The sequence below is a fragment of the Mobula hypostoma genome, chromosome 26 (assembly GCF_963921235.1).
Source record: "Mobula hypostoma chromosome 26, sMobHyp1.1, whole genome shotgun sequence".
NCBI lineage: Eukaryota > Metazoa > Chordata > Chondrichthyes > Myliobatiformes > Myliobatidae > Mobula > Mobula hypostoma.
This window is the reverse complement of record NC_086122.1, coordinates 26,885,443-26,957,531: the sequence shown is the minus strand read 5'-3', so window position 1 is coordinate 26,957,531 and position 72,089 is coordinate 26,885,443. Positions and strand designations below refer to the sequence as shown.

General features: G+C 39.8%; 1 protein-coding gene across 1 annotated transcript; it reads left to right on the top strand.

The window, feature by feature from the left end:
* Positions 1-30,723: 30,723 nt before the first annotated feature.
* Positions 30,724-58,247, top strand: psmb2 (proteasome 20S subunit beta 2). Its single transcript, XM_063033654.1, has 6 exons — positions 30,724-30,925; positions 32,831-32,953; positions 40,193-40,263; positions 54,788-54,950; positions 56,453-56,502; positions 58,067-58,247. The coding sequence occupies exons 1-6, from the start codon at positions 30,835-30,837 to the stop codon at positions 58,166-58,168; spliced, it is 600 nt and encodes a 199-aa protein (XP_062889724.1). The 5' UTR covers positions 30,724-30,834; the 3' UTR covers positions 58,169-58,247.
* The last annotated feature ends 13,842 nt before the right edge of the window (positions 58,248-72,089 follow it).

The following is a 72,089-nucleotide window of genomic DNA, read 5'->3' as shown; positions in this document are numbered from 1 at the left end:
ACCACTCAGGACGTGCCCTCTTCTCATTGTTACCATCAAGAAGAAAGTATAGAATCTTGAAGGCACACACTTAATAATCTCAACAATTCAGGAATAGCTTCTTCCCCTCTGCCACCCAATTTTTAAATTGATATTGAACCCACAAACACTATCTCACCACTTTGTTTAAATTTCTGGCTTTGATCTACTTATTTTAATTTAACTATTTAATGCACACACAGACTCATATATATACACTGTAATTGGTTTTTCCTATATTTTCATCATATTGCATTTTACTGCTGCCGCAAAGTTAACAAATTTCACGACATATGCCGGTGATATTAAACCTGACTTTGATTGTGACATGTATCTACTATCATCTAGTGTGTAAATTCTCCACTGATTTACAGAAATACATTGTTAAAACTCATTAGATGACAAGGAACAAAGCACACAGCTGATTAACAAAATGCAACTTAAAGGGTCCCCTATTTATATCAGTGTATTAACTTCTGCATCTGCCAACCCTGTCAATGGGTTTGACAGCTTTCCCATGTTGCATTGCAGCAGTAATGCAGCAGCTGCAATATCTCTGCAGCCAACTGTTATTTGGAATCATGCAGATAAAGTCCTTAGACATCAATCAGAGTAAACTCTTCCTTTGTCAATTTCCTTTATTTTCTTTTTGTAGGTCACCAGATTGACCATTAGTGTCATTAGTAAAAGAAGAACTCCAGTTTCTAAGCCTAAAGGGACGAGGACATCCCCTTGGAACAAAGATGTGGAGGAATTTCTTTAGCTAAAGCAGGGGTACACAATCTGGGTTCCATGGATTCCTCGTTTAATGGCATTGGTCCATGGCATAAAAATGGTTGGGAACTCTTGAGTTAGAGGGTGGTGAATCTGTGGAATTCATTGCCAGAGATGGCTGTGGAGGCCAAGTCATCAGGTATATTTAAAATGCAGGTTGATAGATCCTTGATTAGCAAAGGTGTCAAAGGTTACATGGAGAAGGCAGGAGAATGAGGCTGAAAGGGATAATAAACTCAAGTGGCACAGCAGACTCCATAACACCATAAAACCACAAGACATAGGAGCAGGATTAGGCCAATCCATCCATAGAATCTGCTCCGCCATTCCTACTTTGTTTAATATTGTCACAGATTGCCAGAATCCCCAGACATATTACAAGCTGCATTAGACAAAGCCAGAGACAGAGAAAACCAATATAACACCACCTTTACTCTCAACTAAAAGGAAAATTCCAATGTTTCATTTTCTTCTGTTTGTCCTCCTTCACTGTCACAATACACATAGAAATATAACATCTCATATTCCTTTCCACTCTTTGGAACGATGAAATTTAACATGGCCAGTGACCCAAGTGGAATGGCATTTGCCAAAACTGAACATTGGGCAGGACATTTAACAGAAAGCAATTCAATAGCACCTGTTTCCCTTCCCCTCCTTTGTGTATCCTCAGCCCTGACACATTATAATCCTTCCAATATAATTCCAGCTTTTACAACTGCAAGGCATCAAACCCCTTTCTCTTGACTAACTGGACAGCACATCGAAATAATAAGAGTGGATTGGATTCATTTAGGTGTTCCAATATACTGTTCCATGGAAGTGAATGTAAAGTTCTTTGAAAGTAAGCAATCTATGAAGCAATAAGTCTAAAACTGGATGATTCCCAATGGATGTTCCATGAAAATCTCACAATTGCCACATCATTGCTGCACTGATCATAGGGAAGAACGTCAGACCTTCAAAGACCACTTCCTTTGGCAGCCACATGCCGACTACTTTGAGAAACTGTCATGGTGACACGGAAATGGGGAGGGAAGGGGGAAAATAAAATTCTGTGTATCTGGCCACTGCCAAATGAACCACATTTATTGGTTCAGTTGAAAGGCATGGTTCTAGTCTTATGGTGAATTCAAACTTCGTAAAGGTCACATGAGCTACCATGGATCTTGACATAAAGTACTTATATGGCCCAACCATATAAAGGTCAGAATTTTACCCAGAAATTATTACTAATTACCTGTGTTACAATTGCTCTTACATCACATAGCACTAACAAAAACAAACTCCAAGCAATCCTATTTCAAACCAATTGTTTCCCACCCAAGTCTATATAAATAAGCCGAATTCGAGTACTCGCATCTAGTTTCTCTCTCAATCATATCTTAAGGTCAATAGTGATTTGATCCATTGTTAAGATTTGGGTATTTGACTAATAATCCAGATGTGTAAGCAGGAAAATCAGCATAAATCAACAAAAGGCAAGAAATAAGTAAGTATTAAACAAGCTACAGAACAATTGAACTGTAACAGATAACATTAAGCAACACACATCAAAGTTGCTGGTGAACGCAGCAGGCCAGGCAGCATCTCTAGGGGGAGGTACAGTCGACGTTTCAGGCCGAGACCCTTCGTCAGAGTTAGTCCTGACGAAGGGTCTCAGCCTGAAATGTCGACTGTACCTCTTCCTAGAGATGCTGCCTGGCCTGCTGCGTTCACCAGCAACTTTGATGTGTGTTGCTTGAATTTCCAGCATCTGCAGAATTCCTCTTGTTTGCGTCAGAAAACATTGAAGTATTTTAATTCAAGTCCGGTTTTCTCTGCCCCCTGCAACTCAAGACCAAGATGGTAAAGATAAAAATTCTAATGTGAAATACTCCGATTTACAAATAAACTTCCACAGCTACACTGGTGGTACTTGACTGTAACTTACCACCCCCTCTGGGTTCTTCCAATGTCTATGATTTGTCACATTGTACAGTACGATTGTAGTTCCAAAAGTTCTTCAGATCCTTCTATTTGTTGCTTATATAATTAGGGCTTCCCTTTGAAATGAATAAAACTACATTTTCCAAATATATTTCCTAAATAACAAATAGGATATCATGAAGAATTAAGAAAAATATTCACAATTTATCCTTTTTAGACACACATGATTATTTGTGTTATGTCTAATTTGAAAGCAGATGTCTTTTCCTATTGCTCACCTTTACTACTCAGGTGCCTGATGCAAATTAGTCACTGAAAATTTGTCATTGGCCCTGCATTCTGGGTCATTCTGTAAACTTTTGAAATGATGCCAATACAAAATCACAGCGAAGTGGTAAAATAGCAGTACTTCAGGGTAAACATAAATCAACAAGAAATGTTCGAAAATACTATATGTAAATACGCCTTAAAGGGATCTGTCAAATGCAGTTATTGTGTCTGGATTACAGTCACCATAGGCAAGAGAAGTGGGTGAAAGCAATCCCTGATAACCTCAATCCCAGTTACTGACCCTCCACCATCTTGACAACCTATTAAATTTAGTAAAGAGCAGTGTGAAGAATTGTGAGCAATTACAGTCAAACTCCAGGACAGAAGCATGGTTAAATTGTCAAATGTAAGCAAAAATTGTGAGACTTCTACAATTTTTATGCATGGAGCCTCTGATTCTTGAACTGACATGGCAAGTGTAGGTGATCCAATAGGTGAAGATTCATCATAGCTTTTAACATTACTAATAAGTGACAAAAACTGACAACTAAATACTGTCCTTTGGAATTAACGCAAACATTTCCACTATTTAAGAGATTATAATATCATTGTGCATGAACAATTCACAGATTTCTATAGTGCTTTAAGACATATGTTACTGAATAGTAACTGAGTATCCATGAACAATAGACTGTGAGATTATCACCTTCTAACTGCGCATTCAGTGCTGAGAAACGGTCAGTTCTGTAGTGAAGTATCAATTATACCATACAAGCGAAGAAATTTTCATTCAGATCAAAAACATCTTCAGAGCTGAGCTCATATGAATAAACAGTACCTGCAAGTTCTGGGAACTGCAAGACACAGATAGAAGCACTGTTGAATCAAGTGAGATGTGGTGGTTTGTGAAGAGAGAGATTTAGCTGCTATTTGTATTTTAAGTTTGCTTGAAATATTTTTGTAGCATATATATGTTGCCCTTAGGTCCCGTGCAAAATATAATCATAGTCACAGAATCATTTTGGAGTACCTATACTTCAAGGGTGCAATGAAGTATCATGTGTTAATGAAATTACTAGGTAGCAAAATGACTTGATTCTGCAAACTCTGGTGTCCATGATGTTTCCAATCTCAAATGAACTTTGGGTTATCCTCCTTAGAGCAAGGATGGCTTCATTTCATAAGTATTTAAAATGATGAAGCGTTATCATTTTCAAAGACCTGTCCTGGACCCAGAACATAAGGGCAATTACTAAGAAGGCACGGCAGTAGCTCACTTCCTTCGGAATTTGCAAAGATTCAACACGTCTATAATTTCAATGAACTTCTATAAGTGTGCAGTGGAGAGTTCATTAACTGTGTCACAACCTGGTTTGGAAACACCAATGCCCTAGAAAGGAAGAATCCTACAGAAAGTAGTGGATATGGCCCAGTCCATCCCAGGTAAAGCCCTCCCCACCACTGAGCATATCTACATGAAGTGTTGCCACAGGAAAGCAGCATCCATCATCAGGTCATGCTCGCTTCTTGCAGCTGCCATTGGGAAGAAGGTACAGGAGACTCAGGACTCACACCACCATTAATTAGGAACAGTTATTACCCCTCAATCATCAGACTCTTGAAACAAAGGGATAACTTCACTCAACTTCACTTGCCCCATCATTGAAAAGTTCCCACAAATGATGGACTCACTTTCAAGGACTCTTCATCTCATGTTCTCATTGCTTACTTATTTACTATATTTTATACTTCTTGTATTTGCAATTTGTTGTCCTTTGCACACTGATTGAACACCCAAGTTGGTCCAGTCTTTCATTGATTCTATTATGGTTATTATTCAATTATAGATTTATTGAGTATGCCTACAAGAAAATGAATCTCAGGGTTGTATATGGTGACATATATGTACTTTGATAATAAATTTACTTTGAACTTTGGGTAGGAACAAACTTTTGCTAAGGGCAGCAGAAAAGTTAATAAACTTGGCTTCTATTTTTAAAGACAAAATAAGAAAGATGGAGATTTTTTTCAGTAGTTATTATAGTTCAAAATGTGCTACTGGAAGTGGAGTAACAACAGATTAAATAGTAACTGCCATGAAGACTTTAAAATACTCTTCAAAAGAAATACTTCACTGGACTATGTGAGAAGAAGCATTAGTTGGATCGTGTTTGGTTCGATGAATTGAATAGCCTCCTTTAATGGTGTAAGATTTTATCTCATGGGAGAGAGGATGTTATACTAGACCTGCTGTGATCCAGTCAAATAGTTCTGTGGCACAAGAATCTAAACATAACAGCTGGAATTTGTGATGAGAATGACATAGCCCCCTCAGCAATCATTGTTTTAAAGAAGGCTATCCAACAGCAGGTTTACGGAATACATATGCAGTTACAAGCAGAAATTCAGATGGTGTTAACATTGATTTTTTTGCTCCCCAACAAGGAGCACTCATCCACTCTATTTAAAAGCAGCTGTGGCCGCAGTTCTACTTTATTCTTCGCCACATTTGGTGCAGCAACAGGTTGTGTTTTGTTCTTTTACTCGTATGTCAAAGAGCTCTTGAATTCTAAGCAACACACACAAAATGCTGGAGGAGCTCAGCAGGCCAGACAGCATCTATAGAAAAGAGTAAACAGTCGACATTTCCGGCCAAGACCCTTCATCAGGACCGGAAAAAAAGGATGAGAAGTTAGAACAAGGTGGTGGGGGCGGGGAGAGGAGGAAGAAGGACAAGGTGGCAGGTGAAACCGGAAGAGGGGGAGGGGGTGAAGTAAGGAGCTGAAAAGTTGATTGGTGAAAGAGATAAAGGGCTGGAGAAGGGGGAATCTGATAGGAGAGGGTAGAAGACCAAGGAAGAAAGAGAAGGGGGAGGAGCACCAGAGGGAGCCGATGGGCAGGTAAGGAGATAAGGTGAGACAGAGAATGGTGAAGGGGGGGGGCAATTATTGGAAGTTCGAGAAATGGATGTTTATGCCATCAGATTGGAGGCTATCCACATAGAATATAAGGTGTTGCTCCTCCAACCAGAGTACGGCCTCGTCGCGGCAGTACAGAAGGCCATGGGCTGACATGTCGGAATGGGGATGGGAAATAGAATTGAAATTAGTAGCCACTGGGAGATCCTGCTTTTTCTGGCTTTTCTGGTGCTCGGTGAAGCGATCTTACAGTCTGCATTGGGTCTCACCGATATACAGGAGGCCACACCGGGAGCACTGGATACAGCAGGTGACCCCAACAGACTCAAGGGGGAAATGTCACCTCACCTGGAAGGACTGTTTGGACCTGAATGGTAGTGAGGGAGGAGGTGTGGGGCTTGTTCCACTTACAAGGATAGGTACCAGGAGGGAGATCAGTGGGGAGGGACAAATGGACGAGGGAGTCCCCTAGGGTGTGATCCCTGCAGAAAGTGGAAAGTGGGGTGGAGGGAAAGATGTGCTTGATGGTAGGATCCCATTCGAGATGACGGAAGTTACGTGCTGGACACGGAGGCTAGTGGGGTGGTAGGTGGTAGGTTGCCTCATCTTGAATCCTAATACCACTTTGTGCCTTTCTTTTCCTTCAGTTTCTTCTGATCTCAGCCCAGTTCCATTTCCTGCTGTGTTATTACCATCTCGCCTGATCTTTCTCTGTGATCCCGAGCAACCAATTTTCAGCAGAGGCCTTAGCTTCATGCCCCTCTGGTCTCATCTTGCTGATTTACATAAGACAACAAACTCTTCTTCCACTTTGTATCCAATTTATTCTCCAGGACTCTTCATCTCAGGTTGCAGACTGTTTATCCCATCTTCAAAGTTCCCAATCTAAACTAGATGATGGTTAATGCAGAAGTACAATGCCCACACATCTACTTATCCAACAACAAGGTCTCAGAGCAATCTACTCCTTCCTTGAACAGAGGCCCAACTTGTTCTCTGGCACCAACATACACATTTGCTTGGCTGAAATCTTTCTCACATCACAGAACTTTTCCTTCAACTTCACTTACTTTCTCCAGATCAAAGGTATGACCACATGGACCTTAAATGAAATATTAATAACATGCAAATGTGCCAAACTTTACTTTGCCCTCTACAAAAATGTTTAAAATATTAATTAAAAATTAAGTTTCATACTTGCATTCTGTGAGAATTCTGTGAGATTTCTGCTCATACTGCTTCATGGTATCACAGTTACAAACATTCACTTCAAACAGGAGAGATATATGCTGGAACAGCAAAGCTTAGTGGAAAGCCTACGTTCATAATGTAGCCAAAATTACTCACTAGTAGTTCACAAAAGTTATATAATCAGCATTTTCATATTAATTATCCTTCCCAAGAGGAATCCTTTTTGTGTGTGTGGGATGACGTAACATAGAACCATAGAATGCTAAAGCAGGAAAACATACAAATCAATGCCTTGCTCTTCATAACCATATAACCATATAACAATTGCAGCACAGAAACAGTACATCTCGGCCCTTCTAGTCCATGCTGAACTCTTACTCTCATCTAGTCCCACTGAGCTGCACTCAGCCCATAACCCTCCATTCCTTTCCTGTCCACATAGCTATCCAATTTAACTTTAAATGACAACATCAAACCTGCCTCAACCACTTCTGCTGGAAGCTCATTCCACACAGCTACCACTCTCTGAGTAAATAAGTTCCCCCTCATGTTACCCCATACGGTCCATGGCCTCCTCTTGTGCCAGGACGAGGCCACCCTCAGGGTAGAGGAACAACAGCTTATATTCCTTCTGGGTAGCCTCCAACCTGATGGCATGAATATCAATTTCTCCTTCTGGTAAACTACTTTCACCTCCTCCCCCTTCCTCTATTCCCCATCTCAGCAGCCTATTGCTTCCCCTGGATCTCCCCCTCCTTCCCTTTCTCCTATGGTCCACTCTTCCCTCCTGTCAGATTCCTTGACCTTTTCCACCCACCTGGCTTCACCTATCACCTTACAGCCAGCATCCTTCCCCTCCCCCCAACTTTTTATTCTTGTCATCCGCCCCCTACCTTGTCAGTCCTGAAGACAGGTCTCTGCCCAAAACGTCAACTATCTATTCATTTTCATAGATGATGCCTGACCTGCTGAGTTCCTCCAGTATCTTGTGTGAATTGTTCTTTGAACCACTTCTGCTTACTCTTTCTACCCTTTGAAAATTTGTTTATTTGGACAATTTTCTAATTCTCTTCTAAAAAAATGAGTATCATTGATCATTTCTGTCAGAGAAGGTAAAATTAGAATACCATTGCAAGTGGAAGCAAAGATCCCAGTGATAAATTAACCCATGCCTACTCCTTGCACTGCTGGCAGGGCAGCTTCTTTGCTCTGCACAGTTATTCCCATGATCCCTGCATGCCTGTCTGGTGCAACCTAACCCTGGTCTACATCTCTGAAAGAGGAAAGAATATTGTTGCTGAGGGAGTTGCTGAGATCATTATGAACATTGATGTATGGAAAAATCCCTAGTAGTTGCTTATGTGTTGAAATGAGGCACAAGGTTAAAAGGGGCAATATATACTGTACCCTCAGAAATTCTACCAACATATACTCAACAGACAGTGGCAAGAGTTAATGCTGGAATGTAGACCCATGGGACTGGAAGAGGTATAGTTTGAAGTTCAATGATGGCACATAAGTTGCTAAAATTGCTGAATGCAATTTCATATACCGTCTCCTAGCAACTATACCAAAAGCCTTCAACCACTGCTCAATTCATTAACCTTCTATCACCCACCTACCAGGGATCGCTATCAATCAGATTGCAGACTAACGTTCATGGTGAATTTCATCCTCACACCATTTCACTAGGATTACATCAACATTTGACACAAGTATTACATCTACTTTTCAATCCAGTGAAGTGTGAAGTGACACAATTTAGAAGGTCAAACTTGAAGGCAGAGGACAGGGTGAATAGCGGGATTCTTTGCAGTGTGGAGGGACTGAGGGATATTGGGATTCACATCCATAGATCCCTCGAAGTTACTGCAGAAATTGATAGGGTGGTTAAGAAGGTATATGGTGCGTTGGTCTTCATTAGTTGGGGGACTGAGTTCAAGAGCCACGATGTAATGTTACAGCTCTATAAAACTCTAAGACCTCACTTGGGGTATTGAATTCAGTTCTGGCTGCCTCATTATAGGAAGGATGCGGAAGCTTTAGAGGGGGTGAAGAGGAGAATTGCTAAGATGCTGCCTCAATTAGTGAGCTTGACTTATTAAAAAGGTTGAGCGAGCTAGGGCTTTTCTCTTTGGAGCAAAGGAGGAGGAAAATGATTCAGAGCCTTCTCCAACCAGAAGCTCTGGATGAACCATGAATACCAGAATCTGCTGCTGGCCAGATCAAATCTGCTTAACAAGAAAGTTACTCGAGGTCCAGGTTGATTTCCAAAAAGCCATTTCACGGGCAGTGGCAGTCCCAGACTAAACTTGAATCAATGAAGGATGCAATGTGTAATGTATGGATCTATTTCTTTTAGAGCAAAGTCAGAGCTTCATGTACTAAAAAGTGGAGGGCAAGAACTGTTCGGATGTGAATGGTTGACAATAATCCAACTAGACTGGCACACAATCAAAGCTCTCAATGTGGCATCAACAGGCAACTGCAGCACTAGGTAAGCACAATGGTAGCACTAACCAGAGACTGGCACAGCTGCCTAAAGCTAATGAGAAAGTGTTTGAGAAAGATATTGGTAAGCTCAAAGGCATGAGGGTCTGAATTGAACCGCATGAAGCAGCAACACCAAGGTTCCATAAGGCACATCCAAAATTGGATGCTGAACTTCAGAGCTTGGAGGTGTCTGGAATTCTCTACGAGGTTGAGTGGAGCAATTGGGCCATGCACATTGTTCCAGTGATCAAGAAAGGGAGCTGTTCACATATGTGGGGATTTCAAGGTAAGCATCAACCCGGTGCTGCATACTGTGCAGTATCCCCTGCCACGAATAGAAGACATTTTTGCATCTTTAGCAGGCAGGGAGAGGCTTTCAAAGATTGACTTGTCACAAGCCTATCTGCAAATGGAGATTGAGGATTCAAGCGGGAAGTTCCTCGCAATCAACCCTCACAAGTGACTGTTATAGTATAACAATCTTGTCTTTGGCGCTGCATCAATTCCAGCAATTTGGCAAAGAGCCATAGACCAAGTGCTCCAAGATATCCCAGGAAAACAATGTTAACTGATGACATCACTGTGACTAGCAAGAATGATGAAGAGCACTTCCAGAACCTTGATAAAGTGCTTACCAAGCTGGGTGAGTATGATCTGTGTGCTGAGAGACAAATGTGAGTTTTTCAAGAATGAAACATCATATTGTGGACATGCCATTAACAAGCATGGCTTACATAAGTCACAAGAGAAGACCAAAGCAATGCTACAGGCACCAAACTGGAAAATGTGTCACAACTCAGATCATACTTGGCCTTGTAAACTACTACCACCGGTTTCTCCCAAACATTGCTATAGAGCTGCGTCCATTGAACACACTGTTACAGGGAGGGGCAAAGTGGGGATGGTCAAAAGGATGTGAAAAAGTATTCATGGAACAAAGAGACTAATAACATCTGATGAACTGCTCACCCATTATGACCCATCCCTGCCCATCAGACTGGCATGCGATGAGTCCCCTTATGGTATTGAAGCTGTTTTGTCACAGATTATGAAAGATGGGTCTGAATGCCCAATTGCATTTGCTTAAGATCACTGATGAGCGCAAGAAGCAACAACGCACAGAGCGTCCGAGAAGTCCCTAGTCTAGTACGGGGATAAAGAAGTTCCACCACTACCTCTACAGAAAAAGAGTTTATGCGAGTGACAGACCACCAGCCCCTTGTGCCCATTTTCAATCCCAGGAAGGGAATTCCAGTGATGACTGCTACCTGGCTGCAGCATTGGGCACTATTCCTAGGAGCCCACTCTTATGACATAGAGTTCAAGGGCACCAAGCAACACAGCATGCTAATAGCTTGTAACATCTTCCACTACTAGCAACTGAAGAAGAAATGTCTTCATTCTGTGACCCAGCCAGAAGTATTCCACACCACACTGGTGGACCAGTTGCCGGTAACAAATTCTGACATACAAAGGAAATAAGGAATGACCTGACATTGCCAAAAGTCCATGAAATCACCATGCAAGGATGACCAGCTCATGGTAACTCTATGTTTCCAGAGTTCTCAGCAAGACGAGACCAACTGTTGGTATGTCAAAGAACGCTGATGTGTAGATCTCCTGGTGGTTCACTAAACTGCGCACCAGAGTGTTAGAATATCTGCATGAAAGACACCTGTGTACAGTGAAGATGAAGAGTCTCACCCGAAGCTACATGTGATCGTCAGGAATAGATAAACAGATTAAAGTTTTCGCAAAAAGCTGTTCAGGATGCCAAAAAGTTCAAAATGCACCCCCACAGGCACCGTTACACCCATGGGAATGGCTGTCTTCACCATGGCAAAGAGTACATGCTGACTTTGCTGGACCATTCATGGACTCCATGTTTCTGACTGCTGTGGATGCTCATTTGAAATGGCCTGAGGTCATACCAATGAGGTCAACCACATCAGCAAAGACTGCCTCCACTCTGAGGACCTCTTCACCACAAACGGTTTACCCGAACAAATTGTGTGTGACAGTAGACCATAATACACATCAGAAGAATTCTGACGGTTCATGAAGAAAAATGGCATCAGACATTTCAAGTCAGCTCCCTATCATCCAGCAATGAATGAGTTAGCTGAAAGATTTATCCAAGCCTTCAAGAAGTCCATTAAAGCTATAGACAAGGAAGACATTCTTCTACAGCACAAGGTAGACAACTTCCTTTTTGTGTATCAGAACTCTGTTCATGCTACAACAAATTAAATACCCACAATGCTGTTCATAAGCAGGAATCTGAGATCTCGCATAGACCTCCTGAAACCAGACCTCCAGAGGGAAGTACAGAATAAACAGTTCTGCCAGTTGCCAAGTGAAGCACCAAGGAGCTTCGAGATTGGACAGGAAATCCTAGCATGCGATTACTGAGAAGACAAGGGGACACCCAGTTGGATAACTACAAGAACTGGACCATTGGTATACACAGTGGGTGTTGGAGATCAGACATGGAGATGTAATGTGGACCAGATACTGGATGCTCAACTGCATCCAACGAGACAGACACACTATAGTCACCGGACTTGCCTCTTAGTGATGATGTCACCAGGAAACCAAGAACGTTGTCTTAGACAAGACACCTACCGAACCTGATGCCGCTCCACCGGTCCAGAGGCTCTATCCTGAAAGAAACAGAGTGCCATCTAAAAGACTAAACCTTTAGAACTGCGAAGTTAGTTAGGACTGTTATTGTGAGAGCATGTTTATTTGGACTATGGGTTTATGAAAAGGAATTTAAATGTTTTGTACGTATACATTTTATGTTGCATTCATCTAAAGGGGGAGGGAGTGTAATTTATGGATCTATTTCTTTTAGAGCCTTCCCCCTTTAGCACTACGTATTGATCTGTTGTCTTCTCATGTGCTGTTGTCTAGGCATGCGCATTGTTGTCTCTCGCTGCAATGCGAATACACCAGCTAAGCCCATCTCCTACGTGCGTGCTTTTGTTTAATCAATAAGTAGCTGCGCACAGACACAACATAATATGCAACAAGTTCTGCGACCTTTAAAATGTATATATTTTATAAAACCCTACAGTGTTGTGCAACAGTTATAGGCACATATATATAGCTAGGGTGCCTAAGACTTTTGCACAGTACTGTAGTAATTTTATGTATTGCACTGCTGCTCCAAAAAATAACAAATTTCATGACATATATGAGCGATGATGAACCTGATTCTAATGTAAGTCCCTACTGTGGACTGAGAATGGGAAGGGAGCAGGGAGAGGGGAATCATGTTTGGCAAAAGGGGAAGGGAGAGGCAAGAGAGACATTCTGTAATGATCAATAAACCAATTGTTTCAAATTAAATTAGCTTGCCTGGCGTCTCAGGGCTGGAAGTGCCACCACCGCCCCCCCCCCCCAACAACCCGGCACTCCTTCTCTGCCACCTGTGCCACACCCCTCCTATGGCGCTCCATCCTCGCCATTCCCAACATCCATTTCTCCAGCCAGGTTTACAAACTCACTCTTCATTCCACATTAGCAAATACAGTACTGTGCAAAAGTCTTAGGCACCCCAGCTATATATATGTGTGCCTAAGACTTTTGCACAGCACTGTATTTAAGTATTTTTTAGATTCAATTATTTTCTTGAAGTTGAATGTTGCTGAAAATGGATACAAGTCATGGTTATGAATTCTGAACTTCCAGTAATGGTGTTTGTAGAGATGGGGGTGACGCACACACCACATTTCTCCAGATTTCCCAGCTCCACTCTGCTCCATTCACGCCTGCTGATTGATCGATTGGACAGAAGGTTAGTGATAATCACATGGGCTGTAACTGCAGACAGCAAGTTGAAGTCCATTTTCACCTTCAAATACAAATCGATTTCTCATAGTTCCCTTTGCAATATTACACTCAAATAGCTCTCACATATATAGACTGACTGTGAGGAATGATCAATGGTACATCCACACTGCAAAGAACAGCATCATTTAGTTTAATTTTCTAAATGTGCTTTCACATGTTTTTTGTAAACTATTGACTGTTATACAAGAAGTTATTGTTCATTCCCCAGTATACTATTCTGACTGAAGTACAGTAAGCCCTGCGTTGAGAGTCGTTTTGGGATAATAAGTCATTATTCGACATCCTGATATCAGTCAACATAGAAACATAGAATATAGGTGCAGGAGTAGGCCATTCGGCCCTTCGAGCCTGCACCGCCATTCAGTATGATCATGGCTGATCGTACACCTCAGAACTCTGTACCTGCCTTCTCTCCATACCCCCTGATCCCTTTAGCCACAAGGGCCATATCTAACTCCCTCTTAAATATAGCCAATGAACTGGCCTCAACTGTTTCCTGTGGCAGAGAATTCCGCAGATTCACCACTCTCTGTGTGAAGAAGTTTTTCCTAATCTCGGTCCTAAAAGGCTTCCCCTTTATCCTCAAACTGTGACCCCTGTGATCCTGGACTTTACTTGCAACTTTTAGGCAAGCAATCGTTTTCTAACAATGTACTGGTGATTGTTGCTGCATTCCCACAATGTAATGTCACACTTAAGTAGCAACGAAAATGTCAGTTTGTGCTTCCTTTGTGACTAAGGTATCATCTTCAGTAACTTTTCTCGTAAGTATATTAATGGAGAATTGTAATTCATTTACTGATCAAGTAGAAGGCAATTTCTATATCATGCAAGCATATATCTGAATTTTTTTCCAATAATAGAAAACGCTATCTATACTGCAAGTACTTTAGCGTTCCAAAAAAATCATGGATCTGAGCAGGAAAAGATCCTGCCTCAGGTGACAGAAGTGATGTTCTTATTATATATCAGACAAGATGCAAAGTTCTACATATCACATTCAATTACTGTGGAATACCAAATCTTTTAACCTACTATTAACGAAACAAGCACTGTACATTTAGAATCAGGGAAACAAAATGGCACAGTTAATCTTTCCTTACTATACCCTGTCAAATCAATGCCACATCCACCCATTAACAGATCTAATTCAAACCGTGACCAACACTCATCATCAAGTCCAAGCTTAAAACAGACTCATAGAAGGAAATATTCAACAGGGAGATTGATTTGATTAGCTTAACATATTAATTGATTTTTTTCTTGATTAGTACAAGACAATAGAGTGATACTGTACATATCTTAATGTGTTGCTCATAATGATGATACTTTGAAAATGGAAGGATTTTATTAAGTCTTTGCTCCTAAAGGATCACAAACACAGCATTCATCTATGCCAGACTAGTCTTGAATGAGCAGCCTGTTTCATAAAACATTTATGCTGTACCTTAATATACAACACAAATTAACTTCTCATGTTATAATTTCAGCTGTTACAGTGAAGTACTGATTACTTATTATCCAACTATTCAGAAATCTTAACGGTTCCGCATCTAGCTCATTGGCTGCTGATTCCTTCCCCCTTACCAGGACCCAATTTCCTGCGCTCTCTTTAAATTCACAGGGGGCCCATTTTTCCACAGACCTTTTAAACCAGTGGTTCCCAAAGTAGGCGCCGGGAGCTTCTAAGGGGGCAATAAAGATAAAGGGGGTGGTGATGCAGGTTCCATTTCAACACTTAAACGAAGTTGGATTAAGCACATTGATGAGAGGGGTATAGAGGGCTATGGTCCGGGTGCAGGTTGATGAGAATAGGCAGATTAATAGTTCTGCACAGACCAGATGGGCTGAAGGGCCTGTTTCTGTGCTATAGTGCTCTATGACTGGCTCTATAATGAGAAGAGTGCATGTCTCGGATAATGAGGATCCTTAATGGTGTATGTGCACCACCTGCTGAAGAAATCATTGGGTAAGCTAAAACAGAGGTTGATAGGTTCTTGATTAGTCAGGGCATCAAAGGTTATGAGGAGAAGGCAGGAGAATGGGGTTGAGAGGGATCATAAATCTGCCATGATGGAATGGTGGAGTAGACTCGATGGGCCAAATGGACTAATTCTGCTCCTGTGTTTTACGGTCTTACGGTCTTGTAGCACTGCCTTGCTTTACGTACCTTCGGGCAGAGTCAGGTTTTGCCTGAGTTATGATGACATCATAACTTTCCCCCTTATTGATCGCGGCGCTTGAGGTTGGACTTCAAACAATACCCGAATGTGATCATTAATCCATAATGAAAATAGATTTAGAAGCAGACCAGATGAAAAAGTGTAGACAGCATAGTGTGGAGTAACTGAAATATGGATTCATACCAGCACCAAGCAACCAATAGCAGCCAATGAGTCCATTGTGTTTGTTTTTAAAATGAGGCAATGAAACCGTCCCGTCTCCTTCAATATTTGAAGATGACTACACTCTGATAAAGCAAACAAGAACTTGGCTAATTTTCAGTTACTTTGTGCAAACTTTCAGAAACGGAAAACACTTCAAAAACATGAGAAAGGATCTAGTGCTTTCCCAGTGTATATGACGAATAGACTTTTCTTGGGCTTCCAGCCAGGTGTCGATTTTAACTGACATTATTATGAAGTGTTGGCAAACATGGTTTGAAGTATAAACTCTTCTCAAACCAAACTCTGCCATCTTCATCAGGGATGATGCCTAGGCATGTACAGTCCAGCGGTACATAAACCCCGGTTGTCCGTCCCACCTGATTGGTTAGTCCTTATCCAATCAGGTTTCTGCTGTCGCACCTTGCTTACAGTCAAATTCCAGTTCTTGCTAAGAGTGAGATTTTTGTCTTTGTTAAAATTCTTTTTCTCTAGTTTTATTTCAATATTTTCCTTCACCAGGCAGCCCCAAAAGCCATTGATGCAGCACAGTAGTTTTGTACTGTTGAAGTCAATCCTATGGCATTGCGAATGCAATATTCTACTACCACCAATTTTTCTGGGTAACCCAAATGGATACACCTCCTGTGCCCCTTGATGCGGGTTTCCATTGTGCGTTCCATCTGGCTGATATATGCTCCTCCACAAACCTGTAAGGAAGCTCAAATCACAGCTTATGCGGGTCAAAGATTCCCTGTGAATGTGGAGCAGCGTATGTCAGCCAGATGGGACGCACAGTGGAAACCCACATCAGAGAATTGGAGATGTATCCATTTGGGTTACCCAGAGATATCAGGGGTAACAGAACATTGCAGTCACAATGGCCATAGGATTGGCTTCGACGGCATAAAACTACGGTGCCATGCCAATGGCTTTTTGCAACTGCCTGCGGAAGGAAGCCATTGAAATAAAACTAGAGAAAAAGGATTTTAATAAAGACGAAGGTCTCACTCTAAGTAAGAACTGGAATTTGATTGTAAACAAGGTGTTACAGCAGAAACCTGATTGGTTGAGGACTAACCAATCAGTAGGGAAAGATAAGGGGGGTATAGAGTATATACCACCAAACTATACATGCCTAAGCATCATCCCTGATGAAAATGGCAGAGTTTGTCTCGAGAAGAGTTTATACTTCAAAACATGTTTGCCAACACTTCACAGCAAAACAGTGATGGTTTTTGTGCTTCATACAACATTTCATTGCTCATTGCTAAATCTAGAAAGACCCGTATCATTGGAGAAGAACTGATTCTGCCAGCACTATGGGAGGTTCTGAGTACGGTTTTACGTAAGTCACTAGTCCACATAACTAAAGTGATTCTGCTCAGCGATGACTCAGTTCAAAGGCGAATAGGTGAAATTGTGCCTATTTAGGGCATACTTAGGACAATAGAATTTGCTCTGCAGTTGGAGGAATCAACTTTGCCAGGCAATAAATCTTCGCTTCTTGGTTATGTTCGATTCATAAAAGATGAAAGCATAGTTCAAGGGTTGTTATTTGCAAGAGGACTAGAAACAAAGGGGAATCAATATTTCAGGTTGTTGGGCGATTTTTCAGAGAACAGCATTCCGCTTGTGCAACAGATGGGGCACCAACAATGATAGAATGCCACCATGGGATTATTACTTTCTTGAAAATACTGTATCTAACATATTTACCATTCACAGACAACATCTTGTTGCGAGAAACCTAAGTGATCAACTGCACAAATCATTAAATGCAGTCATCACAGCAGTATATAAAATCAAGTTCCATGACCTCAATTCTCAACTATTTCAAGAGCTTTGTACTGAGAATGATGAACAGTTTGAACACTTATTGTTGCAATCAGAGGTCAGATGGCTCTCAAAAGGAAACTCCCTGGAATGCTTTTATGTGCTTTTTGAAACTGTGATAAAATTCTTTGAAGACTAGAATGATTCAATCAGTAATCAAATCAAGAATATTAGGCATGACATTGCTTATTTGTCAGAATTATTCACAAAGTTTAATGAAATCGTCTTCAATTGCAAGGAAATTCTGTAAATCTTATCAAAGCCAAATTGGTCATCTCCATATTTCTGTCCAAGTTAACCCTATTTAAGTGCAACATTGCCTGTCACGATCTTTTCCAATTTCTGAGCCTCTCTGAGTTGGAAGAGAAAGAAAGAATCCTAGATGATGGTTTTCAAGTATGCGGTACCAACCTGGGTGAGCTGTGTAGAGACATGTCAGAGAGGTTTCGGGATCTCGGCTCAATCCAAATTTTAGATTGAGTAATAAATCCATTCCTGAACACGTAATGAAGAATAAACAGGAAGGATAGAGGGAGAACTATTCTCACTACAGAATGACTTTGAACTGAAGTCGAGTTTCAAAAATTCATATCAGGACTTTTGATTGCAGAAAGAAATCTCTGAACTCTATCCTGCACTGGGGAAATAAGTTATGCTTTATTACCTTCCCAACAACCCTGGACAGACTTGTTCTGGAGCTGCTTCACCCTATGGTCAGACCACACTTAGATCCCCTCCAGTTCGTCTACCAGCCCCAACTAGGAGTTGAGGATGCCATCGTCTACCTGCTGAACCGTGTCTACGCACACCTGGACAAGACAGCGAGCACTGTGAGGGTCATGTTTTTTGACTTCTCCAGTGCGTTCAACACCATCCGCCCTGCTCTGCTGGGGGAGAAGCTGACAGCGATGCAGGTGGATGCTTCCCTGGTATCATGGATTCTTGATTACCTGACTGGCAGACCACAGTACGTGTGCCTGCAACACTGTGTCCAACAGAATGATCAGCAGCACTGGGGCTCCACAGGGGACTGTCTTGTCTCCCTTTCTCTTCACCATTTATACCTCAGACTTCAACTACTGCACAGAGTCTTGTCATCTTTATAAGTTTTCGGATGACTCTGCCATAGTTGGATGCATCAGCAAGGGAGATGAGGCTGAGTACAGGGCTACAGTAGGAAACTTTGTCACATAGTGTGAGCAGAATTATCTGCAGCTTAATGTGAAAGAGACTAAGGAGCTGGTGGTAGACCTGAGGAGAGCTAAGGTACCGGTGACCCCTATTTCCATCCAGGGGGTCAGTGTGGACATGGTGGAGGATTACAAATACCTGGGGATACGAATTGACAATAAACTGGACTGGTCAAAGAACACTGAGGCTGTCTACAAGAAGGGTCAGAGCCGTCTATTTCCTGAGGATACTGAGGTCCTTTAACATCTGTCGGACGATGCTGAGGATGTTCTACAAGTCTGTGGTGGCCAGTGCTATCATGTTTGCTGTTGTGTGCTGGGGCAGCAGGCTGAGGGTAGCAGACACCAACAGCATCAACAAACTCATTCGTAAGGCCAGTGATGTTGTGGGGATGGAACTGGACTCTCTCATGGTGATGTCTGAAAAGAGGATGCTGTCTAAGTTGCATGCCATCTTGGACAATGTCTCCCATCCACTACATAATGTACTGGTTGGGCACAGGAGTACATTCAGCCAGAGACTCATTCCACCGAGATGCAGCACAGAGCGTCATAGGAAGTCATTCCTGCCTGTGGCCATCAAACTTTACAACTCCTCCCTTGGAGGGTCAGACACCCTGAGCCAATAGGCTGGTCCTGGATTTATTTCATAATTTACTGGCATAATTTACATATTACTATTTAACTATTTATGGTTCTATTACTATTTATTATTTATGGTGCAACTGTAACGAAAACCAATTTCCCTCGGGATCAATAAAGTATGACTATGACTATGAACACTATATTTAGTAGAGTGCTGTTTCAGTGCAGTCGTCCAACTTCTTTCAAAGCAACAAAACAGTGCAAATTACTGAAGGTGGGGATCTGAGAATCCTTCCGAGTGACATTCAACCTGATGTTGAGAACCTGATATCACACACCAAGCCCATCCATCTCATTGAAAGGTGAAAACGTAATGAAGTAGTGACTACTACTGTACGGTTTAAAATTGTTGATGAAAACTGTTTCCAACTGTAATTAAAGAAAAAAATTTATTTGTAGCTGTAAATAGATTTGAATAATAGTTGCAATTATTTGTCACTGCTTTGAATTTGCAGTTCCTGTTTTCTTTCACTATGTATCATAAGTCAAAATTCTTTTTTATGTATTGGCCAGAAAGGGAGAGGGGATGCTGGGGATGTGGTCTGGGAGCCACCCAAGAAAGTTTGGGAACACTGCTTTAAACTCACTGGGGCCCTGTTTTACATATTCCTGTTAAATTTACCTACATCTATTCATCACACTCTAAACCTGAAACCAAAATTAGGACCCTAGTTCCAGCTCTACTTTTCTGCTCAACAGAACGCCATTCCCCAGCCTCTTATAAATTTACCAGATCTACGGATCCCATGGTCCCTTTAAACTCATGAGGACCATGGTTTCCATGTTCCCTATCATTCACCAGGGTCCTATTCCCTGCAAATTCAGTATGGCCATAGCTCCCACACTCTAAATTCACCAGGGTCCTGTTTCCTATGTTCCCTCCACACCAGGGCTCCCAACCTTTTTTATATCATTAACCAAGGGGTCTGTGGACCTCAGGTTGGGAATTTCTGCTCTACACTCAGCATGGCCCCTGTTCCTGCGCTCCCTTTCGCTCACCAGGCTCCAATTCCCAAACTTCCTTTCAGTCACCAGTGTCCCAATTACTGTGCTTTCTTGTAACTCACTTGGGTCCCTAGTCCAGCTCTCATTTCCATTCATCAGGGTCGAGGTTCCCGTGATCCTTTGAGTTGGACATGGGTCCTGTTCCATGTGCTCCCTTTAAACACACTGAAGATGAGTCCTTTGATTTTCCATTGAACCCAGTCAGCTGAAGAAATACAACAAGTCAGCGGATTCCTGGGAACCTCTGGAAATGCAAAGAAAGAGCATTTTAGATGTTATGGAGAATATCTAGGCCAAACATCGAGAGTGTAAGGCCCTGCACAGGCAGCAGATGGAGTTGACTACCCACCTACCCTATCAACCACTATTTATAGAACAGTCTGCTAAAAAAACTGGTCTCATTAACCACCACAAAACCAGAGTGGAAGTCATCCTCGATCCCAAGAGACTGACAAAGAAGATTTAAGCACTGTCAGGGTGTCTACTGGTTAGTTCTTATTTGTTAAATAATTAATTGATTTAGGAGACTCCTCATATAAAAATGATTCTACCACAAAATTAAGCACATCTTGTGTACTTCCTTTTTATACTATATGATACTCTCAGACGCTGCTGGTACCAAACTGTATCGGTCTCTGCCATTCCTTTGGGTTCATCAGCTGCGTGGAGAGGGGGAGCTTGCTACTTGGGCAACATCTTGCTCTCCATATTGTACTGCCCAGGTTTGCGTATCTAGACATCTAGGACTAAATATCCGTGATCAACTCTGACCGATGGAGGCCCTCACCTCACCTCACTCTCAGAACTAGCTAACAGCTAATCATTATGTGCACACTTTACCTTTTTCTCTCAACTTCTTTTATTGAACTACTACTTTATTTTATACATTTATTCACAACTTATCTTAAAACATTTAGTCAAAATATGTCAGCAATATAAAGAGTACAAGTAAAAAACCTGCCAAATGATTTTCAAAACATTAATTCACAAAGTTCTCCTTACAGTTCCCAAAGAAATGTACTCTCATACGAAGCTGGGGAGTGGGGCTCTGGAGAGTAGAAAAGCCAGATGAAATTGGATGAAGTATTTCAGGATTTTCACAATTGTGTAAAAATATGGTATTTGTCAATAAATCCCAACATCCACTTTCCAATATAAATCATACATTAGACCCAGAGCTTCAGCCACTTAAATCGTGTTTTTAGTTCATTAGCTCAGTGGGTTTCAGTCAAAACCAAAAAGCTCTCATACATATTTTGCAGTACAATATTCTCCTGCCATTTTACTTTCCTCCTGTTTCTACCGGCAATTATTCTCCTCAGTATGGAGAAGGATCCTCATAATATGTAATGTCACATCATGATCAAGCCTAGAATGGATCTCCTTTCTGCATCAACTCAATCAAGATCAACCACACACATTTCTCCTCAGGAATCCCAACAGTCTAGCACTGGAACAACAGGAATTCTGCAGATGCTGGAAATTCAAGCAACACACATCAAAGTTGCTGGTGAACGCAGCAGGCCAGGCAGCATCTCTAGGAAGAGGTGCAGTCGACGTTTCAGGCCAAGACCCTTCATTAGGACTAACTGAATGAAGAGTGAGTAAGAGATTTGAAAGTTGGAGGGGGAGAGGGAGATCCAAAATGATAGGAGAAGACAGGAGGGGGAGGGATGGAGCCAAGAGCTGGACAGGTGATTGGCAAAAGGGATATGAGAGGATCATGGGATGGGAGGTCCGGGAAGAAAGACAAGGGAGGTGGGGGGAACCCAGAGGATGGGCAAGGGGTATATTCAGAGGGACAGAGGGAGAAAAAGGAGAGTGAGAGAAAGAATGTGTGTATAAAAATAAGTAACACCTCCCCCTCGTAAACATCGACTTCTCTAACTTCCGCTAATGCCCCACCTCCCCCTCGTACCGCATCTGTTACTTATTTTTATACACACATTCTTTCTCTCACTCTCCTTTTTCTCCCTCTGTCCCTCTGAATATACCCCTTGCCCATCCTCTGGGTTCCCCCCACCTCCCTTGTCTTTCTTCCCGGACCTCCTGTCCCATGATCCTCTCGTATCCATTTTGCCTATCACCTGTCCAGCTCTTGGCTCCATCCCTCCCCCTCCTGTCTTCTCCTATCATTTTGGATCTCCACCTCCCCCTCCAACTTTCAAATCCCTTACTCACTCTTCCTTCAGTTAGTCCTGATGAAGGGTCTCGGCCTGAAACGTCGACTGTACCTCTTCCTACAGATGCTGCCTGGCCTGCTGCATTCACCAGCAACTTTGATATGAGTCTAGCACTGGAGCAACGCTGCTACAAAAAACAGAACTTAGATTGCAGAGCAGACATTACTGTATTTCTGATCTTACTGGTTTCAGTTTGAAGACACCTACTGTTTCACACTGACGTGCCTATCAGATACTTGACCTTAACCACATATTTATGTTTTCCATAGCTGTTAACCTAACCATACTCAGATGTAGCTAAATATTGGCTGGGATACACAGCACAGCAGAAACAACCAGGAATATGATCCGAATAATAACTATGAAGCAGATAACTGATCACTCATGTTCCTACAACAAGCAGCTTGGTAGCGTACACTATTACAGCGCCAGACACCCAGATTCAATTCCGCTGCTGTTTGTAAAAAGTTTGAACATTTTCTCTGTGACCGCATGGGTTTCCTCTGAGTGCTCTGGTTTCCTCCTACATTACAAAGAGATATGGGTTAGTAGGTTAATTGGTCACATGGGAGTAACTGAGCAGTGCAGACTCCTTGGGCCAGAAGGGCTTGTTACCATGCTGCATCTCTAAATAAATGAATTGGTTTGTTTTATTATTGTAACAAGTACTGAGATCCATAAGAACGTAAGAAATATGAGCAGGAGTAGGCCATCAGGTCTGTCACGTCTGCTCTGCCATTCAATAAGATCATGGCTGATCTGGTCATGGACTCACTTCCACCCACCGTTTCCCCATAACCCTTAATTCTCCTACTATGCAAAACTCTATCCAACCTTGTCTTAAATATCATAAAAGTTGCTGGTGAATGCAGCAGGCCAGGCAGCATCGCTAGGAAGAGGTACAGTCGACGTTTCGGGCCGAGACCCTTCATTTAATCTCTTACTGGCTCTTCTTTCAGTACGAAGGGTCTCGGCCCGAAACGTCGACTGTACCTCTTCCTAGAGATGCTGCCCAGCCTGCTGCATTCACCAGCAACTTTTATGTGTGTTGCTTGAAATTCCAGCATTTGCAGATTTCCTCGTGTTTGCGTTGTCTTAAATATATTTAGCCTCCACTGCTTCATTGGGCAGAGAATTCCACAGATTCACCACTCCTTGGGAAGAGAAGTTCTTCCTCATTGCCATCCTAAATTTACTCCCCTGAATCTTGAAGCTATGTTCCCCAGTTTTAGTCTCACCTATCAGTGAAAACAACTTCCCTGCCTCTATCTTATCTACTCCTTTCATAATTTTATGTGTTTCTATAAGATCTCCTCTCATCCTACTGAATTTAAGCGAGTACAGTCCCAGGCAACTCAATCTCTCCTCATAGTCTAACCCCCTCATCTCTGGAATCAACCTGGTGAACCTACTCTGCACTGTCTCCAAAGTGAGTATGTCCTTCCTCAAGTAAGGAAACCAGAACTGCACACATACTCCAGATGTGGACTCACCAGTACCCTATACAGTTGCAACATAACCTCCCTGCTCTTAAATTCAATCCCTCTAGCAATGAAGGCCAACATTCCATTTGCCTTCTTGATAGCCTGCTGCACCTGCAAACCAATGTGCACAAACACTCCCAAGTTCTTCTGCACAGCAGCATGCTGCAATATTTTTGCCACTTAAATAACAATCTGATCTGCCATTTTTCCTTCCAAAGTGGATGACCTTGCATTTATCAACATTGTACTTCATCTGCCAGACCCTTGCCCACTCACTTAACCTATCTGTATCTCTCTGCAGACTCTCCGTATTCTCTGTACAATTTGCTTTTCCACTCAATTTAGTGTCATCAGCTGATGACACTAAATTGTACACTCAGTCCCCTCTTCCAGACAGTAAAAAGCTTTCTTTTTGTATGCGATCCAGACATACATAAATTGATCAAAATTCATTAAAGGGTGTTTAAATTTAATAGCCACCCAGTAATCTCTCCTGGTCATCTTATAATGTTACAATCCATCTGAAAAGTTCTTTTACGTTTGCATAGCCCAACAAAGGCGTTGGCAATACTTCAGTTACTGCAGGTCTTCGCCATTTTCAAGATTTTTCACATTCACGTAAAAAATGTCATCAAGAGGTAGAGAAAGAAATGGAGCTAGGATTTCCAATGTCACACTTATCTGAACAGTATTAGAATATTTTGGGTGGTGGGGTGGAGATATGTCTCTACCAGAGGAGGTGTAAAGTGCTCCTTCCCTCTGCTACCCCGCAGATCACTCTTGGGCAAGGTGTAGCACCTGCTTAGCCCCCCGATCAGGGCCAGGTAAAGCCATGGGAGCAGGTGGTGGATGGTCGTATGAGCAGCTGGTGCATATCACGAGTCCTGGTTATGCAACCACTGACACTAAGGGGACAATCCCTGAAGAGTATTGATAATGGCTGGGGTCACCCGTCTTGTAAAGACACTGCCCAGAAGAAAGCGATGGCAAATCACTTCTGTAGAAAAATTTGCCAAGGACATTGATGGTCAAGGAAAGACCATAATCACCTATATCATACGACACGGTACACAACAATCCAACTGGAACATTCCATGATGTGAGTTGCCAACCCCTGGTTACAAGTTAAGTTGCCCCAAAGTAAGAGGGAGACAGGGAGCAAAATAATCAGCAAATATTTCCAAAGAATGGAAAAGGTTTTTCAAAACAACCTTCTTACGCAAAGGGAACACAGATGAACAATGGACAAGTACCATGAAAAGGCTCCTAGTGGTTTGCAGACATCATATTTTTAGCTGGATGGGTTAGGCAGGCAAACACTGAAGTGGTGTAGGGGCCTTCCTGCCCTGAGCATATTTGGTGTCCTTCTACACATCCCACAATCAATATCACCTGAGGGAATATCACCCCTTTAAAACACAGCTTTTCTAGATTTCATCATTTTATGCCCGTTATATTTTACTTGTTGGCAACAACAGGCTGGATAAGTGGCTGGATATATAAAAAAGAGCAGTAACACTCTATTCATCATCATTATGTTCCGTGTCATATGACGTAGGCAATCATGGTCTCATAACCATGATTGTTCTTGACAAAACACTCTAATACAAAGCAGAAATAAATAAGATTCTTTGGAATGGTTATTACCGTAAACAACTTCTCTAAAACGCATTTTGTTTAATTAGTTAAATTTATCCTTAAGTACAGCAGCACTCCAAAGCATAAATTATAGATCAAGTGCTGGATAAATTAAATTGTGAGGCTGAGATTTATAACTTCCAACTAAACTATATAACTTTTAAATGCTAGGTGTGTGGAAAGTGAAAATATTTCAGCATGTTACTGCCAATATTTTTGTATGTAATGCCAATATTTTAATGTAAAATGGAGTAGACCAAATAATTAAAAGATAACATTTGATCTATACTATCTATAAATCATTTACAAAACATAAAACTACTCTGTGAAATGCACAGTTCCTGTTCACAACTTGTTAAGTCAAATTTTGGTTATGCAGACTTGTCAATATTCATCACCAATACCTATAATCGTTATGTCACTTTTCACAATGTAGTGTTAGGGTCCGGCCAGAAGATGACTTTCTGGCCTGACCAGGTAAGATCTGTCCCAAATCTGTCAGTACCTCGAATATAAAATTTTCGTTATCAACCAAATGCGGACAAAGTTATGATAACTCCTTAATTAGACGAAGAATTTTATCAGCATGTCCAAACATCACATTTTGTTACAGATGATGGACAGTCTGAAAATGCCAAATGGTTTTGAGCTGCAGCCTAAAAATGATAAGCATATTCTAGTCTGCAAAATTATCTGCATAAACACCAATTAAACTCTGGCTGCCCTCGGGCTCTATTTGCATATAGCAATTAAACTTTCTAACCTTAAAAGGACAGACTAATGTAAATAAATCTCTATCTTAACGACAGAATAAAACATGATGCATTACCTGATTTAATATTCCTGACATTATAAAACATCAGCTAATTACTATTATGACCAATCATCTAATGCCACTATATATCAATTTACTATGAGTCATATCACATCAGATCCATTAGTGTGTGACAGATTAAAAGTTTTACATCTCACAAGCATCTCTCAACAATTCAGAAGTCACAGTTTTAACTGTCAGTCTGCCTCATCTTAAACACAGAAGAAAGCTTGTCATTGACCTGAAAGCAATTACAACTGCCCTCCAGTTGACTGCAGCAATCTGAGTCATTCTAACTCCATGATTTTCAATCATTAAAATGATCAAACTGTCCAGAATCACACCTAATAATAACTCACACAAAATGCTGGAGGAACTCAGCAGGTCAGGCAGCATCTGTGGCAGGAAATGAACTGTGGAATGAACAAGAGTCTCAGCCAAAACATTAATTTCTCTCACGGATGCTGCCTGGCCCAGTGTGATCCTGCACCATTTTGTGTGTGTCAATCCAGATTTCCAGCATCTGGGGAATCTCTTCTGCTCCCTAAACTTATAACTGTTCTGCAGAGGGGAGCATCCAGTACTTTATACTTTATTATCACCAAACAATTGATACTAGAACGTACAATCATCACAGCAATATTTGATTCTGCGCTTCCCACTCCCTGGATTACAAATCAATAGTAAATATTAAAAATTTAAATTATAAATCATAAATAGAAAATAGAAAAATGGAAAGTAAGGTAGTGCAAAAAAACCGAGAGGCCAGTCCGGATATTTGGAGGGTACAGCCCAGATCCAGGTCAGGATTCGTTCAGCAGTCTTATCACAGTTGGAAAGAAGCTGTTCCCAAATCTGGCTGTACGAATCTTCAAGCTCCTGAGCCTTCTCCCGGAGGGAAGAGGGACAAAAAGTCTGTTGGCTGGGTGGGTCGTGTCCTTGATTATCCCGGCAGTACTGCTCCGACAGCGTGCAGTGTAAAGTGAGTCCAAGGACGGAAGATTGGTTTGTGTGATGTGCTGCGCCATGTTCACGATTTTCAGCAGCTTCTTCCGGTCTTGGACAGGACAGCTTCCATACCAGGTTGTGATGCACCCTAGAAGAATGCTTTCTACGGTGCATCTATAAAAATTAGTGAGGGTTTTTGGGGACAGGCCAAACTTCTTTAGTTTTCTCAAGAAGTAAAGGTGCTGGTGGGCCTTCTTGGCAGTGGACTCTGCTTGGTTGGACCAAGTCAGGTCATTTATGATATTGACCCCAAGGTACTTAAAGCTTTTGACCTGTTCCACTTGCGCACCACCGATGTAAATTGTGTCGTGCGGTCCGCTACTCCTTCTGAAGTCAACAACCAATTCCTTCGTCTTGCTGACATTGAGGGATAGGTTATTGTCTTCGCACCATGCCACCAGGTTCTTAATTTCCTCTCTGAACTCAAACTCATCATTACCCGAGATATGGCCTACAATTGTTGTGTCATCAGCAAACATATATTGAGTTCGATGGAAACTTGGCTACACAATCATGGGTGTACAGTGAGTCCAGCAGGGGGCTGAGTACACAGACTTGTGGGGCACCGGTGCTCAGAGTGATTGTAGAGGAGAGCTTGTCCCCTATTTTTATAGCCTGGGTCCTGTCTGTAAGGAAGTTGAAGATCCAGCAGCAGATCAGTATAATCAAATACAGAGACAGACTGCTGAAAATAGACAGCAGGTCCATAACTCTTCAGGTACAAAAGCAGTCCATACCTGCATTCAGCAAGACCTGGACAACATTCAGGCATGGGCTAATCAGTGGCAAGTAGCATTACATCAGATAAGTGGCAGCCAATAATCATCCCCAATAAGTAAGAGACAAAGCCTTTGACATTCAATCATATTACTATTGTCAAATCTGCAAAAATAAATTTGAGGAATGCTGGAAGATTATCTGAAATGGCCATTAAATTATTGGGTCTATGAAAATGCATCAGAAGTCAGAGATTCACCCGTGCTCAGCTTCCAACTCCACAAAGCCTCTCCACCATCCGCAGGGCATGGTACATGAACGCACTTCATTTGTCTGGCTGACCGAAACACAGCAAAAGCTCGACAAGACCCAGGACAGAAAACTGTACTTAAGTGATCAGAAAACAGAAGGTGCAAGAAATCCGAAGTTAAAAATACAGAGTATTAGAAATGCTTAGTGTTTCAGTCATTTGTGAAAAAAGAATCCAAATTAGGTTTACTAGCACTGGCATAGGTCAAAAATTACTGTTTTGCGGCTGCAGTACATAATAAAGACTATAAATTACATTAAAAATATATTTAAAAAATAAATTAAGCAGTGCCAAAAGAGAGCAAAAGAAATAATAGTGAGGTAGTGTTCATGGGCTCATTGTCCATTCAGAAATCTGATGGCGGAGGAGAAGAAACTGTTCCTGAACAATTGAGTGTGTCTCTTTAGTCTCCTGTACCTCCTCCTTGATGGTAGCAATGAGAAAAGAGTATGTCCTGGGTGATGAGGGTCCGTAATGATGGGTGCCGCCTTTTTGTAGCATCACCTTTTGAAGGTGCCCTCGATGCTGGCCAGGCAAGTGCCACGATGGATCTGGCTGCGTTTACAACCTCCAGCAGATTTCCCCGATCCTGTGCAGTGGCTCCTCCATACCATAGGATGCAGCCATTTAGAATGTGAAAAGTAGGAGGTGAGACTTTTCCTTGTTGGACTAGTCATTTTCTAGTGATACAAATCACCCCATGTCTGCCTCTTGCATGAAGGCACGGACTGTTTCATTTATTGGGAGCTTATAAATGGAATTATTATGCAATCATAGCAAATTGCCTCACTTCTACCTTATGGAGTTAATGATGAAACAGCCAAAGAGGCTAGAGATTGACCTCCAACAACCACACACATCTTCCTTGTGTGTGACAAATCATTTCAAGCAATGGAATATTTTCACCTTGATACTCAATAACTTCAGTTTTATCAAAACTCCTCAATGACACATTCATCCAAGTGCTGTTAGTCTCTCCTCATCTCTAGAACTGTTGATCCATGTAAGTACCACATGATAGCCCTAACATCAATTTCCACTACATTATAAATAATTGAGAGTAGAGTGATAGGGTGATAATTCACCAGATGTATTTGTACCTTCACTGTACCAGTTTGTCTGAAGATGCAACTAGTTCTAGAGCACATGCGGCATAGTTAAGACACTCAATTCACAAATGAGAAAACCTGCAGACACTGGAAATCCAAGCGACACACACAAAATGCTGGAGGAACTCACCAGGCCAGGCAGCATCCATGGAAAAGAGTTCCGTCAACGTTTCGGGCCTAGGCCTTTCATCGAGACTGGAAAAACAGGTCCTGATGAAGGATCTCGGCCCGAAACATTGACTGTACTCTTTTCCACAGGTGCTGTCTGGCCTACTGAGTTCCTCCAGCATTTTGTGCGGATAAGTAAGACTCTTCTAGTCTAGTAGCCTTAATTACATTCAATCACCTCAGCCTTGATACAGTATCATATAATGTGTTGATTTGACTACTGTGGTGTTAATGATCTCTGGACCAACCTAAGCTATGTCAATTTGACACTTCTGGCTGAAAATGGTTGCAAATCATTCATCTAGTCCTCACATCCTGAGTCCTGACATCTCTGAGAGCTGAATGAGATTGGAGCCTCCTCCTGTTATTCAATTGCTCACCATTATTCTCAAACAGATATAGTAAAGCATTCTGTTGGTATTTCACCGATAATAATTACCCCTCTATTTTGTGATAACAACATCCTGAGCATCTCTCTGCCCTGTGATACTGACAATTACTCTTCGCCCAAACATCCCCTATCTTGCCATATAATGCAGGACTGCGGTAACTATGTGGCTGATAGTTGGCCACAGTTCCCAGCACCTGCAGACTTTCTCGTGTTTGCAGTCTCAGTGGTCCGAGAAGTCGGTTCCCGTGCAGCATAACCCACCCCAGGCCTGTCCGGTTCCCCTCGGTCCGTCCCCCGAGCCCGCCGCAGCTCCCGCGACCTTCGCCCCCCCCGGTCACGTGGTCGGGCTGACCGCAGCATCGCGCGCGCGCCCTCGCTCTGCGCGTGACGTCGTCAACGTGCGCCGGCAGTGAGTGCGCGAATTGCTGTCTTACACAGGGCCGGCGGTCCTCGGTTCGGCGCTTAATCATCCACGGACTCTCAGTGTGAGCGGGCCCCGCGATGGAGTACCTGATCGGTATTCAGGGCTTGGACTTCGTCCTGGTGGCGTCTGATACCGTGGCTGCCAGCAGCATCATTGCCATGAAGCACGGTAAGGCGACGGTTGGGAAGGGGTAGTCGGCACCAGTGCCGTACCTGGGCCTTAGCCTGATCTACTATCCGCGGCTCAGTGATAACACTAGTCCAAGTAATGCATCAATATTCCCTGGTCTTTTTCTCGCGTGCTTCGCAACCAAAAGCCGTTATAAACTGGTGTTGACATCTGGACTCAAGCAACACACATCAAAATTGCTGGTGAACGCAGCAGGCCAGGCAGCATCTCTAGGAAGAGGTACAGTCGACGTTTCGGGCCGAGACACCTTCGTCAGGAGCGTTCACCAGTAACTTTGATGTGTGTTGCTTGAATTTCCAGCATCTGCAGAATTCCTGTTGTTGACATCTGGACTGGCCTGTTGGGAAGGTCGTGGGATCAGACGCATTTGCTGCACTCAAAGGGCATCATCCAGTCACTCAAATAGAAGAATACAATCTTATTGAGGATAAATAGGATTAAAACGTCAGAATGGATGCTGTGGGCCAAAAGGTACAGCAGAGAAACTGGCCAACTGTATAAGTCTGTAAGTAATGTGAAAAGCGTTTTTTTTCTAACTCAGGTAATTATGGAAATCTGTTCCCAGCACCTTAATGGGTAAATCTCTTCATTTGGTTGATATAGTAGATAAATTAGTTACTGGTGAAATTGATTCCAGTGAGGTTAGATTCCCATAGACTTTTCCAAAAGATTTTTAAGTTTGTACAGATGACTTGATTTTGATTCATCTGATGTAATATATTTAGTGTTTCCATTCGTTAAAAAAAGAAAACGAAGTAAATTCAGTAACTGAGAATATTGACACAAGTTACATTAGCACCCTGCTTGCTATTGGCAGTGTTTTGTTGTCACGGTGCCATTAATCTGTCAGATTTTTACATTTCTCTGTACAGAAAGTCTGTTTTGTAAAATGCATTTGATTTAAGTTATACGAAATTAGCCCCCGCTGATGCTGTCAAAAATTGTTCATAAATGCTAAAAATAATTAACAGGCTTTTTGGAAATACTGTTGTGGACATCTAAAGTATTTCTCTAATAAGCTATAAGAGCACTGAAAGTATTGCCTTTGGAAGTTTGATAACTAGTGTTTTTTAAGTTGCATTTTAGGGTGCCATCTGAGGTTCCAATGTAAGTACAAATTTGATGCATAGAGTTCTCTGTAATTAATATGATACACAGAAGGCTGACAGGGCCTAATTAATTCTACTGATCCACAATATTTGTGCCCAGCCATCACTTTCCACATGCCTTTTAGTGTGTTCTTGAGGTCTTGCTTCTGTGTTACTAAGCAAAATGAAAGTGAAAGAATGGCTGGGAAGGTTGAACTGCCAGTTTCAAAGAGACAAAATGGAGATTAACATTTTATTGAAGCTATACAACAAAGGCTTTAAAGGCTTCCATTCCAGCATGAAAGAGAGAATTAATAATTGTTTAACTTTGTAATTTTGTTTTTGCCTCTGTTAAAATTCAAGTCTCTCACTTACTGAATTCTTACATTCAGTGTAAAAAAAAGGCATTAATTGTCGGATGTTTCATTTCTTCTATCCAATTTCATTAATAAATACATCTTAAAAGTACAGTGATAGCACTTTCTCAAGTTTGGGCAATCTTTTCAAAGCTGGATTTTATTCCGTCTTCTGAGTTTGAAATGTCTGCTGATTTTGAACAAAGATTGGAGCTATTTGAGTTTTTGAAGTGTGTATGTCAAATGGCATAAAGCTACCTGCTTCACTAGTTTTGCAAATTTTTAATTTATGAAGTCACATTGTCCTCTCAATGGCTATTGTATTATTTTTGAGTGAAATGTTCAGCTCTTCTGTTCATTAGCATTTGTAGATTTTATTTCACTTAGCTAGGTGATTCTAATGTTTATTAATGCCTTGTGATTTTTGTTATTTCATTTAGATTATGATAAAATGTTTAAACTGAGTGAGAAGATCTTATTGTTGTGTGTTGGAGAAGCTGGAGACACTGTCCAATTTGCAGAATACATTCAGAAAAATGTACAGCTTTACAAAATGCGAAATGGTGGGTAATTGTTTCTCATTTCATCTTTTATGCTCAGAACCTAATTTAAAATGCTGCTTAGTTTTTAGAATTGATAGCAGTTATGTACTTGCTTTGAGAAAGTGACTGAAATGTTTATCAAGAGGTACCTTTTGTTAGTATTCTCCTGTGTTTCACTTAGTCTTGGACAACCCTTGAATCAGAGCTTTAAGGCTATCGTGGGGCCATGGTTCTTTGTTCGTCGGGTGCCATGTCATATGATGTATGCGATTATAGTCTTTCCAGACCATAATTTTTCTGCAGAAGTGATTTGCCATTGCCTCCTTCTGAGCGTATCTTTATAAGACGGGTGACCACAGCCATTATCAATATGCTTCAGAGATTGCCTGGCGTTAGTGGTCACATAACCAGGACTTGCACCAGCTGCTCATATGACCATCCACCACTGCTCCTGTGGCTTCATGTCACCCTGATTCGAGGTGGGGGGGCATTAAGCAGGTCCTACACCTTGCCCAAGGGAGGGAAGGAGCGCTTTGCATTTTTGGCAGAGATGTATCTCCTCCCCACCACCCAACATGACTCTAGGGCAAACTTTATAAGAGAACCATATAACAATTACAGCACGGAAACAGGCCATCTCGGCCCTTCTAGTCCGTGCCAAACTCTTACCCTATCCTAGTCCCACTGACTTGCACTCAGCCCATAACCCTCCATTCCTTTCCTGTCCATATATCTATCCAATTTAACTTGAAATGACAACATCGAACCTGCCTCAACCACTTCTGCTGGAAGCTCATTCCCCACAGCTACCACTCTCTGAGTAAAGAAGTTCCCCCTCATGTTACCCCTAAACTTTTGTCCTCTAACTCTCAACTCGTGTCCTCTTGTTTGAATCTTCCCCACTCTCAATGCAAAAAGTCTAACCATGTCAACTCTATCAATCCCCCTCATAATTTTAAACACCTCTATCAAGTTTCCCCTCAACCTTCTACGCTCCAAAGAATAAAGACCTAACTTGTTCAACCTTTCTCTGTAACTTAGGAGATGAAACCCAGGCAACATTTTAGTAAACCTCCGCTGTACTCTCTCAATTTTATTGACATCTTTCCTATAATTCGGTGACCAGAACTGTACACAATACTCCAGATTTGGCCTTACCAATGCCTTATACAAATTCAACATTACATCCCAACTCCTATACTCAATGCTCTGATTAATAAAGGCCAGCAAACCAAAAGCTTTCTTCACCACCATATCCACATGAGATTCCATCTTCAGGGAACTATGCACCATTATTCCTAGATCCCCCTGTTCTAAAGCATTCTTTAATGCCCTACCATTTACCATGTAAATGAACAGACTGATCAATAGCTTAAATGTCCCAGGCAATGTTGTGTTGCAGTATTGTTTGATTCAATTTACTGGCTGTTATCTTTTTTGTTAAATACTTTATGTTGCACTTTTAAAAGTACTAAAACTTCTTTTGCATCTGGTTTGGTAGCTCAGCAACTGGTGCCTTTTTCTCAGGAGTTCATATTCTTAGGTGACAATAATAACTTCCTAAGCTACATATTTAAATTTTGTGTCTCATTGCAAATCTTTGTTTGCTGAAGTTGCATTTGCTGACGACTATCTCAGAATTGTCAGATTGAATCATCTTGTGTAAATAATGTGGGGGGGGGGTCACGGTAGCATAGTGGTTAGCACAACACTTTACAGCACCAATTCCCTCCGCTGCCTGTAAGGAGTTTGTGCGTTCTCCCTGTGACCGCATGGTTTTTCTCCAGGTGCTCTGGTTTCCTCCCACAGTCCAAAGACATGTATTGGTCTTTGTAAATTGTCCCGTGATTAGGCTAGGGTTAAATTGGGGGATTGCTGGGTGGTGTGGCTCGAAGGGCCTATTACATGCTGCATCTCAATAAATAATGTATTGACAGCTGCCAATATTTAAACATTTTGTACATTAATATCATGAAAGCCAAGGCCAATATTATATTGTTGAGCCTTGTTGCCATATTTTACAGCTGTTCGGGTAACAGAAATTTACTCATACAGAATTCGTACATTACCACCCAAGATAGAATAAAATTTACTCGAGTTTGTGGGAGAAATAAAGATAAGCAAATAACGCAATTTTTTCGGACTAATTTCTTGACACGTGCAGATGATATGGCTTTGTATTACAGAAAATCAAAGATTCAGAGTACATTAATATCTAGGTATGTATACAGATACAACTCTGAGATTCGTTCTCCTGCAGGCAGCCACAAAACAGAGAAACGCCATGGAACCTGTTCAAAGAAAGCATCAAACACCCAACGCGCAAAAAAAGAACAAATTGCGCAAACAGCAAAAAGTGAGCAAACAACTCATAGGATATGAAACATCGAACCAGGAGTATTCCGTTCAGCTCTGCGCCGCTGGCCAACTGCAGACCACAGAGCTCATCTTCACTGAGTCCGTATTGATTGTACCGATCAAACCACTCAAAAAAGTAAGCAGTAAAGAGTAACCAGAAACACATGCAACATGAACCTCAAACTCTCCCAGAAAGAGTCCACAGCCACAGGGATCGCCGATCAATCCTTGCAACGTGGAACACAAGACTCCTGCACTTTCCCTCTGGCGGCAGCGAGTGGGAGGGAGAGGAAAAAGGAAAAATGGGCAGACGGTGCTCTGCTGTCCTGTCCTCTGCTCTCATCTTAGTCAGCTTCAATTTTGCTCGCTGCCTCAATTGGAGAGAAGCATTGGAGTCGATCATGGGCTCGCACCCCATGTCCAGACTTCCAGGCCGCACTTTCTGCTTCCAAACTCACTGATCTCCCTCAGAGACAATGAAGCACAGATCTTTCAATCAGCACAAAGAACACACCATCAAAATGTAACTCACAGGTTTGAATCACATGCAGCTTAGTAGCAGAACCCTATTTGAAAGAAGTAAAAGTAGTAGTTTCGTGAACCATCTGCAGATCATGACTGTTGTTCGCTGGTGCATCCACATGCAATCCTAACCTGTTAATGTGGGATCACCTGTAATTGACTTGCAGCATGAGTGCATTTTTTAAATGCTTTATGCCTTAACTTTGCTTTAATAATATGCAATTTTTTTTTCATAATGAATAATTGGAGATACTCTTCGTCTTGTTCTAATTGTGGCATTAAGATCTAACATTCAAAGTAAATTTATTATCAAAGTACATATATGTTACCATATACAAACCTGAGGTTCGTTTTCTTGCGGGCATACTCAGTAAATCCAAGAATCATAATAGAATCAATGCAAGACTGCAACCAATGAGCAAAAGACAACAAACTGCAAATGCGAAAGAAATAATAATAAATAGCGAGAGCATGGACTAGTGAGTCCTTAGGTTGTGGGAACAGTTCAGCGATGGGGCATGTGAGGTTACTTGAAGTTGTTCCTCTGGTTCAGGAGCCCGATGGTGGAGGGGTGTTAGCTGTTCCTGAACCTGGTGCTGAGGCTCCTTTACCTTCTTCCTGATGAAAGCATGACCTGGGTGCTGGGGGTCCCTGATGATGGATGCTGCTCTCCTGCCACAGCACTCTGCAGATGTGCTCAGTGGTGGGATTAGCTTTGGTGTAATAACACCCTCATTCAATTATTTGTTACAACACAATAACAGTTAAGAGATTCAGTTTCTGTTTAGCTCTATATTCACTTTGAAATTGCTTCCATGTGCTGGGATTGAAATTGGGGCACACCTAGCCAGCCAAGAAGTTTGATTCAGTAAGTGAAATGTTCAGTAACCTATCAAAAGTTCATATACTTTCTTGGCTTGATTATTGTTGATTGTTGTAAAGAAATTTGAAATAGTTTAACTAAAGAATACAATTATAAATTAGTCTGTTTGGTTAAGAGCTTCATTTGTTACGTTGCTGCATAGGTGAACTTTTCCAAATTGCTTTTTTAAATACATAGAGTTTCCACTAAACTTAGCATGAGCATCAGGTTTTAGACTAGGTCGTGGCAATTGCACTTGCACATGAGAACTGGTTCTTCTATCTTCTGTTCACTGCAAGTTCTTTATCTTAACTGGTCAGGTATAAAGCAGGGCCCTTAGTATTATTAAGGATCCTTCCACCATCCTCTTTGACTTTCTACCATCAGGCAGGAGACTACAGAGCGAAAAAACAGGAACAGTCAAGATGAGAAACAGTTTCTTCCCCCAGGCCATTAGGCTTTTGAACTCCCTGCTGCATCATTTTCGAAGTGTCACTGGTTAATCAGTTCTATACCTTACAGTATTTAATATTAATGCACTTTAGTATGTTATTTATGTGTGATTCATCTGTAGATTTTTATCCTTGCCTTCATAAGTTATCGTGTAATACGGTTCTTTACACCGTGGTTTGGAGAAATGTTGTCTCATTTTTACAAGATGTACATGTATAGTTAAATGACAATAAACTTGACTAACTGCAGACAAGTTATCACTTTGCATCTTTTCAAATTTTAAGAAATACTGAGAAATTTGCATTCTCTGTGGCTTTGGGCTGTCAGCTGCTTTTTCCAATTTTTTTTAATAGCATTTCTAATTTTTCTGGACTATATGGACTACCACCATCATGGTTGGTATCAATGAAATGACAAGTTGCTCTGTTGACTTTCATTATCGATAGAAAAGTAGCCTAGCCTTGATTTAAATTCTATTTTGTCATTGGCACTCCATCATATTTGCGCATTTACTTTCTTGAATGACAGCTTTCATTTCTGTAAGAGATTGTAAGCTTTTCAGGGCTTTAGATCAGGGAATTTATACTTGTAGCAGCTATTGATATTTTGCTGACAGCATTTCTTTACACAAAGTCATCCCAGTGCTCACTTATTTGTTGGAAGAGTGGCTTGTTACTTCAGTAGAGTACCTTTCCAAAGAACCAGCAGCTTTGATGGCATCTCAATCCGTATTCCTGACTACTGCTTCCTCATTTGTTATAAATGTGTAGCTCAGGATATTTGTCTTTGACCACTTTGATTAAAGTGGTGGCTATACATTTACCTTATCACATTGGGCAGGTCAATCTCTATAATTTCCTATGTATTTTGTTTTCTGAAAAAAATCGGATATTTTCATATTTATGCTTGCACATCTTCATTTTAATATCAGCTTTATCAACTTTGCCTTGCCAAATATATGTAGAATTAAAATTAGTATACTTTTTCCTCAGCAATACTGTTGTGAAGCTTTCATTGCCTTACCACTAATTTTGCCTTCTCCCCACACTGTAGCTTTAGGGTAGTTTTTTTTTCATGAAAGCTAAGTACTTCTGGAGCACTCTCAAAGCACCTTGATATCTAACAGTAGAAACAGTCATCTCCAGTTGTGGGAAAGAATATTGTATGCTGATGAAGTGGATAAAGTTCATATGAATTCTGCTTATTACTTACTGAAACTTGGCCAAATAACTTCCACACATCCCGTGGGATTAGTTCCAGGTCTGAGCAATGCTCCTTTGCTTTTGGTAGTTTTGTGAAAAGGCCTGTTGACTAGGATACTACGTTTCTATGAGTAATTCCACAGGACTCTTTACTTCCACTTGAAATGACATGGAATGCAAATTTAATATCTTGTCCACATCTTGGGGTTCATCTTACATGAAAAGCAGCAGTCAGCTAAGTTTGGTGTTCTGTGGAAGCTCTAAAACAGCAATTCTGTGGGTGTGGGAGGAAAACAGTTTGTGGATCGGGGAAAAGTACATTTCATCAAAAGGAACAGGACAGGATAAATTCTAAAATGTCCATTTTGAATTTATTTTTGCAAATATCTGATGAGGCACAATCAAAAAAGTTTGATTTTAGAGATATGGTAGAGAAATAGTAGAGATTTGCTTTTAGGGTTGTTTGCCAAGCCTGGAGGTTAGGTCGTAAACGTTTCATCACCGGTTGAGGTGACATCATCAGTGTGCATTTGAGTGTTGTTTCTGCCTAGTGCTCGCATTTATAGTGGTCTGGCTTGACAGGCAACCAATCAGAACAATGAGTCGGACCAGTATAAATGCAAGTATGACACTCAATTGTGCACTGATGACGAAATTCTTGCGACTTAACTTCCAGTCCCTATAAACAAGCAGCCAATCCAAACTACCGTATTCTCTCCCACTTTAAATAGTAAAGATTTGCCAGTAAGCATAAAAAGAAGTATGGCATTGAAGTCTTTCCATGCTGTCAACCTAAATTATGGACAACTGCTATAGTTGGATGTCAACCACAACTTTCTTCAGTGTTTGGTTAAGCGGACACAATTCTTTCTTCACCATTTCAGTCATTATATATTGTATAGATGAATAACATTGTGTAACATTTCTTCACTGTTGACCCCACAAGCTTTCAGTAAGATGACCAATTGTAATCTCAACTCCTTGTGCCTGCCTCCCTGGTAATCTTTCACCTGCTTACCAAAAAATGCATCCACTTCTATTTTAAGAATTGACATATTCATAGTTTTCAAACTTGTGCTGCATTTGCCAGATCTTCAGCTATTTACTTAATCTATTTATATAGTTTTGCAGCTTTCTTACATCCTCTTTACAACCAGCTTTACTACCAAGGTGATATCAGCAAATTTACACCCAAACTTTTGTGCCGCCTTCATCCAAATTATTTAAATCAATTGTAAACAAAAAAAAAAGAGTTCCCAATACTGACCCCTGTCCTATGCCATTTTGCTACGTCTTCCAAACTAGGAAAAGACTATTTATCTCTATTCTCTATCCTGTCTTCCATCCATACCAATATATATCCTTCTACATGTTGAGCTATCATTTTCTACAGTAGACTTTGATACAGCACCTTATCAAATGCCTTTGGAAATCTCAAGTATATTTCATCCTTTTTTATCCCTTATCCACAACAGGTTACTTCAAAGAACTTGTGTAAGTTGGTTAAACATCATTTCCCAATCAGTAAAATATATCGTCTTGTCGAATTACCTTAGTTTTCTAAAGTAACCTGTTAGATAATCTAACAATGGCTTCTGACTGTTTCTCAATGACAGATGTTAATCCAATGGACTTTTTGAATAAAGGAATTACATTATTATTTATTAATCTAACAGGACCTTCCCCTTGTCCAGGGAATTTTGGAGGTTAAAGCCAATGCATCAACTATTTCACTAGCTATTTTTGAAAATTTAGCAATGAGTGCAGTATTAATATGAGAAAGGAAAAGGTGCAGTTTTGTTCAGAATTAAATATCAATTTATAGATAAAATTTGGTGACCTTTCATCCTTGTTTCATCTTAGGTTATGAACTGTCTCCTACGGCAGCTGCTAACTTTACTCGTAAGAACTTAGCAGAGTACCTCCGCAGCCGGGTAAGTAAGCTGAACGTCGCTACTAAAAGCTATAGTAAAAGTCTAAATTCTTCCTTTTTAGGAAGGAGTTCAGTGCATAATTTTAAAGATTTGGTTTTGTATAATGTTACAGTACATAATTGGGCTTTTAAACCTGATCATTTTCCCCTTGAGTAATAATCTTTTCTTGAGATCTTGTTTTTTTTTTTATTTCTTGAGCTGCAGTGCAGAATGAGCCCTTCCGGCCCTTCGAGCCACACCACCCAGCAATTCCCCAATTTAATCCGAGCCTAATCACAGGACAATTTACAATGACCAATTAACCTACCAACTGGTACGTCTTTGGTCTGTGGGAGGAAACCCACACAGTCACGGGGAGCATGTACAAACTCCTTAACAGGCAGTGGAGCGAATTGAACCCCAGTCTCCTGTAGAAACATAGAAAACCTACAGCACAATACAGGCCCTTCGGCCCTCAAATCTATGCTGAACATGACCTTACCTCAGAAATTACCTAGGGTTACCCATAGCCCTCTATTTTTCTGAACTCCGTGTACCTGTCCAGGAGTCTCTTAAAAGACCCTATCATTTCCGCCTCTTCCACCGTTGCTGGCAGCCCATTCCACGCACTCACCACTCTCTGCATTAAAAATTTACCCCTGACATCTCTGCCATATAATAGGAATATACCAATTAGGCCAGGCTGGCACAAAGCAAATGCTGCTCCCCTCCATTTTCTCTTGCTAATGAGATTTTAGTCCAGAAAGTTCTTATCTAATGGGTTTTCTACCCTAAAACTTGGTCAACACTTTACTGTAAAGCTTTGTGCTAACCACTAAGCTACCATGCCATCTCGTTAAATTGAGTAGGTAATGCGCATAACTAATTTGGATTGCATTCAATATTAAGTTTTTTTTAACCTGTTTCTGTCCTATAGTTAATTAGCCCCTTTGAGTAACTTCCATTTTGTTATAAAATGTGAACCTATGGGAATTCACTAGAGTAATGTTATTTACCCATATTATCATAACATAACTGGGATAGCTCAAATTTACAGTACCGAATACAAGCTCAGTTCAAATATCATTAGTGTTTGTTTCCCCAGAGCATCTCTATGTATTATTATTGTTATTAGCATGGTACATCTTTTCTGAGGAAAAGTCAGTGAGGGCAGATTTATAAAATGTCCTTCTCAAGCATATATTGTCCTGCAGTTTGATTTAAAAATAATATTAATAAATCTATGGTATCATATTTGCACATTTATTTTATCAACTTGGAGTATGTTTTTTTTAAACTTGAAGATATTAATACTGATGTTCCATTTTACAGGCCCTCATGAAACAGGGAATCCACATTGTTGTTAGCACAGTTAGTTTTCCATAGCTAGTTTGTCAGTAAAACTTCAAAAATGTGTATATCTGTAGCTATTTAGCTGTTGTTGATATATTTGTGGTTGTGAGCATTTACTGCATTCTGTTATCATTCATTACTCCCTAAGTTGTCCTTTTGTGGCCAAGGTAATACAGATTAGTCTTGGCTTCATTATTTGAAAATGTGTATCTTGCCCATGTGGTCTTGTCTTTTCATCCCAGGGGATTCTGTCCTCCGGAGATGCAAAATAGACTGTCAGTGGTACAGTTGCGTAAGATACAGAAATCTATCCATTGTGCAGTGTCATACCAATATTTCCAGGTTCTTCAATGTGGGTTTTCATTGGTGTTTTCAATTCCTAGTGGATTCAAGTGGGTTAATTAGGTTATATGTAAAAGCTACTGTACAGGTTTCAGCTGTGGGTTGGGCTAATGAAAACAAAAGGTAAAAAAAAAAGGGCTCCTCTGCATCGTGCTTAAATTAGACTTTGTAAATTCAAAATGTTTATTAACCCTTTTGGAATATTCTGTCTGAAACTATTATCTTACTATGGAGTTCAGCTCTGGCTTTAATGCATCTGTCTGGGTAAGTATTTTAGCAAAAGACACGTTCCTCTTTACTCTCCACGCCCCCCCCCCAAGCCCATCCCACTTCACTCCCAACCCTTCAAGGAAAACACATCTGTCCGTGCCAGTGGTCTCCCCGTTGTGCAGTCCATCTGGAGTAGGCAGGCTGTTGGGCAAGTCCAGGCATGGGCAGGCTGCGGGGATCAAACACTGGGGACTTCAACTGCACCTCACGACCTCCACTAACCAAAATCTTGTTAATTACCTTATTATAGAATTTATTTTAATCACTTGTAACAAGTCACAATTACCATGCTCCAGCAAGGGAGCTCAAACCATTCACAGCATTTACCTGTGCCATATGTTGCTAATCACATGATCAGTGACAGACATCTAATCAGCGAGCCTCATCAGCCCCCCATTGCACTCTGCACAGAAGGGTGGGCAAAACATCCCAATTAAATTATCCATAATTGATGATGTTGTATTGGCACTGAACCTTGCCCTCCCTTGACACCTAACGTTTTTTAGTGAGCCAGCTGTTTAATTTTCCCTGGTGGATTGGAATTGTGATCTCAATGGAAGAATGTGTTTCGAGTGAGCTAAAAGATGGAATAGCATTGATGTCCCAGAGCTGTAGTTGCTGCCTGTTCTGGATCCTAGACAGCACAACCAGCTGCAATTATTAATCTGACTCCGCCCCCACGAGTGATAAAATTCATGATGCTTAGTGTGTTTGACAGGGTGTTAACCTCAGGAGTCTCAAATGTGATTGGAGATTATAATATAAGATTTAATATTTTTGTCCTAGTTTTGGAATAAGTTAATGTCAGAACATGTCAACTTGGATCATTGGTGAACAGGTATTTTGTGTGAAACCTATTTACAGATTGCTGTCCGAATGAGGTGGGCGAAATCAGTGGGCAAATATGATTCCGATATTCCATTTCTTATTACAAATAGATTAACGTAATCCAGGTATTTCACCATTGGTAGAATGGCAGTCTTGCGTGGTTGAACGCACATTGAATCCTGAATGGTATAATAGTAACATCACATTAAACAAGTCTCAGCTCGTTCAAATTACGTTTCTCAGTTCAGACGTGTGTCAGTCTTCCAGCTAATAGACCTATGGTTTAGATCATGCCAGTGTTAGTTTTGTTATATTGATTAATGGTAGCATTAGAACATGCTCAAAGCCTCAGTGCAGAACCTAGCCTGAATATGTGATATTTCCTTTCAGGAAATTTGAGGAAAGTTTTCTTTTTATTTAGGCAGCATTCAATTAATGCTTATTGCTATGCAGAAGATAAATCACCAAGAAATGTAGTACTGGTCAAGCATATTCATAAATAATAACCACACAAAATGCTGGAAGAACTCAGCAGGCCAGGCAACACCTTTGGAAAAGAGTAAACAGTCAACATTTTGGGCCGAGACCCCTCATCAGGACTGTTGAGACTCTTTAAGTAATAAATGAATTTTCCATAAAATCAGATTTAAGTCATAGTCATACTTTATTGATCCCGGGGGGAAATTGGTTTTCGTTACAGTTGCACCATAAATAATAAATAGTAATAGGACCATAAATAGTTAAATAGTAATATGTAAATTATGAAATAAGTCCAGGACCAGCCTATTGGCTCAGGGAGTCTGACCCTCCAAGGGAGGAGTTGTAAAGTTTGATGGCCACAGGCAGGAATGACTTCCTGTGATGCTCTGTGCTGCATCTCGGAGGAATGAGTCTCTGGCTGAATGTACTCCTGTGCCCACCCAATACATTATGTAGTGGATGGGAAACATTGACCAAGATGGCATGCAACTTAGACAGCATCCTCTTTTCAGACACCACCGTGAGAGAGTCCAGTTCCATCCCCACAACATCACTGGCCTTACAGATGAGTTTGTTGATTCTGTTGGTGTCTGCTACCCTCAGCCTGCTGCCCCAGCACACAACAGCAAACATGATAGCACTGGTCACCACAGACTCGTAGAACATCCTCAGCATCGTCCGGCAGATGTTAAAGGACCTCAGTCTCCTCAGGAAATGGTTTTTACTTTGGTACCATTTGAGTTGTTGATAATCCAGTCAACTAGCTCTCTTCCAGACATTCTGTCACCAGCTACATTCCAAACTTCCACAATAGCGTACAACTGAGTTTAGTATTTTTATTGCTGTTGTTCCTCTCCACGCCTTGTGGCGTATGGGGCAGCATTTTTTGCTGTTTCCTTAGCATTTGTCTGTTTTTACGAGGTCGAGTTACTAGCTCAATGCTCACCCCGGCACAGATGAAAAACATGTAAAGAGCTGGCCAGATTTGAACCCGGGACCACTTGCCTGGAAGTCCGATGCTAGCATCACTACACCACTGGCCGGCTGCTATTATTTAATTGGAACATGGTTATTATATCTAGAAATTAGCAATTTTTTCTTTTTAAATGTCCTGCTAAATGATTGGCTCCTTTAATCAACATGAGTTAAAACTCTTGTAAAATTTATTATCAGAGTATGTACATATCACCACATACAACTCTGAGATTCTTTTTCTGCGGGCATACTTAATAAATCTATAGAACAGTGACTGGAAACTGGAAATAAACTATGCAAATGCAGATATAAATAAATAGCAAATCCTCCACGTAATTCTTAAACTGAACAAAACATTGAGGTAACCAGCAGCTGACCAGAAAGCTTTTGGCCAAATCATTTAAAAAAAAATCTAGTGTTTGTCAATGATTATTTGAACATGAGACTGCTATTGAGAAATTGCCAAATTGCAGACTGTGAATGGCTGAGTTGGTGGCAGAGCACTTAAACAGATACAGGTCCTGTTAAAATTCTAATCTCAGCCATCTGCTGCACTAATGTGTTTTTGAAACTGTGGATAAATCATGTCATAGTAATTGGCAAAATTGTTTTTGGAGACCAGAACATGGACAGATCTTGCCTACTGCTTAGGATAGTTAAACATATTTAATGATAGCACTTGGGAAGTCAGTGTTCCACATAATTATTGAAACCAAAAGATCTAGAGGATTTGGAAATCTGAAATTAAGACAATCTGCAGGTTATATTCAATATGTCAGGCAGCATCTGTGGAGAGAGTAGAAACAATTAACAACATCATGTCATTATCATTATTGTTTGCATTCTGGAGAAAGTAACATTTAATGCCAAAAAAATCAGATGAAAAATCTGTTTTCCTGATACTGAGCCACAGACCATTACTGCAAAAAGACCATTAAACTTTTGCACAGTACTGTAGTAATTGTACTGCTGCAAAAAAAAGCACAAATTTCATGACATATTTGAGTGATGATGACCCTGATTTTGATTGGGTCTCTGTTGTGGACTGAGAGTCGGAAGGCAGCAGGGAAAGGGGGAATCACGGTTGGGGAACAGGGGAAGGAGTGGAAAGCACCAGGTAGATATTCTGTAATCAATAAACCAATTGTTTGGAATCAAATGACTTTGCCTGGTGTCTCAGGGCTGGGTGCGTATGCACTCCCACCACCCCCTGCCCTGGTACTCATTCTCGGCCACCTGTCTCACACCCCTCCTGCAGTGCTCCCCCTCACCATTCCCAACATTCTTTGCTTCTGCCAGATTTACAAACTTGTTCTCTGCTCCACATTGACAAATTCAATACTGCGCAACAGTCTTCGACACGTGTTTTACATGTGTTTTTGTGTGTGTGTGTATGTATGTGTATACATATATATATATAAATTACGTGTGTGTACATACCTTTTGCACAGTACTATAATATTAAGTAAGCATTTTGTTTCAGGATATAACTAACAGCGATAAAATCTAATTAAAGCTGGGCGACTGATTTCTGATGCAATGTAATTTGGCTTTTGGAAGGTGTTTTTAATTAAAATAACAAAAAGAAAAAATAGCTTGTTCTAAAAATTAATTATTGCGGTTTGTCCCATTTATAAAGCGAAGTTGTTGGCTACAACTCAATTGCATGAAATCCTTTCAGTATTATGTGATTTGATAACTGTCTTCATCCAGAGTGAAACATAAAACGATAGTTTCTGGGACATCTCACTCTGAAGATTTGACTGAGCGTTTCCTGAGATGATGTATTGTTAAGTGACATAATTTCTGCGACAGTCAGACAAGGTTGACCTTATTCTCTGTTCACTGTTTCTTTTGTAGAATTATAGGAGAAATTAAAACAAGTTTCCCAGAAGTGACCAGCATAGACTCTCTTTGGACAATAAAATTTTAATGTTACATCCTATACTTGTGAGCTGAAAGGCCTGTTCCTGTGCTGTACTGTTCTGTGTTCTATATTTCAGATCTGTGTAAGATGTCGCCCATATTTTGATAATTCAGCTAATTCCTATCCCACAAATCTACAAAATCCTAGCCTTGAAATAAGTTTCCTGAATCCCAGGCACTTGTCTTCAGTTACAAGCTAGACCTTTATTCTTTCTGAGCTTCAGTGGTAATCTCTTCCCCAGTCAGACACTTGGCACCCTCACGGCTCCAATCTATGATGTCTGAAGAAGTGGAATTGCTGTCATTGATAATGCCGGTTTTTAGAAAAGATTTGCACCAATTATATTTAATATTCATGTCTATTTAGGTCCTGCAAACTTAATGAAAACGTTCATTTGAATTAATGAGGTATTTTTATCCTCCTGTTATTTAACCCTAAGGATGCTTAAAATTTGAGGGGTTCATTCAGAGGTTAGAATGATTTTAAAAGAAAATTCAGGTCATATTCCACCTGTGGAGTGTATTCCACATTCACTTGATGGAATGATAATGCCACATTAATGCCTCTTTTCTGTGATCACTTTCAAACTGAGTAAATTCTTATCGCTGAACGGCTCCATACATTGAATAGTCTTCGCATTTGAATAATCAGAAGTGCAGCTGTAAAATAGTTGCATGTGGTAGAGATGAATTGCCAACTATATTTTTTCAGCTTTCCCTATCAGCAGCAATATCAAAGGTACAGTCAGGGCCAAGAAACAGTCCTGCCTTGTATGCTGCTTAGTTTAATTGTCAAATTCCTTTCCAAATGATTTTGGTACCTTCTACACAGGATTGTTCACATTATAGGGTTGCCTCTGCCAATGTTTTTGCATCTTTAATCAATCTTGAAAAGGTGGCATAAATCACTTACTCACTGACTTAACACATTTGCCAGTCTTTGTTTATGTATCACACTACATTTCATCATGTGTGTTTCAATCGTCTTTAGCTCTTCCTTATATACTGTACCGCTTAAACGCTGATATTTCATTATCTATTTTGAAGTGACTTGTTTTTTGTAATTTTAAGACAAAATCTTCCACAGAAAGATTTAATGTTTCAAAGTATTGTATTTTTATTGGCATCTCTTAAAGTGCTACCCATTCAGTCTTCAGAATTCACTCAAGGAATTTGCTGTCAAGGAATATGGACCATTATGGTGATTGAATACTTCAAGGTTATTTGGCATCATGAAGTCTCACAAAAGTTTATACAAGTAATTTGTACCATGTTTCTATATTTGAAATACTCAGTTTTTAATGCTCATAAATATGACTGGTATGGAGCTATATTACTAAAAGCTTCTGGGTATTCTGAGATTTTCAGGGGATTTTTGAGAGAGAAGTTGGAGATTAAGTATTAAGTGCTGAATGAGCCATCATACCCGCATAACTTTTGATTCTGTAATTCTTATTTTATTTTATATAGAAATACAGCGCAGAATTTGCCCTTCTAGCCCTTGTGTTGCACTACCCCAGCACCCTCGACAGCCCCAATTTACCCCAACCTAATCACGGGACAATTTACAAGGACCAGTTATCCCACCCTGTATGTCTTTGGACTGTGGGAGGAAACCAGAGCACCTGGTGAAATCTCATGGGTGGGGGGGTGCAAACACTTTACAGAGGATGCCAGAATTGAACTCCGACACCTCGGGCATTACGCTACGCTAACCGCTACACTGCCATGGAGCCCCTGAATTGTCAAGCTAGTATGTTAAATAGCAAAATGAACAATAATGTTTGTCGCAAGTGAATTTATAAGATTTTTATCAGCACTTGGAAATACACATTATTTCTGTGAGTCTTTGCAACATACTTTTTGTATATTTTTATCCTTGGAGCAACTAATATTAAATTTGAGCCTGCCCTTTAGGTGTTTGTATTGAATTCTTGTGCTTTAAATTCTGGCACTCAGTGACTCTTTGACTACTTACAGCTGCAGCAGAAGCTAACATAGTGCAGTTCTGGTAATTGAAGAATTACATAGGGAAGTAGCACCCCACTGCCAAATTTATATTGATGATTAGATAAATCAGAATTACTTTCATTTCAGATAGTATGAATGACCCATATGCTGTAAATTGAAGGAAGCATTGAAGCTTCTGAAAGGACCTCCATTGTTTTGAAAGACTCCATTATATCTGAATTAACATATTTTAAGTTCTTCATTTGTGGCAACAAAGTTGGTCTCTTACCATTACTCTGAAATGCATTAAAATGTTATTTAAGCCATTTCATTTTTGGAGAATATTACTGAAATTAATCCTTTGGCTACATATTGAGTAATAATGTGTCAGGATTACAAGATGCATGTAATCAATTGCACATAGGAAATCATTAAATGTAACCTTTTTAATTAAAAGCTGGTGCAAGAATGAGTAATGGGAGGAACTGTCACTGTACTAAATAATGTGGTTTAATACTGTGTGTATATACATTTTACACTTGTTTATTAGTTACTGTAAAGATAGTGAATACGTTAATGACATATGCTGAATTGTGCATGGTGTGGCATAAATTTGGCTCACATACACCCAGAGTCCATTGAACAGGAGGACTTGGTCCCAATATGGTTCCAAAAAGGCTGAGGAATAAGCATCGAGCCTATGGCAGGTCATGAGTCTCTATCCCAGGATTACGCTGGTCTCTAATTGACTCACCTTTAAGGGTGTTTTCAACTGAAGATATTTAAAATCAGTTATTGAAGTGAGTTAATTAAAATAACCTTCAATTAAAACACACATGACTGGAGACACTTAATTAAAAACATAAAACATAATTAAAAGAAAGATTTTTCCACGTGCCTTTTCTATTCAAGTCAGTGACCCCATTCTTGTGAGTGGACTTGCACAACATATGCCAGCCTTGGCTGGCATAAAGCCAAGGATCCAGATGCAAAATACATCTGGCGTCGGTGCACAGCAAGTTTGAGTTCTGCCCTTGGATTCAGTGCTGTATCAAGCGGCAAAGCAGGAAGTAGAATGTGGCAGAATCTAACCTCCAGCACATTTCATACTTTAGTGCTGTAGCATTCAGGTGCAGGAATCAGACGTGTGCTGACCTGTGTAAAGCCTTTAGCTGGCAGCTCTCCACACAACTGGCTGAAACATTGAATCCAAGTCTGTATTGTTGCATTCCTGCACCCCAAGTTCTCGCTCCAATTTATCCACCAGAGTTTTTCTAGATTCAACCCTGTGTAAATCCTACAATAGTAATTTTGTTCCTGCACTTTATAAATACTCATACTTAAATATCTGCATACAATGCATGGTATTTCAGAACATCTGATCTGTCTGAAAGTATGAATAAACGATTTCTTGAAGTGTTCATAGTAGCAACGATGTGCATAATTGAAAACTTTCTCTTGTTATTAATGTTTTTAAATCTCTCAGAATAATTCAAGTTCAACAGATCTATTTTGAAATCTGCTTCGTGTTTACTGCAATAAACGCTGAGTTCTGTGACCCATCTGGTGTTCTTTTAGAACAATCTAGGCCAGTGCTGCTTTACATTTAATTGTTTAGGAGTAGCATGCAGCTAAGTACAATTCCAGGGGGAAATGATACTTCACTTGCAGGAACAGTAACCTGTAATGTCAAACATTCAGTTTCATTTCATTCAAATTTATAGGAAAAGAAATCCAAGAATAACCAGTTCCCTAACAATTCACAAAAAATTGTTTGAGTTTCGGGCTTAGGGGTTTCCACCCTTTTTTATGCCATGGAGCCTCACCATTAACCAAGGGGTTTGGGAACCCCTGACTTGGGGGCTTTTTCTTCTCCCTTTTAAAGCCTGGAGTCTGGTAATGAAGGATGCCCGTAAGTGCTCATGCTTTTGTAACTTGTATGTGTGATCTGGAATCTTCCTTGCCTTTTTCTCTAGTTTGCCGATAAGACCGAAGGATAGTGGGATACAATATTTTTCTTCCTTTACCTTATTTTGTTAGAAATTGTGATTTGGTTACTATTGTAGATAATTAGAGAAAGAGAAATCATAAGAGGTTTTGTTTACTGTTTATAAATACTGATTCTTTCCTTATGGCCTCATCACAATGTACGGAACACCAACTCGGAAGGAAGATAACATTGGAATTAGATTTGGAGACAGCAAAAAGCTCACTGCTGCAATGATTAGCCCACTTAGCTCAACTGGTCAAAGACTAATTTCCTTTTCTATATGATATATCTGCAAGTCATTTCCATCTTCGTCAGTGTTGTGAAATTTCATTGTAGTTTGATGCTGATTATTTGAGGGAGGGCTGTCTTATTGAAACATTTCCATGGCCTGTAATTTATACCAAGATGCCTATCCACTGAACTTGCTCTTAACCTGGAGTGGATTCCCTGGCATTAACTTCCTTGAACTTCCAAGATGTTGTGCTCATCAGTGAGCCCCTGTACAGTGTAAAGCATTTGCAGTCGTGACAAGCAAACCTTGTCACAAAATTGCTGTGATGGCTAGTTAAAACAGCTCCACAGGCTTACTAACTATCAAAGATGATGAATGTTCGCAAATGTCTCTGATGTTTGCAAGCATTCAAAAACTACTAAAAATTAAGTATTCCTTTAAACTTAAAAACAATTAATGCTCTTAAAATGCTAAAAGGCAATTAAATACAGTATTAAATGATGCAAAATAACTTTATACTTGCCCTCTTATTTTGTGGCTGCTCTTCTCCATTCAAATGAATGAACTTGCTTTTTGTGTGCCAGATCTAAACTGACCCAGTTTAAGAATAGGAAATCTGTGTTTGTTTACCCGTCTCTGCTGGAGTCATGGGAAGCAGTGTTTAAGGGCAGTTGGAAAATCTGTGATAGTATGTTGAGGACTTGTACATATTATTATTGTAAGTATCACATAGGCACTGCAACAGAGGTAAATGCCAACAATTCCACACAGAAGACCTGGGTCAATATAAGTTGTGAGCTATGAAATTGTAGTTTTCTAATGCAAGACCCTGTTCTACTGACCCTCCCTCAAACAAATGCAGGAAACTGCTATTTTACTATCTTTCAAACAGGAAATGATGGAAGAATTAGTGTGATTTTGAATGATAAAAGGTAATTAGATGCAGCCAATAAAGGCAGCATGCAAGTCTTCTCTTATTCTTGTATAATTCTCATTGCAACTAAAGCACATCTGTTGCCTGCTGCTTGTTAACCTGCACCAGTGGGTTCAAATCATCCTGACTATTTTGTCTGCACATACAGTACCTCTCCATAATGACAACCTGGCCTGTCCTGGTCATGTGGACCAAGAATAGGCTTCTTCACATGTATGTGGAATGATGTTAACCATTTCCAAAAAGTGTCGGATGTTGACCCATTTTGTTTTTCTTCAACCAAAACAATTTGAATTGATGGTGTAGACGTGGGAGAAAAATAGTATATGACTCTCAGTTCAATAAAAGGCACTTGAACTCTGCTGGTAGCTTCTGTGGGTGGCACTAGGCCCCATGAGTTTCCCCATTAGGAATAGGGTAAATCTAACTAAACTTGAAAGAGATTTTGATTATCATCTAGTAGTGTTTGTTCCTGAGCCTTTTAAAACAAAGCTAAACTGATATGCAAAAGCATTTAATACTCTAAGCTAAATATGAAGGTATAATAGCAGCTTTGTTTTTTTTTCCTGAACTTCCAACCCACAATTTATTGTATTCTACTCAACAAAGACAGAGACTAAAGATCTAATGTAACTTGGTTTTATTTTGAGGTTATGTCACCATTCTAGTTAAGTTGGGATGAACTATCTTTTGGAATTGATTGCTGGGATTGGTCAAAGAAGTCAGTCAGTGTAACTTCCTTCATCAGTATTTTATTCTTCCTCAAACTGTGCCGGCTGTTGGTGCAAGCTTCTAAAGATTTAATTATGGCTGCTGGGGGTTGGAAGAGGTCCAATATGAGATTAACGCTCCTGCTCCACTGCTCGGTGGGGTACTTCCTTGCTCTCTGCCCGAACTGTTAGCTTGTTTCACCAGATGTCGCAGAGAAACCCATCAAGAGTATGCTGCTTATCTTGTTTGTTTCTTTAACTGTTAGCTTAGTTATTATGCCTCTGTTATTTCACACAGTTTCTTCATTAACGCACAATAATTTTTTTAATCAGACATCTTTTTTGATGCCTTGAATGACTTCATTTTTTATATAAAAGCTCTGTTTAGATTATTGTACATTGATCATCTGATGTAATTTGGATATGACAGCAACCCTTTCTATCTTTGCTCGAGTCATAATTGATGTCCAAATTTCACGGTTAATTTGTTAACTATCATTCACATAATTTCTCTTGCTGTATATTTTCCTTTGCCATTTCCACTTCTTTGGGTGCTTGACTTCAGTATAAAATTCTTCATTCTTCTCAGTGTTCAGCATCAGGGACTTGCTATTTTTTTTAAATTAACATAGCATTATTTTAGAATGATAGAAAATAAATGAAAACAGGATCTTTGAATTTTTTCATAGCATTTCAGAATTTCTGCGATCTCTGAAGCTACCCATAAGATGCATGTTGTAGCTATTTTACTAAAATTACTGTGATGTACATCTGGATACATGAGGGAGACCTTTTGTTTTAGATTTGCAGTTGTTGTTTGAATTTCCCATCTGATATATTAAAGCATTGATACTTGCACAGACTGTGGAACTATGAATTATACCCTGCTGGATCCTATGTATCCCTGATGAAGGGTCTTGGCCCAAAATGTTGACTGCTTATTCTCCAACGATGCTGCCTGACCTGCTGAACTCCTCCAGCATTTTGTGTGTTACTCTTGTATACCCTACGTATATAGATTTTCAATAGGTGAGATATTCAGCAAACCCCTTCTCATTCCACTTTAACTAAGGTGCTCTCATAGTTTTCCACAAAATACACATTGTTCTTTTGCATCACTCACCTCATAAGTTTTCTTCCACTTTACTTACCGTTCACTGTTAAAAATTATGATACAGAGGAAAATGATGTTCAGCCCATGTCTATGCTTGTTGAAAGAACTAATACTAGAAGTCCAAAGCAACAAACAGAAAATGCTGGAGGATCTCAGCAGATCAGGCAGCATGTATGGAAATGAATAAACAACAGATGTCTTGGCCCAAAATGCCGACTGTTTATTCATTTCCACGGATGCTGCCTGACCTGAGTTCCTCCTGCATTTTTTGTGTGTGTGTGTTGCTAGCCAACCTAATGCTCCTTTCCATTACCAGCTTCACAACCCTGCTAGTCACAGAACCAATTACCCTTTCAGGAAGGGCTTGAATATATTGAGATTATGTCTCTGTCATCATTGAAGGCAGATCAAAAGTTTTACTCGTCTTCCTTCTGATCCTCATGCCGTTAGTTTTAAATCTATATCACCAGTTTGAATTCTTCTGCGAAGGAAAATGGGTTCTTCTTATTTACAATTTTAGGCCACTTGCAATCTTGTATTTGCTTAGACCCTATCTTGTGTCTCACTGTTCTGTTGTCTACTGTCAGTAATTTGTTATCAGCTAAAGGCAGGAAAAAAACACACTTTGGACAAATTCATAGCAGCTGCATGAAGGCAGTGGATTGGAAATGCATAAGGTTGGTTAGGTTTTCTGTGTACATGATAGCTGTATCACTTGTCATTTTACAAACCTAAAATACACTGGACCACTTAAGCAATACTCGCTTTTAAAAAGGTGGACTTAAAATTGAAGGTTTATCCCTTTTCATTAAATATTGAAGAACAGACATAAAGCGCAAGTCACACTTAACCAAGTTTTGGTTGCACAATTTAAAGAGCAGTGAACAGTTTTGAATGTATGTAATTCTCAAGCTTCACTGTGGGTTAAACCCAGTAGAGAGGCATGGTGCCACTAGAAAAACTGATAATATAATATTTTGTGTTTTGTAACCACATCTTAAGCTTTAATTCCCATTAATAATTAATATGAAACCAGCAATATATTTTCTGGTTATTGAATCTAAGGGAAATCATAATGACCTGTACTTCAATATCTTTGGCATAAAGGAATGTTAATGAAAAAAAGATTGGATCAAAGCCTCACAGCTGCTCAGTTAAATGTTTAGTCGGTGATACTTGAAATATTTTAATTCAGATCAACAGTGATTATATTTATGCAGTAACTCCAATTCCCATAATCATCTCTATCGTTGTGCTGTGCTTCTGAGTATTTTTTGTTTGTTAAGAAGCCATATTAATTCTAAAATTGAAACAATTGCTTGTTTTCCAGTGGCTAATCAGGATGTGAGCAATGCAGTCGGAATGTATTTAGTGCTGCTTATCACGATCTAAGTTGGTTTGCTTTGAATGATGATCGCGCTCCTCCCATTTTGTTTTAAAGACACCCTACCATGTGAACATGCTTCTAGCTGGTTGTGATGAACATGAAGGCCCTGCACTTTACTATTTGGATTACCTGGCAACTTTGGCAAAAGCCCCTTTTGCTGCTCACGGATACGGAGCTTTCCTGACCCTCAGTATCTTAGACCGATACTACAAACCAGGTGGGTGCATCTGTGGTAAAGAAAATATTGTAATCGTGTTACATAAATGCAAGTCATTATGTTCTGACCCTTTTTTTAAACTGTTTGGCATCACTGAATTTAAAATATTTTCTGTACAAAAGTCTCGGTTACACCACAGTAATGATCTGTGAATATATTGTTTGCTCGTGCAGACTTTGCTTTTTGCCAGTGTCAGTCACCAATAACTTTCCAGTTCTGTCTTGGTCATTTAATTATGCTAATTTAGTCAGCACTGACTCCTTAATTCAGCAAAATGGTTAGGCAACTAATTCAATGTTTATTGGTATTTTGTTAACTTAATCTATTTGAATACTCGGTAGCTGAGCAGGGTATAGTTGCTAACTTTATTCCAGTCCAAAGGTCAGTTTCCAGAAGGAAGTGAATTGTTTCTTCTGAAGCGGCCAATGTACATTTAGTGAAGCCAGCTGTGCAAAGCTGGTTGAAGTCAATCTTCCATACACCAGATAATTTTAAAATTAGGTTGGTTTCCTATTTATGATAAAATGGTTGATTTTTGTGAATGATCATTTGGTAATTTAGTTCTTATTTATCGCCAAGACTAAGGCTGTGGAGGCATTTCTGTCATTTAAAATGTACAGAAAAAAATCTTTAGAAGAGAGGAAAAGACAAAGAAGAAATTTTAAAAAGTGTATCCTCATGCCAAGTTTTTTCTTCTTTACAGTATTAAAACACATTGTAATCCTTTCACAATTAGAATTTGATCTTCTTTTGCACATTCCAAAGTACATTTGGACAATCTTTCTGAAGCATTTTAAATGTAAGAAAAAAAGCTTTATTTGGACTTGTGCATATGTAATTGCAATAGTATTTACTAACAATTTTTTTTAAATTTTGACAATTAAAATTAATTCTAGATTCATGTGTTTCATTTCTGGACTTTTAACTAGCTATGGTTTTAATACTATCGTTTCACCTTTAACTATAGCTTGTAAGAGTTTTAACAGCCTTGAATTTCTTTTAAAACACCCAATGAATAAAATTGTTCTCGATGTGTTAAGTGGAATTATCTATATCATGTATCCTTCTGGAAGAGTAAGCACAGGTCTTTACTCTTGGAAGTAAAAAGCACGTGTCACTTGCGTTGATGAATCTAATGCTCAGCAGGAGGCTGGTGAAAGAATTGCGCTAAGAGCAGCCAGCATCTGCAGATGGAGCTCATTACCCTGTTTGTAATAAATTGAATCTAAGAGGTGCCTGTCTTTTTCCCGGGTTTGGACCAGGAAAAGGAGGCGGGTTCTGATGCGTTTCGATTTCCAAAAACTAATTGATTCGTTCCATCTTGCAGTTTGAGTGGGCCTGATTCTGTTTAAAAAGCCTGCTTTACATATGGACTGTGTTCAGCTGTGAGTCAGATAACTTCTGTTTTCTAGTCTGGACTTTATTTAATTTTGTAAGGGGAGGGGGATGGGGGCTTGTTTTTATTTTGAGAAGATTTCAAAATTGAAACAATGTGTTCGCAGATCTCACGCGCGAAGAGGCAGTGGAGCTCTTGAAGAAATGCTTGAAAGAGGTGAGATCCAAATCTGAATGGAATTCTATAAGAAAATTTGTTCTTGTATAAAGACATTGTTCACCTCTGGGGTTTCTGAAACTAGCTGCATATGTTTATATTTTCACACATTGACATCAAAGAATGAGGAGAATGCAGTTTGGTCCTTATAATTTTCTCCACATGGTGTTCTCTGAACAGGTAGCATTAGGTTTGCTCAGTACAGAGGGTTCCATTAAAGGATGCTTCTAGGCTTTTACTGAGTTTTGAAAATATGAGCTGCTCTGGTTAAGTACATCCCTCATTTAGGCGTGTGCATCCTGGCACCCTGAAGGTGGCTGATGTTGTTCTGTCGTTTAGAAAAGCTGGCAAGAACAAGCCCAGAAACTGCAGGCCAGACAGTAGTGGGCAAATTCCTGGAAGAAATTCTAAGGAGCAGGATCTAGCAGCAGAGACTGATTTAGAAGAATTAACGTGGCTTTGTGCATGGAAAGTTGTACTTGACAAACTTGTTAGTTTTCTGAAGTGGTAACTAAAAAGGTATACGAGGGTGGGGTAGTAGATGTCTATTTGGCCTTTGATAAATTCCACCTGGGCAGGTGCTGTGGAATCCAAGGAGAGCTACTTTGGTAGATTCAAAATTGGCTTAACGGTAAGAAACAGGTTGGTGGTGGAAAGTAGTTTCTCAGTGGTGAAAGAGTCGGCTAGCACATTGGCCTTCATCGTCAAAAGCGTTAAGTATAAGAGTTTAGGGCATAATGTTGCAGTTGTATAAGTCAGTGGTGAGGCCACACTTGGAGTACTGTATACAGTTTTGGTCGCCCTGTTATAGGATTCAACTGAAACAATTGCAGGAAAAAAACTGGAAAAAAGCAAGAGAGTTTTGAGAATGTTGTCAGGACTAGAGGGCCTGAGTTACAGGAAGAGGGAGGCTTTGCCATGTCTTTGTTCTTTGGGGTGCAGGAGAACTAAGGGTAAACTTAGAGGTGTACAAATTCACAAGGGACATGAACAATAGCAGTCTTTTCTCCAGGTCAGATAGAGGGGAAAGGTTTAAAAGGGACCTGAGGGGCAACTTTCATATGAAATGGATGATGAAGGATGGAATAAGCTGGTTGAGGCAAGTGTAATGGTATCATTTTAAAAAACACTTGGGTAGGTAATGCAGGGCGAGCACAGGAAATTGGGACTAGGTGGGTGGGTGCTATAGTCAGCATGGGCTCATTGGGCCTGCATCCATGCTGCATTCCTCTGACTTATTGATTAAATGGGAGTGTAGACTTTCATTTGACTACTTTCTTTATTTTTCCCCATATAATTGTAATGCTGCTTTTAATATTTTCTGGGAAACCTCAGTACACAGTATGAAGGGTAGGTACCCCTATTTTAAAACATGGCTCTTCCATGCTGTGGTAATATGGGGATTAACAAATGTTCATTGTATACAGTGTGCCCTTTTACTCCATTGTACCCCATCTTTCATTGTCATAGCTGGAAGAAGTTATTTCTGTATGGAGCCTCTATGTGATTAAAATGTATCAGTTGACAATGCTCAGATTCACTTGTAATTATTTTGTCTTTTCAGATCCAGAAGCGATTTATTCTGAATCTTCCCTCCTTTACTGTCCGGATCATCGATAAGGATGGTGTTCACGATATGGCGCAGATTTCTGTGTCACAGATATAATTTTACCCTTTTTTGGCTTTTTTTTACTTGTAGAAATTTATTATGTATACAGACCCAATAAAGCCTGAGGTTCACTAAACTGTGGAGTTTATTTGAAAATACGACCTTGCTTATACACAAACACAAGATATTACACTTCACGTTTATGTTGATACAACATTCAATGGCAACATCAGTTAGAAAAAAATTCAGAAATAATTTGCAAAAAATGTGCAAAACTAACACCTCTGAAATACAGGTTGAAAATCTACTCTTATCCAGTCCACAGGATAAGGCCCCTGTTCATCTTTCTCTGAGTGGGGAAAGTGTTCTTAGATATGGGGAGAGAATTGTCCTGAACTTAAGTTCCTCCAAGTCAAAACTGAGATTGTAAAAGTTGCCTGGTCAGTTAGTACAGATCTTTAGTTAATTTTATATCTTGGTTAGATCTAATTTAAAATTAGTTAGATAGCACAGATTTGTACTCCAGATCCCAAACCTGCTGGATCAGAAAGTTTCAACCTGTACTCTGCAAAGAATTGATTTCAAACCAGTAGGTTGACTTTTTTTTACTTCTGACTGTTTGAACGGAATTAACTTGTATTTGAGGAAATAATGCTTTATTATGCTGTAATGTTGCAGCAACAGAGGATAAGAACATAAGGTAGTCGGGGTCAGAATGTTGCAGTCATACTTAAACTAGCAGTGTTTACTGATTGGCTGTGCTCAAAGTAAATAGTTTTTATGCTGGAGTTTGGTGTGTATTTTTGTAAGCATAGAACTCCAAGTGTATTTACTAACATTACTTTGAAAATGTTGTCATACCCTGTTGATATCATGCATGACCAACCAACTGGTCACTGTTGATGGAAATCCATCAGAGTAGAAAGGGAAATTGAACTGGGTTTATGGATGTCTATCATACCTCAATTCCCCTTTATGTTGGTTCCAGTTTACTTTACTGGAGGTCTGTTTTCTATTAAAATTTATACAATTGTTACTCTCCTCTGCTCTGCCGTGGGTCATAATGGAAATATTCAGAATTCTTGTAAATAAAATTTATTTTCCTCATTTTTGAATTGCTATTTGTTATTATAGAAGAATTTTAATCAAAGTCGAAAATAACTTAAACCTATTAAATCCATCAGATCCATTGCTCACAATTAGTTTGAAGCTTAAACAAATGTCAGTCATTGTTTGAAAGGCTAATCTTTGTGGTCAGATTTGAACATGTCTGTAGTGTGTGATCTTGTCATTACATAAGAAGAACCACTGCTGCTCTATATTACCTACAAGTAAATCATCCCCTGACGAGCAAAAGCTGATATATTGAACATGATTTCTCTACTACTCATCCCAACATTTTAATATAAACTCAGATATGGTGGTGAAATTTTGCTAGCATCTAAATCGTAGTTAAAAGTACTATTTTTGGTGTAAGTAGAGGTATAAGTATGAGTGTGAAGTGCAATATCTTATTGAAAGCAAAAGGTATTTCTCTAACTTCCGGTTAATTACATGTACCATCTGTAATGCAGTGTGTTGAAAGTTCAGCGGCCAGGCTGCAGTATAATCATTTTAATATTTGGATATTAAGGAATATGGGGTTAGTAAAGAAACGTGGTCCTGGGGCAAGTGACCAGTCATGATTTATTCAATGGTGGAGCAGGTGCAAGGGACCCAATGGCCTACTTCTGGTTCTATTTTCTTTTACTTAGAGATACAGCACGGAATAGGCCCTCCCGGCCATTCAATCCAAGCCTGCCCAGCTATCCTTGACAACCCTAATTTAACTCGCAGAACGATTTGCAATGATCTATTACCCGACCCGTTACACCTTTGGACTGTGGGAGGACACCAGAGCACCTGGGGAAAACCCCACATATTCAACGGGAAGGACGCTGGGATTGAACTCCAAACTCCGCGACACCCCGCGCTGTAATTGCGTTATACTAACCGCTACGCTACTGCTTGCTGTTGTGGTGTTCACTGAGCTTGGCCATTAGCTTGCAATTCAATTCAGACACCTCCTCACCAGTTGAGGTGACATCCTCAGTGTGTAGTTGTTGGTGTTTCTCTCTGGGAATGCTCACATTTATATAGTCTCCTGTTTGCTTGCCTCGGTCCTGATTGGCTACCCCTGCAGTTGACCTTTGAATTCTATTGGCTTGTGATTCTTTGGCTCTTCGGGGTTCATAGATGGTGTCTTATTTCGATATGTTTGTTTACAGTTATCAGAAAAGAAGCACACTTCTAAAAATTCTCGTGGTTGCCTGCAATGTATGAGTGAATAAGATGGAGTTAAATCATTTTTCTTGAATTGCACCAACTTTTTTTGGCTGTTTTCTCCTGCATATTAATACAACATTTTTTTCATTTATTGATAAGCCTTATCCATTGCGCTTTTATTAGAGCAGTAAGCATTGCAATAACTTATTACCGACAATGCTTGGTCTAGCCAGTTTCATGGGGCTTTCCTGAATGTCAAGAACAGAGTCATGTCAACCAGTTTGTCTGTAATTGTCTGTAAACTTCTATAATTTTTCTGTAATAAATCGTTTTCAGTAGCCAGTTTTGTTGCACGTTACTAAAGGAAAAACCACTGTTCTAATGAGCATCTTGTATGTCTAATTAATGCAGACGTGTGCAAAGTTTCTTCTGATTTAGAACATTCTGAAACATAACCATATATTTACATTAAGTCTGTTTAAAAAGGTTCAATGGAGTGACTTAATAAAAATTCATTTACTAGGAGATGTAACACTTATCTGGCTCTTCACCTGTCCCTTTGTTTTCCTGCGTGTCTCAATGCCGTGATCTTTATTCAGTGGTGCTCATGTGCACAGAGGTGATTAATAGACATTTGATAATTATTGCTCCAAAATAAACTCGTATTAATCAGTTTGAAAGTAACATATGTTTTGCCTGAGGCTGGAAACCCTCCGGCTTCCCCGCTGAGAGAGAGGCTGCAAGGCAGCGAGGGTATTGCTCTTCTCATCACAGGCGTAGGGCCAGCCAGTAGCTTTCATTGAGAATTTCGTGGCATTCAGAATATGATGGGGATCCCTTATTAAAAAAAAAGATTATTATATCAAACCTGAACATAAACAGGAAGAAGATACTTCAAATATGGGGATTTGATAGTGTAGATGAAGAATTATTCCTTGTGGGTAATTCACCATAAAGGAGCAACATCTTAAAAATTACTTGGGCTATTCAGGGGTTAAATCTGATGCCTCCCTGTCTTCAAACAAAGGACTGTGGAAACCTAGAACTGTTGTCCAAAAGCTATGGATGCTAGGGTAAACTGAATTTTCAAAGCCTGAGGTTACATTTTTGGTGGGTAACTGTCAAAAGTATATGAATCAAAGCAGTTACATTGTGGCATTCGTGGCATTGAATGTTAGAATGGAGGTAGCAAAGAGTATTGCGGATCGCCCTTGTTCGACAAACTCCGGTGTAGACCTCAAGGTCGATCTCAGAGTTTAATATTGCTGCTATTGATAATCATTTAATTTGTTTTCTTTACAATCAAACTGTTGAAAAGAATCACATTCACAGTCTCTCCCAAAGCACCCATAAACAAGGATTTCTTCTTAAGTAGTCAGGTTTTTATTTACAAAGTCTTTAATAATTTACTCAAAACTTAGTAAATCTATCAGTCAAGGTGAACCATATTTAAATTATTACCTTTGTTAATTTGGATCAATTATATACGATATGAAATATCACAAGGTGCCCTTTAGAATATGACTTAGTGATTCTAATATATTTGAGAAGCATATTATTATCTAAGGGAGTATATTTTACTGAGTTCTTTAAAATGTTACAAGAAAGAAATCTGGAAGTTCATAGCCATGTTTTCACTGAAAGCTCTCTATTAAAAATCTCATACACAGTTTGCTAACTTTGGTTAACATTAAATGATGAAGTTGGAGTTACATAAATTCTAATGTCTTCAAATCTTTTGTAACTGGTTATATTTAAACCATCCTAAATTCTATTTTAAAAATGTACAAATTAACAAATAACAAAGACAGGTTAATACTGAAAATGGAGCCACTGTTTTATGGTGAGTATTCAATGACTTGTTGTATTAAATATTAAAGTTATGGTTGAATCTTACCCTCATGGTCTGTGGTATAATTTGGCAGGGTGGAAAGAGCTTCCTTCAAAAGTATAACCCGTACCTCCCACCACATTACTACCTAGGCAAGCTTGCACTGTTTCAAGCAAATTTATGGCAGTTTTAGCCAATTGTGCTACCAAAAAAAAACATATTTGGACTAATATTCTGGACATATCTGGACTAATATTCCTGAAACCTACTAAGTTGTTGTCTCTTGTGAGGGATAAAAAAAGTATTTCTGTGTTAAAGAACTTAACCAATGTGCCAAAAGAATAAACAGCCGAAGCATTTAATATTTTGCCAAATGGGATCCACAGTTTTATTTTGGTGGAAAAGATAAATTTCAGAATGTGTTAATTCCTCAAAGGGTTAATGCCTCAGGAATATCAGTAGGAATTGTGATCATTCTATTAAAAGGCAATCATTTGTTAGGTGTGTTGTATCTCCAAACATGAGCCCTAATTATTATCATTGCTGTTTGCTTAATTTGTGATTGCTGCTACAAATTTCTTTAGTAGATGTATTGAATTAAAGCAGTAAAAAATGTGATGGTTAATTTTACAGTCTTTGCACAAAGTTCATGTTAATCCTTATTAATTCAGAATCATATTTCTAGAATTTGCTGCCAAAATTAAGCCCTCAATTTATGGATTTAGCAGAATCTGATGAATTTAAACCCAGCAAATCCAATCATTCTAACCTGTCAGCTTTAAGCTGGATTCATGCAGCAGCAATGCTTAATGGATAAGTATTTTCATATTAATTTTATGCATGCTATTTCAACCAATGTTACTCCCATTATTTAATGTATCTTCCAATATCTCTAGTATTATCTTTAATAGTCAACAAATTTAACATTTCCAACAAATAAAATGTTGTCTGTTACCACAATATCTTTTGCTTATTTTTAACTTTGGCTAAATGACTGACTTGGGTATGTTTATTACAGCACTCTTACTGTTGACCCAACTCTACCCCTCAACACTATAGTTTCCATTAAAATCACTGGAATTTATTCAAGCAACTTGATGGATAATGGAATTGAAGAGGAGCTTTTTAGAGCTGAAACAACAGTTTCAGATTAAGGTGGTATGGTTTCCAGTTTTGAGAAGTTAGTTGATCTAGACTGACTTTAGTGTTGATGTCAAATGATTTGCCCATTTCTCACACCATAGTGTACATGCTCAATCAAATGAAAATCATGGCACAGGTAACTTGTCACAAGCTTCATATCTTTAGTTCTCGAAATAGGAGTTTTTTTTTACCATTTGACATGGTGGCCTTCAAAAAGTTAGTAAAAATGTATTTGTAAAAATGATTCAATTTTTCCATGACCCCAAAGATAAAACATCAAACTATTTTAGACAAGTTCACTCAATTTACCCTTATTACTAATGGAACTATAATATATTGGTACCTTGTTAGGATCTTGCACTTTATTGTTTATCTGCACTGCATTTTTTTGGTAGCTCCTACACTTAATTCTGCATTGTTACTGTTTTACGTTATTCTATCTCAATGAACTGTTTTAATTATTTGGTCTGTTTGAATAGTAAACAAGACAAGCTTTCCACTCTGTCTTGGTACATGTGACAATAACAAACCAATACCAACATATATTATCTCTGCCAATATTCTACATTAATTACAATACAGACTGCCAGATGTTAATTCACCGGTTCACACATCAAAGTTGCTGGTGAACACAGCAGGCCAGGCAGCATCCTGACGAAGGGACCTCGGCCCAAAATGTCGACTGTACCTCTTCCTAGAGACGCTGCCTGGCCTGCTGCGTTCACCAGCAACATTGATGTGTGTTGCTTGAATTTCCAGCATCTGCAGAATTCCTCATGTTTGCTTTTTTAATTCACCGCATTGTGGTTTTGTTTGGTGTGAAATGTCGTTTTGAAGAACCGATATATTTTGTACCTACATGTGAGTCAACACATGAACTTGCTTCCGTCTCTTTCTCCAAGCAGCCCACCTCAATTAACTTTTTCAGCAGAATGTAGCTGCATTACCTGTTTTGTTCTGGTATCCTCTCTCATTTAAAAATGTTATTTTTGTACTGGGGTGCAGTTCTGCAGTGGTTGGCAGACCCCGTGTTGGTGGCTAAATAAACCACTTCTGTATTACTCAAAATTTACTAGAATGAAATGGTCTTTTTGCAACACGTTAGATTCTAAGGAGTGCTTCACAATGTAGACACTATGGAATTTGCACCAGTGAGTGAGTCTGGAATGGGAAGGCATAGATACAAGATAAAACCAAGATTCATGGAAACATCTCCTCATAGTGGTTGGATTATTGGATCATTGAAGGTAATTAAACGTTGGAAAGATTGGGGAACGGAGGGCCATGTGGAACTGATGCAGAAGAGGTGGTGAGGCCTGCAACAAAAAATTATGAATTTGTTGAACAGCAGGGCTGGCCTGAGGGGCCAGGAGGCCCGTGTCTATTCTGTTGTTGATTCTATTGTCCAGGTGACTCCAAATAGTATATGATATAATGTATGAAGAGGGACTATATGAACTCGATTGTTTCCTTTCCAGATTTCCACACAGACGTCACCTGTGTGCACATTCATTGTCTGCTGGTAGTGCTCATAGTGCAAACACCTCTTCATTCTCAATTACTTCCCTGCTGACTAATGCATTGGAAGTTATGCAAACTAATTTTCAGCAAACTTTGATATGCTCATTCAGCTTTTGTCACGATCTTTACTAACAGATTGTAAACAATACTATCTACAAATAAAGTTAGCAACAGTGATGCTTAGCCTTTGCTGCCAGACTTGTCTTACAAAATGCACCATATGTTTGATTCACAATTGATGAGAAAATCCGAGGTCAGGTTGGTGGAGACCACGAGAAGGCGCTTGGTTTAAGTGAGTGCCCGGCTAAATGATTCAATAGCCAAATTAAACACTCATGTTACCATGTCTTCTAAGTCTGTTACACTCATGAAATTCATTGGAACTCAAAGCATTAACCCCTTTTGCTAAACACTGAAGCTTTCTCTTGGTTTGATAGCATTGTTAATGATAGATTAGGATGTGGTAGGGTCTGTATCTGTATGTATGTCTGTATATATATGTGTGTGTGTGTGTGTGTGTGTGTGTGTGTGTGTGTGTGTATATATGAGTGTATGTGTGTTTGGAAACAGCTGCGGCTATCAGCTGCCTGTCCCCATTGTCGAGGTCAAAGGTACTCGGTCATTGACAATACATCTATTATTACCACTTTAATGAAGCACAGAGTGACAGGGTAATCCTGGCCTGTCACAATTCACTATTCACCGCACACTTTTGGAGACCCTCTTGCATGCCCCTCCACCCACATCCCCACTCCCCCCACAGGCCCCCAACATGTACGCAAATATTTATTTTGAAGTAAAGGATCTAAATGTGCAGCCTTCAAAGAGTTAATTGATAATAATCCCAAATAAATTAAATAGGAACTAAGTGATCCCTGCATTTTTAAAAGCATTTTTATCTATCTGATATGCACATGAAAGTTTAGTAGTCAAACAAAACCAAAGTTCAATATTCTTTAAGTTGTGGGAATATTTTAGTTCTAGATGTATGTACTTCTCTCATTCCACTTAATAATTGACAATGTAATATTTTTAGGGAATTTGCAGGAAATGGGAATGAGCATCAGTCTTAAGTGTAGCCAAATGTTTCTTTCCTACTGAGTAAACTACAGCACAAACAGTGTTAGATCAAAGTAGCCACAACCTGATATCACTTGAAAAATAATCTGTAGCTTTGGAAATCTCAATAATTTTCCTAAAATTGACTATTAGGAAACTTAGCTATTAAATAATGAAAACATCTCAGTTCATTACTGATTTAGGTGCATAACTTTATCAGTTCTGCCAACTATTGAAAATGCTGGATACAGTGGAGGTGGAGAATTTGGGACTAGGAAGCACAGCCTGAGAATAAAAAAAATGTCCCTTTGGAACAGAAATAAGGAATAATTTCTTTAGCCAGAAGGCACAATTCATTGCCACAGACAGCTGTGGAGGCCAAGTCATGAGGTATATTTAAAGCACAGGTTGATGGTTCCCTGATTAGTAAGGGTATCAAAGGTTATAGGGAGAAGGCAGGAGAATGGGGTTGAGAGGGATAATAAATCAACCATGATCGAATGGTGGAGCAGACTCGATGGGCTGAATGGCCTCATTCTGCTCCTATATCTTATGGTTCCATTTGTCTGTTGTTAGGTGCTATTCTCTGAGTAAATCTCATTCTGATGTGGAAGTTCAAGTCAGATTTTTATTCTTACATGATATTTTTATATATTTGTATTGTGGCCTCAAGAGACTCAAGGTAAATTTACTATCAAAGTACACATATATTACGTTGGGATTCATTTTCTTGCAGGCATTTATAAGAAAAAGAAATACAACAGAATTTTAAGAAGAACTATATACATAAACAGATACAGCTTGACAAACAACCAATGCATAAAAGAAGAGAAGCTGTGCATTAAAAATAATACTGAGAACACGAGTTGTAAAGTGTCCTTAAAAGTGAGTCTGTAGGTCGGAGGATCAGTGCAGAGCAGTGGTGAATGAAGTTATCCACGCCGGTTCAGGGGTCTGATGGTTTTAAGGGTGCCGGCTGTTCCTGAACCTGGTGCTGTGGGTCCTAAAGCTTCTGTACCACCTGCCTGATGGTAGTAGTGAGAAGGGAACATGGTCTGGATGGTGGCGGTAGTCAATGGGTACAGAAGACACGTGTGCCAATTTCTCCATAAGTTAGAAATGCCTGCTTTCTATCACTGTCCCCGTCATACCCACTCTATTTTCTTTCATTTCATTGAATAATTGCCAATAATTAATGGAATATAGATTGCATCCAGTCATTAATTCATACATTACAGCATTTTATCATTACTACTAGCTTGAAAATGCTTCTAAAATGTATGGGAGAATTTGTATTTAAGTTAGATTTTCATAAGTTGAGTTGAGTCCAGAAAGGCCTGTACCAGAATTGATAACATGGAAATGTCAAAGCAACAATTTAGGAAGAATCTAATTTTAAAAATCACTGTTAGTATAGAAAGTGTAACCATAATAATGTTTTTGCAATACAACCAAATGCAATTATATATTCATTTTGGCTGAGCAGATTAATGATTTGAGTTTTCACCCATTTCACTGTTAGTCCAGGCTTGTAAATCAATTAAGCCCTCCTTTGAAAGGAGAGAAGCCAACCAGTCATGCAATGTGCGTGTTGCATCCCTCAGAGGTAAGTATTGAATTTGACAATTTCAAATAACCAGTCTTCCCCATTTGTGTCAGAAGTGGTTAGTACTGATACGTGATCATCCACATACAATGCAATCAATTTTCTCCTCTCAATTGATTCAGCCTTATCTGCTCTCTTTTACCTCAGGTTTTCATCATCTGCTGTATTTTGCATTTCGCAGTACCTTGCAGTCTTTCCTTCTAAATACCTGTTAACTAGATGGCATCCTATCATAGACATTCTCTTGGTTTTCTCAGATCCTCCTCACTCCTCCCAGGACATGCCCTGTTCTCATCGCTACCATCAGGAAGGAGGTACAGAAGCCTGAAGGCACACACTCAGTGATTCAGGAACAGCTTCCTCCCCTCTGCCATCTGATTTCCAAAAGGACATTCAACCCATGAGCACTACCTCAGTACTTTTTTTGCACTTCTTAAATTTAACTATTATATATATACACACACATACACACACACTTATTGTAATTCAGTTTTTTATTATTGTATATTGCGTTGTACTGCAGACGCAAAAATAACTAATTTCACGATATACGCTGGTGATATCAAACCCTGATTCTGATTGTGCTTTTCCAGTTCTGATGAAGGATTATTATCTCAACATCTACTGCCGGATTCACTGAGTATTTCGAGCACTTTCTTTTCATTTCAGTGATAAATATTGTTTGATTGCAAGGAAGTAAACTTTAAATGCTGAAGCAAAGTTTAACAGAGAGATTCATTGTGATCACCGTGCTCAGAACTGGATGAAGGTTTTTTAGGCCAGAAGCACAAAGATTACATATGTTTCCTCCACACGCTCCACTCGGTGTCCACATAATTCCTTTCATCCGCATGAAATATCCATCATGACCCATTTCAACAGTTCCGCAAATGCATAACTTGTTGTATTCGACTAACTCTAATGTGAAGCTGGAGACCTGAGATAACAATTGTTAAAAAAGCCAGAATTAGATTAATTCATTACTTATAAAACGGATGTCAGAGTTGCCACAGTTGACAGTGGAGTGGTCCTCTGTGGAGGGTTTGCACATAAGACCATAAGATATAGGAGCAGAATTAGGCCTCTTGGCCCATCGAGTCTGTTCTGCCATTTCATCACGGCTGATCCATTTTTCCTCTCAGCCCCAATCTTATGCCTTCTCCAATATCCCTTCATGCCCTGACCAATCAAGAATGTATTAAATATACCCAAAGACTTGGCCTCCACAGCTGACTGTGGCAACGATTTCCACAGATTCACCACTCTCTGACTAAAGAGATTCTTCCTCAACTTGGTTCAAAAAGGACATCCCTCTATTCTGAGGCTGTGTCCTCTGGTCTTAGACTCCCCCACTCATAGGAAACATCCTCTGCACATCCACTCTGTCGAGGCCTTTCACCATTCAATAGGTTTCAATGAGATCTCCCTTCATTCTTCTGAATTCTAGTGAGTAGAGGCCCAGAGTCATCAAACGCTCCTCATATGACAAACCTTTCAATCCCAGAGCACAAAGGCCAGGAGCACATCAAACACTTGTGTTTGAATCCTTGAAATATTTAATGCAAGAAATGCTTGGTAGGGTGACATCATAATTTTCCTAACTGCGTTCCCCTTTAAACTGTTTCAATAGTATTCTCTTTCGAGACAACATGAAACTGTTTGACATGCAGCTCATTTATATCAAATGCAGATACATTGACCATGAGGGCATAAAGAGAAAATGTGTTTAGTGTTAGTCCTTTTTTTTTCCCTTCCTGAATTGCAATAAGGTCATAATAACAAGAAGCATTGTCCATTTCTCTGTCATTTCTTTGTTCCAAGCCATACCTCAGATATTCCACATAACATTAAGTTCAGAGTTTGTTACTGGGGCACATATGGTGGAAAGCAGGTCAGTTCACCCCTGCAGGACCAGTAGGAAATGATTGACAGCTGTTTGCTAAGTTGATTTTGGATAATATATTCTACTGCCACTATCTCGATAAATTAAGACTTATCAGGACAATATGTGGGAAGGATATGAAGCCATTTTGTTAATAGAATTGTTCCAGCTAAGCTAAAACATATGGATGCTAATGCCCACCAGATATTGAGATTAATGATCCTGGTACATAAAAACAATTGTGAAAATACAGAAGTAAATCAGGAAGAGATCTTCTGGGATGTCAGTGGCTGGTTGATTCTAGATTTCCTGAATCTTTGCTCTCTCCTCAGAACCATTAGGTGCTTCCTTCCTCTGGGATCACCACTTCCAAGTCCCCACCACCAATAGTTTAGGACTCACCTGTTAATCCTTCATTCTCCTGCCTACTCCATTTCAACGAGAATATCCCTCTGAAAAATCATTAGCAGAAGCAGTGGATTGCAAGGCGATAAAGGAGGAGGAATTTGACCAAGTAATAAAGTGTGCGTTTAATCATTATTTTGGGAACTAAATTGTTCTGGTTATGAACATCTAGTTATGGATGAGTTTATATAATCCATAACAGGATGTTTAGTTTACCTGAGACAACCATACAGAATGATTACAAGAGTAATCTACTGGATGATCTGTTTGATACAAGAGCAATCTACTGGATGATACAAGAGTAATCTACTGGGTGCATTTATATCATCCATAACAGGATGTTTAGTTTACCTGAGACAACCATACAGAATGATTACAAGAGTAATCTACTGGGTGATCTGTTTGATACAAGAGCAATCTACTGGATGATACAAGAGTAATCTACTGGGTGCGTTTATATCATCCATAACAGGATGTTTAGTTTATCTGAGACAACCATACAGAATGATTGCAAGAGTAATCTACTGGGTGATCTGTTTGCTCTTTAACCCCTTCCCCCCACTTACCTACAAGATTCTAAAGGTGCAATAACATGCTCGCCTTTCAGTGGGATGAGTGGAACTGTAGCAATCTGCGAAAGGCACAGTAGAACGTTCTTTTCTGGACTCGAACTAGGCCGCTGGATCACTAAGCAGCCAACCTTACACCAACGCAATGAGGCATCAGATCTTTCGGTCTGCCAGATGCATCTCAGGAACTTACTAAGAATTTCTTGATTGCATCAACTTCTCCCCGGGAACTCTACCAAAGGGAAGACAAGAGCAGTTAAGTTCACTTCCAGCTCACACGTTATCCTGACAGACTGTTCCACCGCCATCCCAGGGCTAATAAGAAAATAGGAGTAGGAGTCAGCTGCCTGGCCCCTCATGCCACCATTCATATGATCAAGGTTGATTCAAGACTGTTTAATGCCATACACAAGTGTAAGGAGAATGAAATAATCGTTACTCAAGATTCAATGCAGCACAAAGTAAAAATACAAAAGATAAAGAACACGATAATAATAATAAAACACTCAATAAACATAAATAAACAAGATAGTTCTATACATAGATTGATCGTATGTCCATAAAGTGACACTAGGTTGTTCATAAGGTGACCAACAGGAAATAATAAAGTAGTGGTGGAGTTAGTGGGTGGACGTGAGTGGTGCGTGGCCAAGTGGTTAAGGCATTGGACTAGTGATCTGAAGGTCGTGAGTTCGAGCCTCAGCTGAGGTAACATGTTGTGTCCTTGAGCAAGGCTCTTAACCACACATTGTTCCTGCACGTTTATAGCCAAGCGGCTATATATATATATATAAATGTATACCTTATTACTTGGGGAGAGTAGCTGTTTCTGAATCTGGTGGATGCGTCATAGCCTCCTCAGTGGGACAGACAGTCCATGATCAGGGTGGGTGAAATCCTTCATGATATTGCTGGCCCATTTTCCAGCACCTTTCTGACTGTACACCCTTGATGGCGGGTAGGCTGGTGCCAGTGATCCGTCCCAGGCTTCGTTTCCTCATAGCCCTCAACTCCCTGATCTTCCAAAAACGTATCCTGCTTCTTTAAGTATCAAAATTAATTTAGTCACCGCAATCTGGAGTAGAGAATTCCAGTGATTCACCACACTCTGTAATAAGAGTATCCTGTCATAATCCAGAGTCCATTACTAAATGTGGTCATTGCAAAAACAACCCCAGATTCAAGAGAAAAGATTACTTTTACCAGGAATAACTAGCAGATTTTAAATAAAAGAAAGCTCGATGAGTTGTAAACTAGGTGTCAATTCATTGCAACTAAGATCAGGTATTATGCCCTGTGTTCTGTAAAGGTGGAATTAGTCAATAAACTGTGTAGTCCTGAACACAGCCACTGCTCAAACTCACTGTTTGCAGACCCACCTACCTGGATTTACTTCAATCTGAACGTAGGGGACAAAACAAGTGAGAATAGCCCATAACACAGACTGGGTTCCCAATTTGCCACTGCCAAACGCCTTTGTTATACATTGTTGATAGCAGACACACTTTAAAACTATGCAGATACATGGGTGGGATATGTGAACATGGTAAATGCTGGTGGGAGAATTAGAAACATTAATGGGTTTATGAAAGAGAAAATATGACGAGGAAATAAGTGATTGAATGGGATTGAGTGAATTGCTCTGAGAGTATGGAAGGAGGAGGGGCACGGGGGGTGTGATAGGCAGGTGAGAAGAC

Bases quoted from the DNA above. Each gene is read 5' to 3' on its own strand.
- psmb2 (XM_063033654.1), top strand. From the start codon at position 30,835: ATGGAGTACCTGATCGGTATTCAGGGCTTGGACTTCGTCCTGGTGGCG. The intron at 54,951-56,452 runs GTGGGTGCATCT...ATGTGTTCGCAG, and splicing joins AGACCGATACTACAAACCAG to ATCTCACGCGCGAAGAGGCA. The intron at 56,503-58,066 runs GTGAGATCCAAA...TTGTCTTTTCAG, and splicing joins TGAAGAAATGCTTGAAAGAG to ATCCAGAAGCGATTTATTCT.